The sequence below is a fragment of the Neofelis nebulosa genome, chromosome 1 (genome assembly GCF_028018385.1).
Source record: "Neofelis nebulosa isolate mNeoNeb1 chromosome 1, mNeoNeb1.pri, whole genome shotgun sequence".
Lineage (NCBI taxonomy): Eukaryota > Metazoa > Chordata > Mammalia > Carnivora > Felidae > Neofelis > Neofelis nebulosa.
This window is the reverse complement of record NC_080782.1, coordinates 141,124,849-141,196,937: the sequence shown is the minus strand read 5'-3', so window position 1 is coordinate 141,196,937 and position 72,089 is coordinate 141,124,849. Positions and strand designations below refer to the sequence as shown.

Below are 72,089 nucleotides of genomic sequence, written 5' to 3'. Positions count from 1 at the left end.
TAATAGAAAGGACTACTTCCAGAACTCATTTTAAGAGATAGTATACCTAAAAACTACATCAGGTTAAATGACTTTAAAAGGCTGCAACAGGTTTGGTTTTATAGAGCATTTGTTTATTGGTTTGGGTGTTTGGTTTTGTGTGTGCAAGCTCACATAACACAGTTTTACGTGTGCTGTGACTTGATCATGAAGCCAGGTATAAATAATGGATTAACTACATATTCAAATTATCTTATGTTTAGGTGTACTCTTTGAAAAATTATGGGTAAGGTAGGATGAAGCATGTTCAAACAATTCATTGGAATTTTCCTTTAAAAAGAAATGATTAAGTGGTTACAGGAAGCCCTTTTGATGCCCACCATATATATCTTCAGTTAACCTCTGAGTAACCACATAGACAGTTAATGTGTAGGGTGCTATCTATCTACATCAAGTTCCTGAATCTTTCTTTATCTCTTCTTAAATGGTTTCTCCCACATCATGCATGTTGTAATGGAAATGGCCCAATAAAGCAGAACAGCAGAACAGTCTGGAAATGAATTACTCAGTCAGATGGCAACAAGTAATGTTTTTTGGAGGTAAATGGAATGAGTGTTAATAACCATTGGGTAGGATAGCAGCTTTTTTGCCATGAAACCCGTAAGTGATAAACTGGGATGACATTTAGAAGGAAGGGTAAGTTGAGGCTTATACGGTTAATAGCTGTAGCAATTCAGTTATAGGACCTATGGTGATTATAAGGACAGTGCCCTTGGCTGACTTTTGTTAACTGCCCCAAATATTTTGAAAAAAGGTAACAACAGCATCAGAGAACCAGCTGTTTACTCAGAGCATGCTTCAAAAGCTGGAGGAAATCTATGGCCATATTTAAATCTAACCTCACCAACCAAAGCAAGAGAAGATTATGCTAAAAATTAGGTCCAAGATTTGATTGTAAGAGTGGTGGAGGTATAAAGTAGATGAGCTTCATGGCCTTGAATGCCTCCTATATTAACCCTGGAGAGCCTGATAGGGAAGTAAATGAAACGCTAAAACATTTGACCAGATAGGAGATACTCAGTACAATGGAACAATCTGGGGTGGCAGGAACAGCCTGTGGTGAACACCCACATCCACTTTCATTGATGCTTTAGAAAAGTTGTTTGTTTTCATTTGCTTTTTTTTTTTCCTGGAAAAACTGAGAGTAATTAACTGCCACTTTTGAGCTAAGTGAGAGTGTCTGAAGTCTCCCTTGGTAGTACATAAAGAGGCTTGCCTCTCCTGCATTGGGAGAGAATAGCATGTTGAGAATCAGATCAGGTCCTAATTAGAAGAGAAGACAATTTCCAATAGAGGTTAAACTCAGCAAAAGCAGGATCTGCTTACTAAGGCCAGGACTGAAGCTAGGACAGCTTGGAGCCCAGATACATAAAATGGGAATGGTTGATGTACCCCCAAGTCAGGAACTCCTATTCCCCTGGGCTCTTTGAGCCCACAGAAATGATGTACCCTTCTCTATTAAGATGTAGAATTTTCCTGTTGCCCTTAGATGGTACAAATGCTTCTCTTTTGTAACTCATGTGTGGTGCTCATGGTTAGTTTCCATTGTCCTTTCTGGCCACTAGACCTAAAGCTAGGGTTGAGTTATAACCTAAGACATCCCGGGATGTTCTAGGTCTAGTAAGGAAAAAAAAATTACTATACTCTGTAAGAATTGCAAAACATAACCATCATGAATTGTCAGGACCCACCACAGTTTAAGTGGGATTGCATTTTGAGTTTACTTACTTGGAACAACTCTCCTAGGATAAAGAAATAAGCAACCTGGGAAGGACCTCTGGAAAAACTGATGGCTCATGCTAAGACAAGTAGATATGGTGGTGTTGTGATGGCAGTTGTTGTGAGAAAGTAATAAAATGTTTAGAGAAGTGGGCAAATGGAAATCTGTCAGATGATGGTATTTATGAAAAGGCCAGGAAGATAGACACAGGCTCACAAATAACTACAATAGTGACTGAATCCTGAAAAAAGAGAATAGAGGCTTCCTGGGATCACTTAACCTCCATAAACTGGTAGATGCAGTTGTCACACAGAGTAGTAGAGTAGGAGGGGCAGCCAGAGGGGTTTAGCCACGGAGCATTATGGAGATGGTTAACAGAATACGTCATCCCCAGCGGAAAAATAGATGGGCTACCGGCAAGGGTACTGTTCGGTTTGTACCAGCAGAAGAGGTTAGGGAATGGACATCTTAAAGGCTTCGTGCTGGCTTTCTTTCTTTTTTTTTTTTTTTTTTAATTTTTTTTTTAACGTTTATTTATTTTTGAGACAGAGAGAGACAGAGCATGAACGGGGGAGGGTCACAGAGAGAGGGAGACACAGAAGCTGAAACAGGCTCCAGGCTCTGAGCTGTCAGCACAGAGCCCGACGCGGGGCTCGAACCCACGGACCGTGAGATCATGACCTGAGCCGAAGTCGGACGCTTAACCGACCGAGCCACCCAGGCACCCCTTGTGCTGGCTTTCTAATATAAAGTCCCCATCTCTTGTCCAGTTTCCAGACCTGAGCACGTGTTTCAACCTAGAACTCCCTGAAGTGGTCACAGTGCCAGAGAAGGAGGCTATGTGTAGGCCTAACAGCATGGACTCCTTTTATGCAAGGCTCACCTGGCTGTCACCAGATGGTACCATTCCTCAGGAATTCCTGTTGACTGTGAGGTGGCAAGTTGACATATTGAATCCTTTCCATTCTATTTATTCAAATATGAAAAGACACATTCTGAATATGCAGTTGCTTTTTATCCTCTCAGGGCTCCAGTTAGGACCATTTTTCAAACAGGCTGTTTAGTGTTTGGTTTAGCAACATGGGATATTACATATCAAAACAGACAAAGGGATCCTTTTTCTCTCAATGGAAGTATGGAAATGCATCCAGGGTTGTGGGCTCTCCCTTTTTTACCACATATTGCACCACTCAGAAGATGCCCAGATGCTAGAGTATTGGAATATCCAACCAATGATATAATTAAAATGCCAAGTTATGGGCAATACTCTGAAAGTTCATGGAATCCTTCTTCCAGTATACAATATATTACTTATAGCAAATACTTTAATACTATACTTGGCCCTAGTGGGAAGAGTAGATGGAGTGGAAAAGGAGTTGACTAACTTAATATCACTCCCAGTGACCCACTGGGGGGACATTTTGTTTCTTGTTTCTGAAACTCCATACTCTGTGTGATTAGAGATCCTTGTTCCCCCAAAGGGCAATCTTTTTCCAGGAAGCACATGAAAAGTCTTATTCATTTGCAAACTATGGATGCTACCTCATTTCTCTGGACTCTGCATATATATAGACTAGTGGCAGGATTAGGAATGACCATCTTGCCCCCCCTCATTTTTTTTTTCTTCTTCTTCTTCAGATTTTCTGGAAGAGTGTAAGATGTTTATTAGGGTCTGAAACCTATCAAAATAGGAGAATAGAACCTGGGTTGGGCATGGAGAGAACTTCAGCTGTGAAGTTTATTTGATAAAGGTTTTACCAACCCAAAGTGGGAAGCTTTGAAGCAAGCATTAATCACTAAATATTGACTATTCCAGGCAGCTGTGAGAACTGATAGTTGGCACTGTCTGTTGATTGTACTTTCCAGATGGACAAAGAGTTCTTCCTGGAAGGGAGAGCTGAGTGAGGAATATCTATGTCTCCCTCAAGTGTGATCCATTGTAACACTGACTTAGATCCAAGGGCTGATTTTATAATAAACAGGTTCGATAGGCATATAGTCCTATGACATTATCTGGAAGCTACCAGGGTACTAAAAATAGGGATGATTGTTCTGGGTGGAAGTGTGAAAGTATATCTGATACAGGATACAGTGTGTATTCAACCGGTGGCTATTGAATAATGCTGCCTCTCCAATAGTTTTAAGAAAGCCTGCTCTTTCTTACAGAACAGCAGGAAAGAAGTTATTGCACTCCCTGATGTAATCAACACTAATAAGCACGAAGACCTAAGGACCTAAGATTACTAGTAGACATTGCAGAAAGGGCAGAGTATGTGTGGAGGCTGGAAATAACTATGGTACCCCTTGATGTTTCAACAATCAATGAAAACAGTCAGTGTGCAATTGCAGCAATCTAAGATAACTAGGAGCTCATACTTCTCAGAGATTAAATCTAGGTCATTCTACTGGGTAAACAACCTGGATAAGTAGAAGTGATGACAAAGGGAAAAAGAAATCTAGAATAGGTGACAGAAGACAGTTGATGCATAGCACTTACTACCTTAGAAACTCTTGGAGCCATAGAACTCTAGCTTGTTTGATGAGTTCTAGCTTCTTTCAAATCCTGTAGGTTTTGTTTTTCTCTTTTTAGAGAGAGATTTTGGCTGGCCAATGGCTTGAGGTATCAGTAACCAAATGTATGTAATGTGGAATATGAATAAATATGTGTGGTGCAAGGGATAGGCTATGGCAAAGATGTAAATCCTCATTCTGAATACTCTCAGCTTACCTCTGAATTCGCTTGACACTGTAGTGTATAATTCACCCACCTCAACCAATTAGGGTAAGTACTCTTTGTCCCTGTGTAGGACAATTATGAGACAGTTCTATTCCCACATGTCCATAGTGGTAACCCCTATTTATGAAACCTGTTGGCTTTTGCTTCTCTTTTTCCCTCTCCTTTTCCACTTCCTCATTTGTGCTCCTTTATTACCTCTTAAATAAGCTACTAGTGCTCAGTCTGGTGTCTTGGTGTCTGCTCTGGGAGAGAAATTCAAACGAAGACAGTGATCATTTTCATGATTACACTCATCATTAAGTTTTATATGGAAAACCATGCTCCCGAAGAAAACTTATACTTAAGAAGCTAAAACTAATTTGTCTACTGTTAATACCAACTCCAAGAAACAAAGGCTTGTGAAATTAGGCACACTGAGGTTATCATGTTCCACTGGCATTTGTTTGAGTCAGCCTATTGACAATGTATTTAATATATGAAGGAGTTGTATATGTGTATGTGACATATTTTGCCTTCTGAAACTGTTTTGCCTTTGCTCAGTGATGTGCTCTTTGAGAACTTGAATGCAGTTCAGCTAAGAGGTAAGGTAAAAACTTGATTCTACATATCTTTAAAGAAATGAATTTGATGACCTACCTGAAGTATTAACTCTATATTACTCTAGTTTCCAAGCTGAAGCTATTGTTACCCTCCATGTAGATTTGGTCTCACCCTGCACGCTTGAACTGTTCCTTTTCATAGAGATGTTTAAGGAGTGGCAGTTTACTGGCCTGTCCTGGGCAGTTGGGCACTCTTCTGACTTTACAGCAATCTTCAATATAGCTGCTATTTTACTCTTGCTACCCTGTCCCTTTTCTTTTCTAGGCCAAATTTTCACCTGCCTTCTCCCACATACACCCAAGGCCCTGTAAAATGATGATCAAAGCCAGAGCAATCAAGTGATCTCTAACAAAACTCTATCCGTGTTTTATATGAAGGTGGATAATACAGTTGAGGGTCAAAGGACGTATTTGGACATTTCATTCATAAGACTAAAGGGATATTATCTAAGGCTATACCAATTAAATATATCTCAGCATGCCTCTAACCCACTGGTACAACAGTATTGTGCTCGGACATATTTGTTGAGAAGTTCTGCTTTATTGCTTCATAAGATTTGCTAACTAAACAACATTATGTTTTCCCCTTCATGTTTAGATTATGATTCAGGATGTTTTAGGTGTGCAAGGTAATATCATATCTCTCATTTTTCACTTTTATGAAAATGGTCTATCTCTTTAAGCAAAATTTACAATAACTATTTCTCTACAGTGAGAAATGTTAAAATGCGCATATTTTTTCTTCCCTTCTCTTCTCCTTTTCTCTATCACCTGATATAAAATAATAAAATTATATTTCTATAAATACTTCCTTGAAATTGTTAAATATGTTAGTACATGTTTCATTTTTTAGTTGTAAATGATTTACTTCGAATCCTGACCATACTTGATTATAGTAGATTAACTGTTTTCTTCTAAGACTTTTATTGTTTCTGGTCTCCTTTGAAGCTTTTAATCATTTCCAGATTTTTGTGTATGATGTAAGATAGTAATACAGTTTTATTTTTTTTGCTTGTGGCTGTCCCGTTTTCCAGAATTATTTACTAAACAGATGGCACTTTTTCCCTGGTACATTCTTGGTCCCTTTGTCAAAAATTAATTGAGCATACATTTATCAGTTTATTTCTAGGTTCTCTGTTCTGTTCCATTGATCTTTATATGTTTTTATGACAATACCATACTGTTTTGATTACTATAGCTTTGTAATATAGTTTGGATTCAGGGAATATGGTGCCTTCAGCATTGTTTTGTTTTGTTTTTTTCAAGATTGTTTTGGCTATTTGGGGTCTTGTGTGATTGAATACACGTTTCAGGATTATTTATTGTATTTCTGTGACAAAATGTCATTGGGATTCTGATAGAGATTGCATTGAATCTGTAAATTTACTTTGGGTAATATGGGCATTTTAACATATTAATTCTTCCCATCTGTGAGCACAGTTTATCTTTCCATTTACTTCTTTCATCTTCAGTTTCTTTCATTGGTGTCTTATAGTTTTCAGAGTACACAGGGCACCCGGGTGGCTCAGTTGGTTAAGTGTCCGACTTTGGCTCAGGTCATGATCTTATGGTTCACAAGTTTGAGCCCCACTTTGGGGTCTCTGCTGACAGCTGGGAGCCTGGAACCTGCTTTGGATTCTGTGCTCCCTCTCTCTCTGCCCCTCCCCCACTCACTCTCTGTCTCTCAATAAAAAAAAAAATTGGTTTTCAGACTACAGGTTTTTCACCTCCTTTGTTAAATGTATTCCTTGACATTTCCTTTTTTTTTTTTGATGCCGTTGTAAATACGATTGTTTTCTTAATTTCTCTTTCTAATAGTTCATTGTTAGTGTATCCTAACACAGTTGATTTTTTGCATATTGATTTTGTAACCTGCAACTTTACTGAATTTGTTTCTTAGACCTAACAGATTTTTGGAGGAGTATATAGACTTTTCTATATATGAAATAATGTCTTTTGTAAATAGTGGTGGTTTCATTGCTTCCTTTCAAATTTCGATGCCTTTTAGTTCTTTCTCTTGCCTAATTTGTCTGTCTAGGATTTCCAATACTGTGGTGAGTAGAAGTGCCAAAGCAAACATCTCTTTCTGGTTCCTGATCTTAGTTCCTGTCAGCTTTTCATCACTGAATATGTTAGCTGTGGGCTTGTCGTACATGGCCTTTATTATGCTGAGGTGTGTTCACTCCATACTCACTTTGCTGAGAGTTTTTGTTATAAATGGGTGTTGGATTTTGTCACATCCTTTATTCCTGCATGTACTGAGATAACATACAATTTTTATCTCTCACTTTGTTCATGTGGTATATCATGTGGATTGATTTTCAGATCTTGAGCCATCCTTCCATCCCTGGCACAAACCCCACTTGGTCATAGTATATGATCCTTTTCATATATTGTTGAATTTGGTTTTCTTGTATTTTGTTAAGGATTTTTGAATCTCTGTTCATCAAGGATATTGGTCTGTAATTTTTGTTTGGTTGCTTGTTTTGTTTTGTTTTGTTTCTTAGGGTCCTTGTCTGGTTTTGGTAACAGAGTCATGGTGGCCTTGGAAGAATTCTTTCCTTTTCAGTTTTTTGGAAGAGTTTCAGAAGGATAGGTATTGAATCTCCTTTAATGTTTAGTGTAATTCACCAGGAAATCCATCAGGTTCCAGTTGTTGAAGCTTTGCCAAGACCTGTCAGTGTTCCAAAGAAAGGAATCTCATTTGGCACCTAGCTTCAGGCTAATTGGAAGCCACACCCTTAGGAAGCCACTTTTAAACTATGCAAATATGTGTATATATATATACATATATATATGTATATTTATATATATGTGTATATATATATACATATATGTGTATATATATATTTATACACACACACTATATATATACATATATATATAGTATGTATATATATAGTATATATACTATATATATAGTATATACATATAGTGTATATATATAGTATATATATGTATATATATGTGTGTGTGTGTATATATGTGTATATATACACATATATGTGTACATATGTACATATGTGTGTATATATATATATATATATATATAGTCCCTTGGGGCCACAATTGTACACCATTCTGGCCTCTTCTTCAGGAGATGTAGAGGTGTTCGACATTTGCAAAAATTGGGTCTTCGGATGAGTGTATAAGCTCCTTTCCTGGAGATAGTCCCAGCTGTAGCAAGACCTAGGGACAACACAAAGATAACTTGCCTTGGCACCTCTGTCGCCTCTTGATGTGTGGCCAACCTGAGGCCTGCCCTTCTGGCTGAAGCTATAAGACAAGTAAGTATTTTTTCACAGGAAGAGTTCGGTTATATTTCTGTCTGCTGTCTGTGCAGTGCCTACGGGTGGTAGCCTGTCAAGAACTAACTCTTCAACAGTTTCTGTCCTGTGGGGCCCAGAGAGGCAGGCATCCCTGACCACCAGAGCCACATAACTGGATAGGGAGTTTCCTGTTGGACTGTATATACCTGCCAGCTTTGGCATGGCAAGGGGAGTGCAGGGCCTGGGCATATGCACTGGATTTAGTTTTAGTGAGGCAGCTGGAGAGCACAGAGTCAGGGCACATCCACTGGTTAGGGTGCTGTGACTCTGTGTGTCTGTCAGCACTAGCTGGATATAAGGGAAGCACAAAAATGGTGAACGCCAGTACCTCTGTCCTGGAGAGAGTCCCAAGAGAGCCCTGTCCCTCTGGCAGATGCTTTAAAGATTAGCAAATGAATCTTCTTCGCAAATAGTCTAAAACAATATTCGTTTTTTCTTTTCTTTTTAAATGTTTATTTATTTTTGAGAGAGAGAGAGCGAGGGAAGGGCAGAGAGAGAGAGGGAGACAAAGAATCTCAAGCAGGCTCCAGGCTCTGAGCTGTCAGCACAGAGCCCAACATGGGGCTCAAACTCAGGAACTGCGAGATCATGGCCTGAGTCAAAGTCTGAGGCCTATCCCAAGGAGCCGCCCAGGTGCCCCTGAGGCACTTGTCAAACACCTGCTTTTGCACTGGGTTCTGGGGTGAGTCTGCATGTAAAGCCCTTTGAAATCAGATATTCAGTTCCCTGAAGCCCTTCCTGGCTCCTGGATGTAAGCCCTGTTCATTTTCAAAGCCAGATGTTTTGGGGGCTCATCTCTCTCTAGTTTAGGTTGCATGGGTTGGCAAACCTTATGTGGGGCATGAACCCCTTGCTCCTCAGAGAAAAGCTCCATCCATGTTCATGAGATCCCTCCTGACCAAGGCGTGGCATTTTGAGTGAGACTGTATCTCTGCCTCCCCCACTTGTCTCAATGTGGCCTTTTTATCCTTTGTTCTGAAGGAGGTTTTCAGTGAGTTTTCAGGTCTTTTTCAGAGGGAGTTGTTTGCTATGTACCTGCAAATTTGGATTGTCCATGGGAGGGGGCGAAGCGAAGGTCTTTCTATGCTGCCATCTTGGACTGCCTTATCTGTCTTTATTCCTTTGGTTGTTTCGTTACATTTCCTTTTGACTGCTTTGAAATTATGTTTTCAAAATGACTTTATTTTATGTATTGTCTACTATTTTTTTTTTCAATTCCCTAAGATATATGTCTCTTTATTTCTAACTTCCGGTAGTCTTGGATCATCTCTCTGCTCCAAGCCCCACTTGATCTTGACTTGTAAGATCTTATACAACCTTGCTTTCCTTTATTTCCCTCACTTTAGGTTCCAAGTCCCTTGCCCTGATTTTCCCAATTCCAGGATACCGCTCCTTGGTGTTTTTGGAACATAGCAAGCATGTTCTTGAGAGACTTGGCCGTTTTCTTTTGCTGGAGTGTTTTCCCCTCAGATGTCAACACCCGTGTCTCACCTCCTTCTGGCCTTTTTCTCAGAAGTCATCATGAAGCCTTCCCTAGCCACCAACTCCACAACTCCACTCCTCTTCCGAAATCTGATGTTCCCCTTCCTGGTTTCTCTCCTTAGTTATTAACACTACCTGTACACTATTCCACTTCTTTACCTTGATTATGTGTTTCCTACTAGAATAAAAAATTCTTAAGAGATTTTGTTTTTTCACTACTTTATCTCCAGCACCGGATACAAAGTAGGAGTTCATTAAATACCATTAAACAAACAAATGGATAGAGGAACTAGGGATCTTTTTAATTTTATTTTCCAAATATTGTATTTAAATATTATTTTTTCACCTTCAGATTTTTAACTTGAACACATTCTTTTTCATAATCCCATGTTTTATTTCTGACATAAATAAGTGGCTTTCTCTACCACTTAATTTTATTGCTGTAATAGTTTCCCTCCTCTTTCTGAAGCTCTTAGCCATTTTTTAAACACTTTTCTTCTGATTATTGCTAGTCTTGAACTTCCTTTATTTTTTTGTTTTGTTCTCAGAAAACTACATGGGGCACTAAAATAGCTGATTGGAAGTTTCTGCGCATGCTGTTGCTTGTGGATTACCAGGATTCATTGTAGAATATTATGGCTGGATTCCTTTTGTTTTTTTATTGTCAAATACCCACCTCTTAGTGTTTTTAAGTTTTTCTCTGGGACTGGTAAAGTTCCCTAGTGAGGACTTATTCCCTCTAGTACCTAAAAGGTATAACTGACTGCCAATGTTCTCAGATCAAATAGAGGAAGGATATAGCATCTCACCATTTGATTGGAAGAATTTTCTTTCCTTTTTTAAAATTTTATTTTAGAGAATGTGCAAGCAGAAGAGAGGAGCAGAGGGAGAGACAGAGAATCTCAAGCAGGCTTCATGCTGACTGCACGGAGCCCAGTGCCAGGCTTGATCCCACGACCCTGGAACCATGACTTCAGCCTAGATCAAGAGTCAGAAGTCGAACTGACTGAACCATTCAGGTGCCCCAGGAAGAATTTTCTTTAATCTCCTTCTATATTGTTCCACATCCTCAATGGGAGCCATGTTTTTCCTAATTCCCCATCTCCCTTGCTATAGTTCTCTAGAGAGGAAAATTCTGGTTTTATTATGACTGGGGGAAGTTGTTTTCTTACTTCTGAGATGGGGAAGGGATCTATAACCCAGCTTCAGAGAGTTATGTTGCCAGAAACTCCTTAGTTTTTCTGTGATTCTTTGGTGTGGTTTGCTCTGTATGTCTTCAATGGCTAGTTTAGAATCTGGCTTTCTCAGTCTCCATCATCTGCTACTAATTTGTCTGTCATTCAGATTTCAGATTTCATTTGATGATCATGTTTCCTGCTCCTTGTCCTTTTTTATCTTTTTTTTCCCCCCTTAAATATCTCTGCTGTAATTTCAACAGGGACCAGAGAAAAATATGTGGTTCATTTTATTCATTTAAAATGGTAAAACTGGGGCTCCTGGGTGGCCCAGTCGGGTAAGCATCCAGCTTTGGCTCACGTCGTGATCTCATGGTTCATGAGTTCAAGCCCCACGTGGGGTTCTCTGCTGTCAGTGCAGAGCCCACTTGGGATCCTCTGTCCCTCTCTCTGTATCCCCTTCTCCTATTTGGTCACTCTTTCTCTCAAAAAATAAATAAAAACATAATAAATAAATAAATAAATAAATAAATAAATAAATAAATAAAATGGTAAAACTATTTAAAGAGTTTATATTTTGCATTGTTAATGAGCTATTTTAATATGTCTGATGCATAATAACTTTTAGTTAAGATAATTAAACCAAAAGAAGAATTTGGGTCACTTAATTTCCCATATTTCTTATTTAGAAGAAAGTTATCACAATAGAGGGGGGATAAAACAGTATAATTTTAGTATATCAAAAGGCCAGGATATGAGCCATGGCTGTGCCATGAATTCCATCCTAAGGCATTTCTCTACCTTACTGGTCCCTGGTTTCCTACTCCTTTAATTGATAGGTTTAGATAACTGGTCTCTAAGATCATTCTGGAATAAATATTTTTCTTTTTATTCATATAAATAGGGTTCCATTGGTTTGTATGTTTTAGCATAGATTCCACTGAATCACTCCCAATGTATGTAAACTGATTATATTGGGATGCCACTTTATCAGGATTATTTCTATTGTTGAGAGAGAGAGGGAGAGAACATGAACTGGGGAGGGACTGAGGGAGAGGGAGGGAGAGGGAATCCCAAGCAGGCTCCCTGTTGTTAGCATGGAGCCCAAGTGGGGCTAGATCCTGCAACCCTGAGATCATGACCTGAGTGGAAATTGAGTGGAAAATGAGCATGAGCAGGGGAGGGGCAAAGAGAGAAGGAGAGAGAGAGAGAATCCCAAGCAGACTCTGAGCTCCATGCTGAGCCCAACATGGGGCTAGATCTTGTGACCATGAGATCATGACCTGAGCTAATACTTAACCAACTGAGCCATCTAGGTGCCCCCTTATCAAGATCATTTCTGACTGTATTTTATTGGGTATATTAGGACTGAGTTCTGATGTTTGCTTCTCTGTAGCAATACTGGAAAGAATTTAATCAGCCTCAGCAAAATTTGCTGTGTTCACAGGCCCTCTTGAAGTTGTTATTTGTCAGATGAAAACAGACATCATTAGAGGTAGGCTGTTACTTAGCGATCATCTATCCAACCTCCTCCTTTCATAGAGGAGGAAACTTAGTCCTATATAGTTGGCCCTCGATCAACATAGGTTTGAAGTGAGCAGCTTCACTTGTACCCATTTTTGTTTTTTAAAAGTTAACAGCAAGCAAAACCACAAGGCATTTATTTACAGCTGCCTACCCGTCTCCACAGGACCAAACTGAAGGCAACTGATACAGAAGTTGCAAAACTTGAGTACCTAGGGAGGCCCACCAGGCCATCAACAGCCTCTGGAGGCCCCTGGACCAGGCAGGGCTGTAGTCCGCCCCACTGGCTCACAGGGTGGTCACGTTGCATGTCTGAGGCTCAGGGGCAGGAGGCGGGACTGAAGTGGGTGAACATGCCCAGAGGGCACAGATGGTACTGCACACTAGCCCTGAGCCCCCAGGCGCCTTTGTCCCCTGAGTTTTTCATGTCCCAGAGCAGCTACGGACCTCCGATCCGCCCTGAGTGACACCTCAGCCTCCTGGCCTCCTTAAGACTATAGTCGCTGGTGGCCACAAGTTGGTGGTACATCCCCTGACAGATGGAGTAGCTATTTTCCTGTAGGCCACTGTTGCCATCTGTGGGCCCGTTCTGGAAGAAGCTGCTGGTGGGCAGAGGCCACCAGGCCGTTGAGCATCACCATCCTGGGGTGAGGCCTGCCACCACACCTGATCCTGTCCCAGAGGGGTGACCTGGCCCACCTATACACAGATTTTTTTCAATAACTAGAAGTATAGTACTGTAAATGTATTTTGTATTCCTTATGATATTATTACCATTTTCTTTTCTCTAGCTTACCTTCTGTAAGGCTACAATATATAATACACATAAAATCTGTGTTAATTGATAGGGTTATTGTTAAGGCATTATAGTCAAAAGTAGGCTATTAGCAGTTAACTTTTTAGGGAGTCAAAAGTTATATGTGGATTGTTTTTAGTGTTTATTTATTTGGGTGACAGAGCATGAGCAGGGGAAGGGCAGAGAGAGAAAGAGAATCCCAAGCTGGCTCCACACTGTCAGCGTGGAGCCCAGTGTGGGGCTCAAACCTGCGAACCGTGAGATCATGACCTGAGCTGAAATTGAGTCAGACGCTTAACAGACTGAGTTACATCGGCACCCCTACATGGATTTTTTAAAAATAGTTGTTTCTGAGAGAGAGAGAGAGAGCATGCACGTGCAGGGGAGGGACAGAGGCAGGTGGGCAGGCTGGACAGAGGATCTGAAGCAGGCTCCGTGCTGGTCACAGACAGCCTCACGTGGGGCTTAAACCCACTAACCGTGAGCTCATGACCTGAGCCACAGTTGGACGCTCAACCTACTGAGCCACCCAGGCGCCCCCCATATGTGGATTTTTGACTGCGTGGGGAATAAGCAACCCTAACCTCTGCCTTGTTCAAGGGTCATCTGTATAGTGCTCTTGATTGCTTACCAATATAGTGAGATTTAATTAAACAGTACTGCTAAGACCTGAGCTCTTATTATTCCAAATCATAGCACATGAAAGATTCTGTCACTGCTGTTGTTGTTTTCATTTTTTTACTTTGTTTTATTGTGTTTTTGTTGTGTTCTGTTTAGTTTTATTGGCCCAGACAGTGATGTTAAATAGGGCTCAACACTGCCCACCTTGACTCAGCTCTTAAACTGGTAATTAGGTTTGGATTCTCAACAGTAGCCACACAGCTTACTCATTCCTGTAGGCATGTTTTACTTTTCCATTATTATATACTGATTCAACACGTTAATCCATAACTTCACCTCTTTTTTTGTTGAGACACTATCAAAGCATAGTGAAAGGGAGCTTACCAGACAACAAAATGTTCTCATCAGAAATTGTAGATGATAGACCGCTAAAGAAAATGAGAATCCTTGTTAAAACATTAAAGACTACTGTCCTTAGATTTGTGCAATAATTAGAATTATAGTAAAGAAATAATACTTCAGAATTTTTACTTTCTCAGAATTTTATTGCTTATCAGTTGAATATAGAAAATGATTTATTTGCTTTAAGATTTATGTATATATTTTCCTTTCAGAGCAAAAATAATCTTCAAGAATAGATATTTTCAATGGTAACATGAAAGCTAGGGGTTTGGAATGTGGAGGGAGCAATTCAGTTTTACTGAAAACAGAAGTGCCCTATGACATAATTTACCACAGAATAGCTCTTTTCCACACATAATAATACTCATTTGGGAGATTTCTTTATTGCCACTTTTATTTGTTTTTAATTTTTTGTTCTTTTTAAGTAGGCTCTATACCCAACGTGGGGCTTGAACTCTTGACCTGAAGTTCAAGAGTCACATGCTCTGCTGACTGAGCCAGCCAGGTGTCCCTAGGAATTGTTTTAAACATACAGTGAACTGCGTCAATTCCATGAGGAATGCCACTAAAAGTGTTAGATTAGGAATCAATAAGCATTAGTAAACCTGCTCATTTTCTTCAAATGTCTAGGAAGTGCACCATTAGATTTTGTGTATTCAATAAGAAATTCGAATATTTAGAAAAGTTTTACATGAAAACATTTTTTAGCATAAAAGTTTTTAAATTCATAAATTAAACTTTTCATTTTGGCCATGACAGCAGTTCTTTTGATGATGCATTCTGCTCTTGAAAGTTGGAAACAAATGCCTCATCTTCTATAGTAGAAGTAAAAATGGTAATCCCACATTCCTACTTTTTCCTAAGTAACTCAAGTCATAAATTAAACTTTTCAATAAAATGCGGAAAAATAACAGGCTGAATAATTGTACAGTGATTTTGCATTTTGGAATTTTTAATCCACCTCATTGGATCCCAAGACTCACAAACTTGTATAATTGATACCAAAGTTATAGAACATTCTTGAGTGTTTGCTTCTATGATGTGGTTCCATGTATATGATGTAAGTCCTGTCTATTTGATTTGTATTCACTTTTGTTTTTTAAAGTTTTGCTACTTTCAGCTTTATAACAGTTTGTTTTTGTGTTTTTCACTCTTGTGAAGCAGTATGTTTTTTCCTGGTTTTCTTTTAAAAGAGGTCATTTTCCACTGATAATACAAATCTAACCAAATGGCCAAACGGAAATAGTTAGAAGGGTCCTAAGGAAGCAGAAAAGAGGTGTAATGGCTACTCCAACTTACTGTACTCATGTAATTTTGTGTATGTTTTTTCATGACATTTTCCCCCTCTTTTAGGGTTTCTTAAATCTCTTTTATTCAGATGCAGCTGGAGTTCAAATACTAAAATGAGGAAGCATCCACAGTGGGGAAAGGAGGATTGTCACGAAAGAAAATAAAAATAGAAGGTTTTTCTGATTGTTAATGGGATACTGGTCCCTCTGTTTACCAGCAGCGCTTGCCAGTAAAGGCTGAGTCTCCCCTAAGGCCATGCTGGTATGGGACTGTGCTGGGGGATGGAAGCAGATTGTGGAAACTTTGTTACTGCCTTATAACAGCTTCCTGTTTCTTTCTCCAGTTAAAAAAAAATTGTAAAAAGAAAAATTATGTACATAGAAACATCAAAGGTAGCCTTGAGAGGAAGTTTATAAGCAGTGTATGATCTGAGTGGTATGTGGAAATGCAAGTATCTTAATATTGGATTTCACTAAATTTCACATTGCACGTAGACGCCACTTTTTTTACCCTCTATGCTCAGCACAGGGCCCGGCACTGTCGGTTCCCAGGAGCTGCCATGATTTATTGGGTATCATTTTCATATGCTAGTTAGTACCCTGTAGTTATCACAACACAGGGAGACTGAGTCATTGCTTTACCTCCTCATCTGCTCATACAGTGAATTTTCACATTTCAAAGTCAGAGGTCTGTGAGATTGCAGGGAAGACTGCAAGTGCAGGAAGGAATCCATGAGTTAGAGAGATCTATAGTAAAAAGACGAGTGGTATGTTTTCCTCTGTCCCTTTCATAGCTAGAAACCTTTTTTTCATAGAATTTGTTTTACATCCTTCTAATTAGGAAAAGAATGTTACATCTTTTATAAAGTTTCCCAGACCTATCACAAACTGTTTAATTAAGATGGCTTTGTTTAGAGTCAGCAAGTCTACCTGAGTTTTATCGAGTAAGAATTTCCAGAGGTTGAGCTAAGGCATCTGCATGTTTCGCAGTCCTTCTAGGTATTTCTGATAGGTACAGAGTAGGAGAAGGGTAAGTTAGATAAAAGGACAAGTTGAATAGGGAACTGGATGTTTGCGAATGATGACACATGACGAAGGAAAAACATTTCTGTGTATTTAATGCTTGATAGAACTTTCCATTTGCATTTATACATTTCTCACATGAAGAAAAGTATATAAATGTGAGACTGTGGTCAGTGGTTAGTGATAATTTGAACCAAAACATAACGTTCGAAAAAAATATAGGGGCTGCTGGGTGGCTCAGTCAGTTGAGCCTTTGACTTCAGCTTAGGTCATAATCTTGAGGTTCATGCCCTTAAGCCCTGTGTCAGGCTCTGTGCTGACAGCTCAGAGCCTGGAGACTGTTTCAGATTCTGTGTCTTCCTCTCTCTCTCTGCCCCTCCTCTACTTGTGCACTTGCTCGCGCGCTCTCTCTCTCTCTCTCTCAAAAATAAACATTAAAAAAATTTTTAAGAAAAATAAATATTCTGAAGTATATATATTCTAAAAGTATATTCGATAGAGTAAGCTCTATATAAACTAGGATATATGTGAATAAGCAAATATGATCTTTTCCTAAAGAGTAATATCCACCTGAATATGTTGTATTAAACACTTTTTAACCCATACATCTGAAAAATTCAGCCTCAGTGAAAAAAATGAGTTGAATGGATTTATAAAGGATAAAACTGATATATAAATAAAATTGTTCTTTTATGCTTATCTTATAGATAGAAGAAAACATACAAGTTGAAAACACACTTTTATTGCAACACCGAGCAAGAAATTTCAAGTTTCACCCTGTGTATGTCTGTGTCCTTGGGTCTGTCAAGTTGAAGGTGTGAAAACATTGAATGAGTTAAATGCTGCCATGGGCAGGAAATTTTTATTATCATGATAGCTGTGGGGCCGGGGTTAGGGAATAATTTCTCTCTTAAAATCCGTCTGTAAGTATGGTAATTTTCCCGAAATATCATTACTGTGTATTTGGAAGTTAATAAAAATGTTAGGGGTAGTCACAGAAGCAATAACTCAAACACTTTTCACTTTTGCAGGATTATTCAGTGATTGGTTCCACCATTAAACTTGAATTTAATTTTTCTTTTATGCTGTGGATATGCTGAGTTGCTTTTGCTTTGAAGCATTTATCTTTGTCCTAAAACACACTGGTATCCCTTACCTAATACTGGTGTATCTTTGGATTTACTGAGGGATAAATGAGCTTGAAAATATATTTAAGGGTAGACATTTTTTACACATGCATAAAAACAGACACAATAGCTGTGGAAATTTACTTAATAATTGCAGATAAATATGTTAAGAATTGTAGTTCTCCTGATGTGGTAATAAGTACAGGGAAGTGTGCTATCATTAACTCTATTCTCTTTTTTTTCCTTTTTCCTTTTTCTCTCTCTCATCCCTTTTATTTTTTTTTTTTTAATATTTATTTTTAAGAGAGAGACAGAGAGGGAAAGAAACACAGACTCCGAAGCAGGCTCCAGGTTCCCAGCTGTCAGCACAGAGCCTGACGTGGGGCTTGAGCTCATGAACTGTGAGATCATGACCTGAGCTGAAGTCAGAGGCTTAATCAACTGAGCCACACAGATACCCCTCTCCCATCCCTTTTCTGTCCTTATCCATTGCAGATCATAAGCCCAATAGAGAATATACCAATCATTTGCAATGACTTTGTTTCTTACGACCTGGTAGATAACTAATCTTAGAGAAAAGCCAAAAGAGGAAGAGACATCTATTCAACCAACTTGCCTGGGACTGAGTCTTCTTGGAAAATTGGACTTTGCTTTCTAAAACAGGGATTGTCCAGGAAAAGCTAAGTCTTTTTGGTCAATGTCCTTTATACTTTTCTGGGGGGGTGGGGGTGGGTGGGGGGGATGGATGTGGAGAAATGACATTTTTACTTAAAAAGCATCTTGCTGGAAAACAAAACTTTGTTTCATTGAACACTTAAGTGGCTCTGTTTGTTTCTAATCATCCTGTGGAACAAAGCCAGCAAGATATTAAAGAAAGAGGAGGTCTACATGAGGTCAATTCAACAAATTCATCAGATCATATCTGGATACTGGGAAGTCCAAAGATCAAAGTATCAGCAGGAGTAGATCCTAGTGAAGACTCTAATCCTGGCTTACACATGATGGCCTTCTTGCTGTGTTCTCACAAAGCAACTGAGAAAGGGGGGCAGGGGGGAGGAGAGAGAGAGAGAGAAAGAGAGAGGGGGGGGAGGGAGAGAGATGGGTGGTATGTCTTTCTCTTTTATAAGGATACCAGTTCTGTGGGATCAGGGCTTCACCCTTATGATCTCATGTAACTTTAATCACCTCCTTAAAAGCCCTGTTTCCAATACACTCAAATGGGGGTGTAGGGCTCTAACATATAAATTTGGGGCAGACACAATTCATTCCATAACAGGCACTGTCTTCCTTGATGATTTCATTTCAAAGAGACGGCTCCCAAGTCCTTGAGAAAGACATTCCTGAGTTGTAAATCTGGTGAGAGACTGGGGGAAGATTTATATCCCGAAGAGGTAGAGAAAGAATTTACAATTATGAGTTTTCCAGAGTAAATGGTCTGAGAAAAGGAAGGTCGGGGACTAAAGTTGGGGAGAAACTTGTCTAAAGTTTAGTCAAATGGAGGAGAACTTTAAGGCTGTCCTGGCCGACCTGTGGGTCATCAGTGCTTCATGTACTCTGAAAAAGAAATTGCCTTGTGTTGTCCTTTTTCATGGTAAAGCCAGCAAAGAATATCCATGCATTGGCCAAGCCTTATCCTGAGGGGCCTGGGAAGTGGTGTGTAATGCAGTAAATGGTAACATTTCAATTAATACTTTCAGATTTTTTGTCTGCTTATTAGCTACAGGCGATAGAAATGGGATCTATGTTTGATAAAAACCTCTTTGTGTCCGTTAGGATTTCAGTGTCCTTAGTCCAATTATCTGTCTGTCTATCTGTATAATGATACCCTAGGAATAAGTACCCAGGTTGAAAAGCAAAGGTCAGGCCTCTATTTATCTTTGACTATAAAGGGCAAGACCAGGTTGTGTTTTGAGAGAAAAGGTGTCATGGGAATATAAAGAGAGGATGAACGTGGGAAAGGGGAAAAAAAAACAAAAACAGAAAGAAGGAATGTTTTCTTTTGGTTGCGTATGATTAACTGTAAGTGCCAGAAGCCCCCTCTCCCTTCCTCTCCCTCCCAACCTCCCTCCCCCCCCCCCCCCCCCCCGCCCCCAGCTGTGTTGCAGGTCAGCTGCTCACAAAGGGGCTTTTCAATTTACTTACCATTTGATGAACTTTTAGTCAACTGGTTGAAGAACAGGGATGGGACTGAGGTGAGGGACAAGTGCCTCTGGGTGCAAAATTTAAAAGAACACACAAAAAGTCAGGGCTAATTCAGAGTGGGATTGATATTACTGATTTTTCTTTTGACTTAGGGTCCCACCTGGCTCGCTGAGGCACTGTGACTGATCTGTCTTGGTTGAAAATCTTTATATTTTATTTCCTGCGGACATTCACATTCTTTTTGGTTTTTAAAATGTCACATTAAACATTATTTATATTGATTGCCAAACTTTTTGGCGTACCCTTAAATTTTGTAGCTGAGATACGTGCCTCACTGTGTCAGCCTATCCTTACTCTGCTGGAGGCAACAGAAATGGTACTTCCTTCTAGATTTAGAATTTATTTTCTGTCTCTCTAGTTGGGTTGTGTAGGTCTAGAAAGTATTGTACTAACAGAGATGAACATTGGTGGGGTTAAAAAGAACATTGTTCATTTCCCCCCAGGTCACTCACTAACACTTTGGAAGGAAAGATTTCTGCCAAGAGGGAGGTTTGATGAAGAGAAACATCTCTGAGAGTATACAGGTAATTCAAAGCACACAATTTAATGTCACCAACAGAGAATGTTAAATGGAGAAACTGTTGATTAAGAGATGGAATATGTGATTCTAATGCTATAATTTTGTCGTTACGTTCATAAGTATGTGAAACCTATCTAACCATCTGTAATGTTCTAAAGAGGGGATTTATTCAGTCTACCTGTTGACATTGTGAAAAGAAAATGAATGTACCTTAGCTTGGTCCAAAAATGTAAGTTCACGTTGCTGTAGGTTTAGGTGGTTAAATCTCTCACTGTTGATTTAGTTGGGTACCTGATAACAAATGGACAAAATATATATTTGTTATTTATTTAAGGGATCCTTTCTGTTTTTATTAAGTCCGTAGTCATGGTATACGTGGTTAAAGTGCACAGAATTCAGATGTTAAAAGCAAAATAATAAGTGAACAAGAGAAGAGAAATATAGCATTTCTGTTGGCTTAGGAGGGACTTTACAAAACTGTAACAGTTCAAATAACTCTTTTGCAGTTTACATGGACTACAACTATACTAGCATGAATTAATATGTTGTATCAAGTTGGCAAACCTTTTGTAAAGGGCCAGATAGTACATATTTTAAACCTTTCATGCTATGTGGTCTCTGTTGCATCTATTCAGTCCTGCTGTGGTAGTAGGAAAGCAGCTATAAGCAGCAGTAAATAAAAGGACATGTTCCAATAAAACTTTATTTACAAAATTAGCCAGTGGGCCGGGTTTGGTCTACAGACCAGAGTTTGCCTACCCTGGTGTCAGAAGATTCTACATGCTTTATTGAAAACTATAAACTGGGTTGTCTGTAACAGTGAGGCATAAAGGATTCATGTCATTTATTGAGCTGAATATCCAAGCCATTATCTAGATATAAATGAACCTTTATCACTAATGACTTTGAAATAGTTCATGTGTCTATACCTAATCTTGTCTCTTAGCATTCTGTATCTGACAAGATTATTTGATGTCAGATGTTATGACTAGGTAAATATGCTATCTATGTTTTGCCATATTTTGCCCTCTTATAAAGTCTTAAAATTTCCTGAATATTTGATACTTTACTGAAGGCTATGAAGCTTACGGACATTTCTACCTGAGTAAAGTTTGTTTTACTGGCAGTAATAAATGCTTCTTTTTTTTTATTTGATGAAAATTTTTAATATTTATTTTTGAGAGAGAGAAAGAGAGAGACAGAGCTCGAGAGGAGAAGGGCCAGAGAAAGAGGGAGACACAGAATCTGAAGCAGGTTCCAGGCTCCGAGCTGTCAGCACAGAGCCCGATGTGGGGCTCAAACTCACGAACCACAAGATCATGACCTCAGCCGAAGTCAGACCCTTAACCGACTGAGCCACCCAGGTGACCTAGTAATAAATGTCTCTTAATGGGTCTCAGTAACTCAGCTAAAACCACAGAATTAAGGTGGCCTAATGTGGAAAGCTGGCTAACTAGATATTTGGTTTTCATTTGTAGGAGGACATCTTCTCAATTTAAGAAAATTTATTATAGGTGTAGGGACAGTGGTTAAATCGTGCTAAATGACCTTTTTAAAATTGGGCTGCATGTTTGGAAGAGCTGTTGTGACAGAGATAGCACAGACTTTCCATTAGTGTCCTGGTTTCTTTTTTCCCTGGGTTCTATTTTTAGAAGGTGAATGGACATCCATAATTAGATATAGTCCTGGAGATACACGTGGTTGAAACCACATGAGTACATATGAACACTAAAATCCCGGGTACTTCCAGTGAGTGTGTGCAATGTTTCATGCATAGCTAGTTTCATGAAATTCGAAAGTTTATACTCTGCTTACATCTTTCCTTACTTAGTTTTAATTTATTTAAGTTATTAGGCTAGAGGTTAAAATGTCTAGGACCAAAGTATCAGGTCATTTGGATTTCCTAGAAACCATCTTTAATCTACAATTGAATGGGAGTATAGGTGTTTGGCAGGTGACATGTTAACGTAATACACTACACTGGAGTAGATGGTTGTATATTTTCGTTTCTTGGTTATTCTTTTTGGTCAGATGGACAAACTTTTATCTCCACACCTCTCTCATGGCCAGGACTCATGTGAGACACCTGACACACACAGGTCAAGGAGACTTGGGCTTCCTAAGATTCCCAAACTAAGTGCCTCCTTGGATTTTGTGTCCTAGAGTCTCTCCCACTCACCATATTCTCAGCATCCCCTTTATCTGTTGATTTCTTCTCTGTCAGTGTATGGAGACAATGGCTGGCAGATAATGTCTGCAAGGCAGTTTTAGCTCCATAGAACAAACATGTGGCATTAACACCATATGGTATTGATTATATTTTAGTCAGAATGTTTTGGGTTTAAAATATTCAAATTGTGAGAATTAAGTAGACATAAATATGATATATAGTTCAGATAACATTCTCCTGGTTATGTGACATAGATTACCATATAACCAATGGCTTCCCCAGAAAGATCTCACCATCTGAGGAATCTCCTGATTCTTCACATTTAATTGCAGAACGTTAGCCAGACTTTCTGTGATGTTCTCTATTCCCTGTTTTATTCAAATGCCTCCTCAACTTCATATTCTTATTTCCTTCTGTGACTTTTATTCTTCTTCCTATTTACATACTGTATACACTGAAGAGATAGGGCAGAATGAAAGAAACATTTATTGAGTCTTCTGGGTGAGTCTCTCATTAGATATTGTCTATCTGATAATTTTATATATCTAATTATTGTATTTCTAAGATGCCATGATTTATATTTTTTTCTAAGAAAAGAATTCTTAAGAGTCCTAGTGTTCATGACTCACAATAATAAAGGCTTTATTTCTCCCTCTTGCTCATATTTCAATAACAAAGGTATTTTTTATAGTTATATATGTATAGGTATAAAACCTAAATATCCCTGAGTACTTCTGGCATTGATTTCATCTAGCTTTAGCTCAAGAATAATGTGACTCTCACTTTTCACCCTTAGGACTTAAACACAGGTTTCTTACTTATTGATACAGACATATATATGGATATAGACAGGTAGATAGGTAGTTCATTATTAGTATAAATAAAGTGCAAACCCTCAAGTACAGCATGTGTGTTGCAACCACAGTTATTTATTTTGGCTGGAAATGATTGATCTGAATTGAATCAAAGCATAAGGCAAATCTTGTTCCCTCATCACCCAGTAGGTCACATTACGATCAGTTTACCTTATACAAATTTATCCTGTAACATAACTGGTGAAGGTTTTCCAAGGCATATGTCTGAACAACACAATCCTGAGCATATATGTGTTCCCTTCCCGTTGAAGGCCAGAGAGGCCAAGGACATGGTAAATAGTAAAACAGATTCAACCTAACCCTGTTTGACTCCAGATATCAGTCTTAAATCCAAGTATACCATTCATGAGTTTCACCAAATTTATTTCTTTAAAACAATTAGTAAAACACACACCACCTAAAATTTGGTATCTTAGCTATTGTTAAGTATACAGCTCACTGGCATTAAGTATATTAACATTGCTGTGCTACCATCATCACCATCCAGCCATGAAAGTCTTTTCAACTTATTAAACTGAAACTCTACCCATTACACAATGACTCCTCATCTTCCCTCCCTTCAGCCCCTGTCAGCTACCACTGATTTTGACTACTCTAGATACATCATATAAATGGAATCGTACAGTATTTATCTTCTTGCAACTGGTATATTTCAACTTGAACTGTCTTCATAGTTCATCCATGTTGTACCATGTATCAGGATTTCCTTCTTTTTTGACATTTAATATTCCACTGTATGTATATACCACATCTTGTTTGTCCATGTTTCCATCAGTGAACACTTGGGTTGCTTTCGGGTGTTCACCATATTTATTTATTTATTCCATGGTTGTATAAGTTGTTTTCTGTTAGAACCACAATAGGTTCTTTGCTGCACATGCTTTTAAATTAACATTCTAAATAACACACACTTTATCCCAACAGAGAAGAAAATGATGAGTTAATCCTAGGACTGGTGGAGGGGTTTTGAGAGTCGATTGAAATACCCCAGGAAAAGAAAATAAAGACTATGGATTCCATTGTTCTGTGTGAAGGAAACATATGCTTTCATTTGACCACAAAAAAACAAAACAAAACAAAACAAAAACTTATGCCTCCCTGGAGCAGAGTTTCAAGGACATTTGGGGATTTGGGTCATGAAATATGTTGTAAGTTTTTACTTTTTTTTTTTTTTTTTTTTTAATCCTTCTGGTAAACCAGTATAGGTAAACACATTATATAGGCAGCCTTAAAGATAGCTCAGTGGGGGAGAATCAAGTAAATGCCAGAATATTTTAAATCAAAACATATGCAACCAATATTTTCTGATAATCATTTTTATTTGAAGTCGTTGAAGTTACTGAAGTCATTTTATTCTTAAATGAAATTACTTTTTTATTTCCAAAATTGTGTGCATAACACACATGTTGACGGTATGTCTTCTTAGCTTGGAATTTTGAGTTCTGGGTTTATACCATAGGCTCAGTTTAAAAGCTCAGAATCCAGATTGTTGTAGTTGCATACCCAAAGTGAGTAGAGGGCTGATAAAAAATGATTATTAGTAAATGCCCTTAAATCTGCATAATAATGACATTTTAAAATTGACATTTAAAAAAATAGTTTTTGGTTGAAGAAGATAATTCTAGAATGTCAGTGTTAAATTTTGTAACATCTTGCTTTATTAATTCATATTACTCTATAAAAGGTGCTAATACGTTTACTACTCTTTTCATGAGTTTATGTAATATTCAGAATTAACTTGACTACTCTCAAGAAATTATTTTACTGGGGCTCCTGGGTGGCTCTGTCAGTTAAGCATCCGACTTCTGCTCAGGTCATGATCTAGCAGTTTGTTAGGTCCAGCCCCGCATCAGGCTCTCTGCTGAAAGCTCAGACAGAGCCTGGAGCCTGCTTCCGTTTTCTTTGTCTCCCTCTCTCTATCCCTCCGCCATTCACACTCTGTCTTCCTCTCTCTCAAAAATAAATAAACATTAAAAAATTAAAAAAAAAAGAAACAGTTTTATTTATGAGCATTTTATGTTTTAGGCTAATAAAGTGGTCACGAAAACAAAGATGCCAAATAATTATAATTTTATTTTTTCATTGGAAATATTCAGTGAGGAATCACTGTTTTGTTCCTTATTTCTGGTTTTATAATACGTGAATAAAATACTTTGATCTACACACCATGAAATTTGTGAATTATATGAACACTGATTATTTTACATTTATATTTTACTTATTTTCTGTGCATTTTCAATTGTTTATCTCTTAGACATTTTTTGAAGATTTCTTTCTTAAATGTGTTAAAACTAAGCACTCCATTTCCTAATTAATCCCATGGTACCAGATTGTATTATTTCTTTACTTTTTAACATCACACTTTTAAATCAAACTTAGAAACACTTTTCTTCTAATATCATTTTAAGGCTGTTTTTAATTCAGTTTGCTACCAAATTACCAAAGTAACCAGTGAGTTCAGCTGAAATAGTTCATTTCCTTGAGTGGAAGATATCATGGACAAGTATTCTTCACTGTCATAAAGAGTCAGATGTAAAATGTAAATGTAAAATGATCAATTGATTAAACATTTTATTTTTTTAATTATTATTTTATTTCATTTTTATTTTATTATTTTATTTTCTAGGCACAGAGTAGGTAAGGAATTTTTATTTACAGTTTCTGAAGTATGTAAGTGTCTATTGTGTTTTTGGAATATGCCACTGATTCCCAAGGTTCTATTAATATAATAGAGGAGATGAGTCAGGTGAACCAAAAACCACTCAAACAAAACAAAGCAATGATAGTAACTACAGGAGTGAAAAGTACTTAGGATTTGGTACACGTTGCATCCTCAAAGGCTCTAGGTACATAATCTCTGAGACTATAGATATATCTTGAGTTTAGTCATAATAAATCATCTGTTCTAAGGATGTGTACCCTAAGTAGGTCAATAGCTGAGAGCATCTGTGATTTCCATAGGTCTGTAGGCCAGATTCCTGTGTTCCATCTCAATTCAGTTAAACAGCCACAGATTCTGAAATATAAAAAAAAAAAAAAAAAAAAAAAAAAATTCCTGACGGCCATGGTCCTTCATTTGTTCCTCTAGCATTTTTTGAACAGCTCTGGTATCCGCTGCTCTTCATACTCTATGTGGGCCCTGCAGAGGTGTCAGGACAGCTAAAACTGAGTATCGCTATGACAATTCAGAAACATTGATGAAATGTGAGGGAATTGACTGTGATAATTTCCCACATCTTAACTTGAATTATATACTAATGGTAGTTTTGGGATAATGCAGAGCAAGTAGTAATAAGGGCTTTTCTTGCATGTGGAGAAGGAGAGCTGGCTTATTGGACTGGGTTTGAGAATTAAGTTAAGGATGCTCGTGTAAAAGACATGAGAGGTGACACAAGGTATACTTCCCTGGAAAAGTAATCATTTATATATGCTTGCTTCCGGAGGTAATTGGAAGCCAGATCCCTTGGAAGGAATTAAAGGAAAAGAGAGTTATGTGCATAAATTTACAGAAGTCAGAAATATTAACTGGGGATGTTCATGTTTAATCCATGGATGAGATAGAGGTAGTTCAAAAAATAAATTATGCTGGAAAAAAGAATTTACTCATAGTTTCTATGTCGCAAGTTGGCATAAGTTTCTCTCAGGCCACTAAATTTATTATTGTGCTAAAATTAAAAGTAATTAAATTATCGTCTTGTTTTGATTTCTGCCCCCCCCTCCCCCCCCGGGAGCAAACCTTTACCACCAAATAGACCTGTGGTATTTGGTAAAGATATTTTTATCGTTCAGTTTGTTTGATTCATATTAAATTCCCATCCCAAGATCTGCCTTCTTCTTACAAGGAAACAGTACTATGGACTGTGTATTTAGGTAGACATTTAAAACCTGTGTCAGCTGCCTTAGAAGAAAAACTAGCCTGTGAGATTTGAACACATTATTGATACAGAAGCTGAGGAAGATGTTTCCATTTATTTCATACAGTATCAGGCTGTTCTGTGTTTCTGATTTCTGTTTCCTTCTTTTCCTCTGCTTTTCACCCTTTCTGCGTAGTTTAAATTTTTTTTAATGTTTATTTATTATCGAGAGACACAGAGAGAGAGAAAAAGAGAGAGCACGAGTGGGGGAGGGGCAGAGAGGGAGGGAGACACAGATTCCGAAGTAGGCTCCAGGCTCTGAGCTGTCAGCACTGACCCTGACATGGGGCTCAAACCTACAAACCCGCAAGATCCTGACCTGAGCAGAAGTTGGACGCTTAACCGCCTGAGCCACCCAGGCGCCCCTCTGTATAGTTAAACAAACTTCAAACCTGGTAAAAAAGAAAAAAAAAAAGGAAAAACAAATTTAGCTCCACTGAATTTTTTTTCCAAGTTCACAAGAATTACATTTACCTACAATAATGCTTCATTCTGAATTGACAGATTAAATCTGTCTTTCAATATATGCAGCAACACCCACTTTTACTGAAAGTTGGATGATAGGTTCATAGCATTGCATTCAGCATCATTCGAATCCAAATGACTATACAGGGGTTGTCCAGTGGCTCTGCCCACAGGATCAGGCATTCTAGTTGGTGTGACAAAACATGAGTATAGTAAACCGTGCATATGCATTTCATGTTGGCTTTCTAATCTACAAAATAATTGACTTAGCAACAGAAAAGAATAATATATATACTGTATGTGTGTGTTATATATATATATAACATATATATATGTTTTTAAATTGTGGATTGACAGGAGGGGGGATATTCAGAAAAGAAAATAATAGGGGTGCCTGAGTGGCTCAGTTGGTTAAGCATCTGACTTCGGCCCAGGTCATGATCTCATGGTTCATGGGTCCGAGCCCGGCATTGTGCTCTCTGCTGTCAGTGTAGGATCCTGCTTAGGATCCTCTGTTCCCCCCGCCTCTTCCCCTCCCCAACTTGTGTGCACACACTCTCTCAAAAAATAAATAAACCTTCAAAGAAAAAAATAGTGCTGATGCCATCAGGGAAAACTTGAGTTAGGCATCTGGACTGGAGCCTGACTTTAAAGAATTGGAAGAACATGGTTAAAAAGAAAGAAGGCAGGATCAGCAGATCATAACACATCAGTTACCATAGACCAGCTAGAATTGAGTGAACCTTTTGGGCTCACTGTTACATCTCTCATATTATTGGGCCTTTCTTTTCCCTTTCTAGAGCCCCTGGCTGCTGAATTCCCAGTGGAGATTTCACATCTGCTTGTCATATAAACTTCAGCTCTGGTCTGGTGAGGATTAAAGTCTCCCTGAGATCCTGACTGAGCAGCCTTTCTCCCACTTTATTTGACACCGCACTATATCACGGCAGTGCTGGCTCCTTCCCCACTCACCGTGTGTAGTAAATCCTCTGCACGCCACAAGGTCAGCCGAGTATTAGATGCAGAGTCCTGTCAGAGGTGCTGACAGCTCCATCTTTCTGAGGGTAAGGGAGTGCTGGGTCCTGAAATTCGGTTGCAGTAGTGGCCCAAGAGTCAAAAAAATGCTTTCATCTTGAAAGATGTGATGATTATTATGGGCTATGTTTCTCTGATCCTTAAATCTCTTTTCAGACATGCATCTTGTGTTGTCACTTCTTCAAGTTTTTGGAAGTGCTGGGAAGAAGAAGCTGTAATTGAAATGGGCAAGCGTGGCAGGAGAAAAGTAAGTCCAGAAAGTCTCACCGAGTTACAATATATTTGTTAAGTAGCCTGTAGTTACATTATTCTTGGTCTTCCTTTAGCCCAAGATAGGAGCTTTGTTTTAGGAATACCCATTGCTTGGGGCACCTGGGTGGCTCAGTCGCTTGCTTAAGCATTCAACTTGGCTCAGGTCATGATCTCAAGGTTTGTGAGTTCGAGTCCCACATCTGGTTCTGTGCTAACAATGTGGAGCCTGCTTAGGATTCTTTGTCTCTCTCCCTGTCTCTCTGCCCTTCCCCTGCTCATGCTCCTGTGCAATCTCTCTGTCTCCCAAAATGAATAAATAAATAAATTGATTAATTAATTAAAAAGAATACCCATCATATATAATGATGCCTTTAAGGTCATTTTCTCACTCTCTGTCTTAATTTTCTTTTGCCAATTAATGATTTCACTACTTCCATATAACAAGCTATATTACAATCCAGAAAAACAAAATTATGATTGTATTCTGGGTAAAACGTTATGGTTAAAGTTCTAAGTATCTTCTTTCCCTGAAATCTATCAAATAAATTTTAAAATATAGTCTTCAGAAATAGTCGCTAGAATGTCCCAGGAACAACCAAATAAGGAAAAGAGGACAATGCCACTTCAAAAAGGAATGGCCAAGGAAGGAGACAGAAGATTCTCACGACTCAGGTTGCTATTAATAGACTACCTTTACCCACCAAAGCTGAGGTCAGGTGTGGGAAAGGGTAATGCCACATGAAGAATGAGTGGACTAAAGAGACTTAGTAGGGAGACAGAAAAATATGAAAGTAAAAAACCCACAAGAGGAAAAGCAATGAACTATTACCATTGGATCTCAGACAGGGCTAGCTTCATGGACAAGCTACCTGTGCATATTCTCAGACAGATCCCAGGCTGGATTTAATACTCTCCTATCACAGGCTTGAAGTTCTTAACAATTTTTGAATAAGGGAGTCTGTATTTCCACTTTGCACTGTGTGCTACAATTTATGTAGCCAGCCTTGATTTGTGGCGGAAAAAAATCCACATCTGGTCTCACGAGTTGGCAGAAAAATTCTGAATGAGGCACTAGCCATTCTGACCACATATTAGAATCATCTGGGTGGGTGCGTGGGGGTGCTTTTTTAAAATTTCAATGCCCAGGTCATGTTTCAGACCAATTAAATACGAGTTTTGGTAGAGGTGAGGGTAGAGATAGTAGGGTGAATTGGGACAAGGCATCGGTATTTACAAAAGCTCCCCAAGGATTACAGTGGGCAACCAAGAATAATGACCAGTAAAGGGAAGAGTAATGAGAACGTGCAAACCTGGAACCAGGACCAGCATGCTGAAGTCCAAGTGAGGGGTGAAAACTCACCTGGGGATTAATACTGATGCGTTACCATTCTCTGGTTTTCTGTTTCATCTAGAAATTATTGCTACTAGAAGAGGGTGAGAGAGACATGAATGATAAGATGATTTTCTTGGGCAGAAGCTTTATCGTAAGAGGTCTACTCTGGTTAGGGGAAAGATATACCATCTGACATCTACCGCTAGTGTATAGGAAGGACCCCAGTACAGGACATTTAAATTTCAGTCAAGGGAGCAGAACCTGAGATTTTCCATCATTTGGCTATAGTGGAGATTTGTTGAAAATACCCAGATATCAAACTCCAGCTCGTAGGGAAACAGATTCCCAGTAAACTGTCTGCTGGTCTAATTATAAATCAGCTGTTTATAGTGGTGAAACTGGAAATGGGTATTTCTCCCCTTAAATAAATGGACCTGTACACTGTGATACAGATATATAAATTATGAATTAAATTAGTTTTAATGGTCCTTCAATGATAGGGTGGGGATGGAAGCAGTCAGTTTCTAGTCAAGTTAGGTCTCTAGGGTTACAGATTCCCAACATTCCAGGGAAGGCAGAACAACTATGAAAGTATAGAAAATGGGGGATGGTATTCTAAAATCATTTAAGTCATTGAGGAAATGGATGGGACCAACTGAGTTCACTTATGACTGTTACTGAGTGTGGCTAGGCATTCTGGGATCAGACAGTCTTGGCCTTGGTATCTAATCAGACCTGGTGAAATATCAAACTAAAATAAGTCAGTCTCACACTTGGAACATACTATTGGTGTTTTAAATAAATTGCTAGGAATATTATTAAATTGCTTCAATCACTTTTAAGCCCTTAACTTCTTTGAATCAGTTTAATGACTAAAGAAACAAATTCTTAGTAGAAATGCATGGAGACTTCTATTTCCTCCAAATATAGTACAACCAGCATGGACCTACATTTTTTCTTGCATGGCCCCCATTTTGGAGATGGTACTGAAGGCTTAAGGAGGCTGATGGGTAGTTTAACAACTAGTTTTAACAACAAATAGTTTAACAACTATTAGAAAGATGAGAAACACCAAGGGTGAGAAATACAAGATGGTAACAGTTTGTCTATTAAAATAACATCCATGGTGGAATAGGGAAAAACACTGCAGATGTGAGTATGGGTTGAGGAGAGGTTTTTAAGTAGTCTCTGGTCTTCGTATCGACTTTTGTATATTAGCACCACAATATTTCCTTCTGAAAGTAGAAAACAAACAAAAAAAATCTAGCTCTGGGCTAGCCAGACTAGTAGGGTAGCATCAGAATTATTCTCAGATGCCCCAGTTGAGGAGAGGGACTAAATAACAACACAGCACAAGGGATGATGATTACCCTGTGGAAAAAGAAGTGTCAATGCTCTCTGCCCTGAGAAACAATGCATTTCTATCCTCCAAACATGGATACTAGGACTTGGCCATTGATCTCTCCACACAGATTCAAATCATAGGCTAATGAGCCAGTTTCTCCAGGAAAAAAATGAACTCAGAAAACATTAAGACATTTTTGCAGAGCAGCCATTAGTGAAAAAAAGACAAGAAAACACACCCTTTTAATCAGCTAAATTTGATTTACAGGAAGAGGCAAAATAAATATGGGGAATGATAACAGAAACATGAATCAAGGTAAGACATTAAAAGTATTGATTGGAAATACTGAATCTGAAAAATAATATAGTTGATGAAAAAAACAACTCCACAGAGAAGTTGAATTGCAGAATGGATACAACCCAGGAACACATATGTGAACTAAGAGAAAAGGTAAAATAACTCTGCCATAGCAAAGACAGTGCCTCAGGATCAGGGTGGGATTTATTCTAAAAATATAGGTGTTATTCAATATTAAGAAGCATAATAGTAAAATTCACCATATTATGTCCAAAGATAAATCCCACATGATAAATCTCCATAGATGCTGAAAAAGTGTGTCATAAAATTTAGCATCTTTTTGATTTTCAACTGATTAAATAAAAATTAAAATTGGTTAATATTTCCTTAACATGATAAAATATTTATCTTGACTTAAAATCCAACAATTTAGGGAGAAAAATGAGATACTCCTCCTATGATAAAAAATACAAAAATGTTCACTATTATCTTTACTACTTACATTTTATTTGAAGTATTAACTAATACAATTAGCCAAGTTAAATATGTTAGAAAAGCAAGAATTGTGGGCTAAGCTATACATAAAATTAACATATAAATCAATCATCTTCACATGTAAAAGCATCTCTCTAGACAATATATTGAAGAGTATACCCCATTTAAAATGACAAAGTAAAATAAAATACCTTTAAATAGTCTTAACTAGAGTTAGTTAGGTGAGAAAAATTATAATTGTTCTGAAGGAACCAAAAATCAAAAGGAGACTTGAAAAAATGACAATGCTTTCAGTATTTGGGGATATGTAGATTTAACATCAAAAAGATATCAATTATCCCTAACTTTATTTATAAATGTAACACCAACCTGATAAATACACCAAATGAGTTCTTTGATTTTTCTCTCTAGCACTATTGCAGCTCAGGGGACACTGGGTAGGACAGAAATCAGTGTCCACTTGAGAGGCCGTGGAAGAAGCACTGTCATCAAGGTGATGGACGCGGAACACACGAAGAGGGAGTTGGGGACACATAGTGAGGTGGTGTCAATGGGGCACTCCAGAAGGCTCACTGAAGGGGATTTTAGGAAATAAAGAAGCTGCAAATAGCAGTATGAGGATGCTGAATGGTATGTTGTAGAGAGAGATTTTTGACGATAGAAAAGTATTTGGGGTCTAATTTTCTCCTGGAGATATGCTAATATCCCTCCAAAGTTGAGGTTATTCTAGACATAACAGTGATTGTCAAGAAGGAGGTGGAGTAGGAGGAACTGTCCATCACTTATCCCAAGCATGTATGGTGGCTTACCTGCATCAATTTGGAGTGCTATGTGATCAAGGGCAATCACTTTAAAAGTCCTCTGAGTGGGCACTTGTCACAGAGCCACTGAGCTCTTAGTGATGCTACTGATGAGAACGGGGAAGCTACAAAGGTGAAACATCATCTTGAGGTAAAATAATACTTCTTGAGAGTAAAAGAAAAGTTGGTATTTGTTGTGGCAGTGTTCACCTTTACCTAATCTCTGTACTCCTGGAAAATAGCAAAGATAAGGAAACTCCCTCCTTTTTTGTATTCCAGGCAACAGCTCAATGCAAAGAACCACCCTTCTCTGTATGACATAGATAACTCTTGGGATGTTCCCCTAGATTCCCCGTGACAAACCTAGACACAAAGATTCTAAATCCCCACTCTTTGTTTATTGAACGATTACCTGCCCTGCTTATTCTCACTGGTCAATCTGAACATGTGACCACTAAAATTTAGTTAGACTTTTCTCCTCCCCTCTAAACTCTTACTTGTTCCTGAGGCTCTTCCAAGCACTGGATCATGAAACATCTCTTCTTTATGGTCCCTCCTGAGAATTAGGACCAAAAATAAAACACACACACACACACACACACACACACACACACACACACACACACGCATTCTCCTTGCTCAACTGTCTGATCATGTCACCTGTTCATCACCACCCCCCACTTCATTCCTCATAGCTTTGTTTGCTCCTCCCTGAAAATGTCCTTTCTGTCTGACCTTCAAGACTCTTAGAGAGCAGATGGTGAGAGCATTCTCTAAGTGCAAGAGTCATCCTTCATGACGTTTTCATACTAATGTCTGGACTTGGATGTTTTCTTTGACACTTTATAAATCTTGTTTTGTTTTGCTCATTGACATCTGTGATGGTGCTTATTCACCTCAAGTGGAATCTGAAGGGTGACCAAGACCATGAGAGAACTGCAGATCCACACTTGAGGCTTACCTGAAGGGTGATGGGAGGTAACAACTGACAGTGGAAGTAATGAGGTAGTTGAGAATTTCAGAAGAGTTTGCAAGGAGAGCAGAATAGACTTTGGACTAGAACCCTTAAGAATATTAGATATTTGAGGAAAATCAAGAAATCCTAGTACCCTTAATTTTCAAACATTACAGGTGTGGGGGCATCAGCCCTCTTGTAGTGGAAAGCTCAGGTACAACTTTTGAGTCTCCCCCCTCAAAAGAAACTTAACTACTAATAGCCTAGTATTGACTGGAAGCCTTACCGATGACATGAACAGTCAATTAACACATATTTTATATGTTACACATATTCTGTATTGTATTCTTACAATAAAGTGAGCTAGATAAAAGTAAATGTTAATAAAACCATAAGGAAGAGAAAAAATACATTTACAGTACTGTTATATTTACAAAAAGATCTCTGTATGAGTGAATCTGTACAATTCAAACTCATGTTCAAGTATATAGTGAAAGCAATAAACTAAATCTTTCCTTTTCTCTTCATCCTCTTCTTCCTCCCTGACCTCCCTGCCTTCTCCTCTTTCTCTTTCCGATTAACTCCATGAATAACTAGGCTTAATATAAAGAAATCCTTAAGAAGCAATATGATACAGTGTAAAGAGCACTAGAAATTAAAGAATTTGGAATCTTCTCCTATTTTAACAATAAATATTACTTTGACACTGAAAGTAATTTTATTTATTCATCTGTTAAATAAAATGAGTGGAAAAAAATAAAAGGAGTGAATTTGATATAAAAGGAGTGAATTTGATATTGTTTGCAGAAACATCTGAAATGAAGTCGAGAATACCAAGAGGCCATAAAATGGAGCCAGAAGACCACTGGGAAGGTTAGTCTTAGACTTTTCCATACTTGGATGGAATATGAACTTTTAGAATGTGCCAACCACAAAAGTACATCTTGCTGGAATTCTCAGAATGAGGCTTAATTTGCTGTATTTCAACCCAGAATTTAGCATAGTAACCTAGCCTATATGGATCAACCTTAATTATCTTTACCTATATCAGTCGTAATTTTTTCAGAATAACTTACACAAGCATATGGTTTTTGCCTTTATAAATTCTGTCTTACTCCTCCCCTTTGGAACACATTTCAGTTTCCTCCTCAATCTGTATCTCCCCAATTTGAATTCCCAAAGACCCCAAATGAACTTTTTGGTTAGCTTTGTCACCTAAATTCTTTTTTCTTCAAGGTGTCATCTGTCTAAACATCTGAAAATCAGAATTCTGCTTTGTCTTCCACAGGATTCAATGACTTTTGTAAAGAATGAAAAGGATGCTAAGAAGCTGCTGTTAGAACTTTAAAAGATGCAATGCAAAATGTTACTGAAGTGATTCAAGAATACTTCAGAAGAAAATTATTCCAAGGCCAAGCAAATTATTATGATTATGATGCAAGTAAATGATGGTGTGAAGTAATTATTATCAGTGACAAAAAATGAAAAGAAACCAGACTTTTGACAAAGAAACCAGTAAATTATTTATTATTTATTTATTATTTATTTAATATGAAATTTATTGCCAAATTGGTTTCCATACAACACCAAGTGCTCATCCCAACAGGTGCCCTCCTTAATGCCCATCACCCACTCTCCCCTCCCTCCTACCCCTCATCAACCCTCAGTTTATTCTCAGTTTTTAAGAGTCTCTTATGGTTTGGCTCCCTCCCTTTTTTTTTCCCTTCCCCTCCCCCATGATCGTATGTTAAATTTCTCAGGATCCACATAAGAATGAAACCAGATGGAACTGGAAAGTGTTATGCTAAGTGAAATAAATCATACAGAGAAACCAGTAAATAATTTAAAAGAAAAAAAAAATAGCCAAGATGGAACTTGAGCCCAAATCAGTGCACATTCCAAATTCTCCATGAAAGCCTTCTGAAAAAGATAGTATAGTTCCTCCTGAACTCCAGAATATACCTGCTGACCCCAAAATGAAAACATTAAGTGAAATTAAAAAAAACCCAGCCTCATAGCCCTCATGGTAGTAGGGAATGATGCAGACTAATTATATGAAGAAGAAACGTTTTACAGTCCTCCATGTCTGAGGATGGTGATATGTTAGTAGTAACGGCTTCTTCATTGGGAAAGTCATTTTTCGTTATAAAAGAAGAGAGTGGTTACCCTTCTTCAATTAAGGAGCAAAAAGGCCCCAAGGAGTGTTACCTGAAAAAGATACCCTTGAAACCTATTGGGTTATAAGAAATGGCAACAACTCTTCATGTCAGGAGGTTTGAATCTATGCTTTCCCATTCTTTCTCTGGATCCAGAAGCTCTAGGAAAAATGACAGTGAACAACTGTTTCTGAAAAGCAAACTGCACTTTTTCCTCAAAATGAACCTTAGATCAAGAATCTGTTTCTTTAAGATCATAAAGCAGTTATAGCTCCCCCTTCCTTGTTTATGGGAAGCAAGCAAGAGGTGGAAGGAATAGCCATTCAACATTGTTGTGTTAGGGGAAGAATGTGCATGTGATGATTGATTAGTGAACTCTTTGTGAACATTTCTGTCTAAAATTACTTTTCTTTCTCTTTTTTTTTCACTAGTCTATTATTTAAATGTATATTTGACTGTCTTTGGTCTGGTTATAAAAATGTTTGTTTTAGTCTCTGTTTTTCCTTTTAAAGTATATTCAGGTTATGTTTACATAAGGCTTTCACAAACCAAGTATATATTTAAATTCATTTGTAATATGCTGCAGAATATTTCCTCTATGAAATAATTTGGAGTTTATAATTATCTTATGTTTCTCATCTGTGCTTACCATGAAATGCATTTCACTGGATCAGCTCTGTTTTTGCTTGGAAATAAATGTCAAGATATATTTAAAATGATAATAGAATATTATGAGGAAATTGTAGCAATTAGAAATAGATCACCTTTATTAAAAGTTGTTATTGTTAGCAAAACCTGGCTACACTTCTATTATGGATGTACAGATAATAAATTGTACAAACTAAAGTACTTTTTCATCATAGTTTAAAAAATAAATAAAATAGATCCCCCAAGAAATCTCAAATGTTGGCATCAGGCAGTTAGCCCTTATGCCTCTGTTAAAAGATTTATGTTTGCAAACCATCTGTTGGTTAGTAACTACTTTCTCCTGGGGTGATTCAGTTAGTTTATTAAAAACTTGTAGAACCTTACTTTTTCCTATTATGCAAACTCCCATAAAGGAACTTAACTACAGGTAATTTGACAAAATGAAATGTTAAATATCCTTTTATCACCATAGGAAGAAATGTTTTTATCACCACAGGTAGTAAAACACAGCCATTGCCAGACAACGTATAACTTTTTGCATCTAATCTGTCAGAGCACCCATTTTAAAGTGCATTTAAATGATAATGGAAACATATTCATCAAAGCACAATGCCAATTTTCAAGAGAATTTTAGAAAAGCAGTACTTTCATCAGATTGTCAAAAGCAAATGAGAATTGCCATTTTGGACTAATAAAGGAGAACAGAGAGGGGAAATTGACTTAAATGACTAGCATCATTAAAATTAAGTAGGATGTGAAAATATTTAAACAGAATAAGTGCTGAAAGTAAATTAGCTATTTCAAATGTCTTCAGTTTGCATTTGCCCAATTTTCAGTGCTAAACCTGACATTTTGACTTAGATTTGTAATTCTGTATACCCATCTTATATAAAAACACTCAGCATACAGTCAACTCTTGACGCATATTTATTGAGTGTTAGCAAGCATCCAAGAAGTATATTAAAATTTTTATCACTGGGGCGCCTGGGTGGTTCAGTCGGTTGAGCGCCCCCCAACTCTTGAATTTGGTCATGATCTTAGGGTTTGTGAGTTCAAGCCCCACAGTGGGCTCTATGCTGACAGCCTGCTTGGAATTCTGTTTCCCTCTCTCTCTGCCCCTTCTCTGCTTGCTGTCTGTCTCTCTCTCAAAATAAATAGAACCTTAAAAAAAAAAAAAAAGACTTTGATCACTTAATCTTCATATCAATAAGATTGGCACCATATTTTCTTAATTTTTTTTCAATGTTTATTTATTTTTGAGAGACAGCATGAGCAGGGAAGGGGCAGAGAGAGAGAGGGAGACATAGAATTCAAAGCAGGCTCCAGGCTCTAAGCTGTCAGCACAGAGCCCGACGCGGGGCTTGAACTTATGCTCTTAAACTGCTCTGCCTTACAGTCATAAGTCTGACTCAAGTGAGGTCATTACAGGAATTAACCTCACTCATCCCATTTCCTTCAAGCTACACATTCACTATGGTGTAATGGCAGAACTGAAAAGATAAAATTGGAGGCAGGGTAGGGATATCAGCCCTCTCTCACATTCGTCTTGCTTACTCTATCCTCTGATGTTCGTTCCACCTTGCACCAGTTGTCAGAGGCAAAGGCGTTCAAATAGATAAAAATTGAAGAGGCTAACTCACATCCTTCTTTTCGCTTTCTCTTTTTCTTCCTTGTACTCACCCTCACACTTCTTTTTGGATAGCTTTGCATCGGTAGGAAGACTTGTTAACAGTAGGGTGTGACATTTATTATTTAAGCTTCCTCTTGAGAGCTGGTGTGAAGCAAGTGCTATTCTAGTCAGTGTCTTTGACCTCTACAAAAATCTGCTTTTTGGGCGTGTTAAAAAGATAAGCATTGTTAAAACTCCTGTGGCTGGTTCATTAAGTCAGAATTTCCACTGATATATTAACCTACTAAGTAATGGCTGTAGTAAGCTTATAGTGTATTAAGAGCAGCATTCAAAACAAAATACAGCCTCTCCTAGTTTAAGGAAAAACTAATTTCATTTCATGTTAATTTAGCAGAAAGACTTTTTCCATACTCACAAAGTTCTATGACCAAGCAGATTGCTTAACTGTCTGAAGCATTCTTAACCTTTCTCTTTATACATTATGAGTCCGATCCATTCTTTTGTGAGAAGAGATTATGGATGTAAATGAGTTTTAAAGTTAAAATATTCTCTATTGGAATAGATATGTTTTATTAGAAGAAACATTGTTTCACCAGCTAATTTAAGTCAGGTAATTAAAGCCAGAGAAAACCGCAATGCACTTCTGATTATCTGAATTTATTCATTATTATTCATTTATAGATTTATTATTTTTTGCAATAAATCTAAAAGGTCTAACTGTTCCTGATATTAGAGTTAGAGCAATTAAGAAGGTAGGTCACAGGGGCGCCTGGGTGGCTTAGTTAAGCATCTGACTTCGGCTCAGGTCATGATCTCACAGCTTGTGAGTTTGAGCCCCATGTCAGGCTCTGTGCTGACAGCTCAGAGCCTGGAGACTGCTTCAGATACTGTGTCTCCCTCTCTGGCCCTCTTCTGCTGGTGCTCTGTCTCTGTTTCTCAAAAATAAATAAATGTTTAAAAAATAATAAAAAAGAAAAGCTAGATCATAGTTCCAGCTCTTACAGGGTTTACATTTTGCTGGATAATTTCTTCAGGATATATTTTCCCATTAAAAGTTCAGTAGGAGTTAATTTAGCCTTGACTCACCCAACTCTGTATAATTCTGGCTGTCTATTTAAAAGAATTTGTGCCATGGCCTGAATTACTATTAAATGTTAGAGGGCCTATGTAAACAACAAACAAACAAACAAACAAACATTGTTGACCTGTGAGACTGTCTTCAGGACAGGTACATCATGGGGTTGCCAGTTACATAATTATATGCATTTCATTCTCATTGGATCATGTACCAGATTAAGTAGATTAGCAATGTTACTGAATGTGTTTGCTGTTTCTTTGTTGATTATTTTTTGTTGAAATCTTCTATAATTGTTATCCATTATCACACAAATTCTGTCTTGTGTTTATAAGAGCACAGTCACATAAAAGTGTTTTTTAGGAGTATTATATTCCTTTAAAACTTGGAAACTTTGAATGATATTATTATTAAGCAAAAGTATTTTGAAAAGAGGAAGTACTCAGAGAAAAGAATGCTCAAGGAATTATCCAGTTTGCAAACTTTTTTCCCCAGATTTACATTTTCTTTAACTTTTAGGGTGAGCTTAGTATAAGTAATACATATTAAAATGGGACCTCAAAAGTTCTTAAAAATTATGTTTTAAAATTATTCAAAATTACTCAAATGTAACCATTTTCCACATTTGTTGGACATCAAACTAGTTGAATACCCTCCTTTATACCTGTATACAAGTAGATCAGTAGATGGATGGATGCATAAATGAATGGATGGATGGATGGATGGAAAGAGGAACAGAAGTTATTTTGCAGAAAACGAGTTATAGTTATTAAAATATTAAATTAGGTATACTTGAACTTATCAAAAATCAAATACGAATGAAGCTAACAATGTTGAACTGTAAATGTTTCATAAACACAAATGTAGTAATATTTGAAATACCCCTATGACTAAGAATAAAGACTTTAAAAATGTTGAGATAGGTATGAATTTAAGTTTCACTCTTAGATAGTATCCATTTAATCCTGCCATTAAAGATAAAAGTAGCCCATCTGTACTCCCCTTTTCTCTCTCTGTTTTTTAGATTTTGTAGCTATTTCTGTTCTGCATTGTCTTCTGTAACTGTAATCTTTGCGCTTGCTTTATTTTATTTTTATACTTCAATGGATTCATTGCTCTTCCCCAGCCATTATACCATATCCATAGTATTTGGGGGACTTTTAAAATGCCATCTCTGGGTTGGCTGGATTTCATCATCATATTAATTTTTTTTGTATGCCTTTTCGATTAAGGCTCATGGATGATACATTTTTGAGAATTCTATTGGCTCTTAAAATGTTATAATTACGTGTGGCTTTTTTTTTTTTTTTTTTACTTGCAAGAAGACAGTGAACACTCACTACCATGTGAGAGATGTACACACAGAAATTCCTCAACTGGGAGACTTAAAGTTGACCAAGCAACCATATACTGTACTAATTACAGTAACAGTGAAGCCCCAGATGTTGTATGAGTTTTCAAGAGTGAGAAGAGTTTGGGCACAAGCACAGAGATTAGACACAATCGTGCAGAGGTACCATCGAAATTTGGCCAGTCTGGGAGCACATGATAAGACACCACCAGGTGACAGGAAGTCAGGGGCAGACCCTTGACAGCCCTGAAACCCAAACTTTATTCAGAAGGAATAGTATAGTAAAACTATTATTTTTATATAGTTGTCACCCCACTCCTGTCCCCACCCTCAGTTGTTTACTGTCAAAATTCTCCTGTCTTTTGGCATGGAGTATTCCATTTGTCCTTTTCTCACGGCATTGGAGTTGGCTCTATCACAGAGCTGACTTTTCCAGGCATGGCTCTTAACAGCACACATCTTTCTGAAAAAAAAAAAAAATTGATACACTTTTGACCATGTCTGCCAGTTGCTCTTGCACTTCAAAACAACTTGGCTACAAATACTATCACAGTTTCACACCTTCTTTCTTTCAGTATCTGGGGATACTCTTCTATTTTCAAGCAATAGGTGTCACTCTATGGAATGGGGAAGCCAGCTTCCTGTTTACCCCTCTCAAGTGACTTGCTCCTTCTCTTAGAATACCTGAAGAATTTTGCTTGTTCCTTTTATCCTTTAAGATTATATGTCTTTTATACATTTGTGTGTGTGTGTGTGTGTGTGTGTATGTATGTATGTGTATATACTTATATACATATATATACATATGTATATGTATATATATGTATATGTATATATATGTATATATATATGTATATATATGTATATATATGTATATGTATATATATATGTATATGTATATATATATATGTATATATATATATGTATATATATATATAACTGGGGGTTATAAATTCCTGTAAGGCTCTCAATTTTTTTTTTTTTTTTGGAAAAATTATACTCTTCCTTTGTGGTTCCATTCTTTCTGTATTCTAGGGATATTTTACTGTATTATATCTTAAATAACTGCTTTATTTGTTAACCTCTTTATAATTATGTATCATCATTTAGCCTTTTTATATCCATTGTCTTCTAGTTAATTACCTATTTCTCTCTTCCCTTTACACTTAAGTCAAGATGCCAGTTTTTCAATTTAAAACATTACTTCTTTCTGGTTCTCCTTTGTTTACTTACCCTGTTTTGACCTTGTTTAGAGTCTTTGTTTTTTCCTCAGCTCTGAATTCTCCATTTTTATATCTTTGCATTGACATGACATCTTGTCTTAGAGCTCTCGTTTTATTAAATCTAGTTGTTTAAATTCTACAGCATGGAGAAATCTCGTGTAATTCTTCTTCTGTTCCTTGGGTTATGTTTAATGTCCCACTTGGGGTTGTTCCTATATTTTGTCCTGCTTTGTTTTACTCAATAGATATCCACTGTTGGTGTGTCTTTTTTTCCCCCTATTGCTCTTGTTTCATTTAGGGTTTGTATTCTTACCTCACTATATTTTACTTTAGGTGAATTTACTCTCACATGCTTTGTTTTTGTCTTTCTCTGATAGCTGAAATATTCATTCTCCCTGCCCCTGGAAGAAAATGTCAAACCCCTCCCACCACCCATCCCTAGAACCTCTGAATAGGTTACTCCAAGTGTCAAAAGAGCCTTTGTAGAAGGGATTAAATTAAAGGTTTTGAAATGGGAAGGTATTCTGGATAACCTGTGTGGGACTCATGTAATCACAAGAATGATTAGTAGAGGGAGGTGGGAGAGTGATAGAACAGAAATGAGACAGTGGAAACATACTGAAGTGCTATATTTTCTTTTTAAATAATTATTTATTTTTCAGAGGGAGAGAGAGAGACAGAGCACAAGCAGGGGAGGAGCAGAGAGAGAGGAAGACAGAATCCGAAGCCCCAAGCCCCAAGAGCTCCAAGCTCTGAGCTGTCAGCACAGATCCCTATGTGGGGCTTGAAATCACAGACCAGGAGATCATGACCTGAGCAGAAGTCAGATGCTTAACTGACTGAGCCACCCAGGTACCCCTGAAGTGGTGTGTTTTGAAAATGAAGGGAGGGAGCAAGATCCAAAGAATTCAGGCAACTTCTAAAGCCTGGAGGAGAAAAGAGAGCAGATTCTCCCCTGGAGCCTCCAGACAGAACCGAAAACCTTGATTTCAGGATGTAAGGCACATATTGAACTTCTGTCCTCCAGAACTGTAGGATAATACATTTGTATTTTAAGCCACCAGGTTTGTGGTAATTTTCTGTAGCAGCAAAAGGAAACTAATACAGTAAAGAATCTTCAGAACAATTCTTTCTCTTCGATCTAGACATAATCTGAGACATTTACTTTTGGGTGAAATTACTCTTTTTTTTTCTTCCACAAAGTACTGACTTTTGAGTTCATAATTCTGCTTAGTAACTAGTCTGGTTAAGGAACTACTTGTGATAATTTGATTGCATTATATTTTCTTTTTATCTTTGATCACATTCTTCCCTATAGTCATATATTTTAAGGGGCATGACTTATACCCTTGGAAATTAATTCTGTCACATGTACCTATCATACTTTGCTTGCCCTTTCTTCTTGAGTTGGAAACTAAACAAAAATTAGCGCTCCCTGCTGGTATAAATAGTGCCATGAGTATCCCTCTTGTAATGACCTCTTTATGGAATGAAATTGTAGGCTTGTGGAGTAAATGCTTATTTAATTTTACAAAATATTGACTAATTGTTCTTCACCATGGCTACATAAGTCATTTTAGATCATGAGGATTCCTTTTTTACCCATATCTTTATAATCATTTTTTTTACCAATTTTTTTACTATTTTTTTACCAATATGATACATGTAAAATAGTATCTAATTTTTGTTTTGCTAACAAGGCTGAGCATTTCTTGATAAATGTGCCTGCCATTCAGTGGCTGTAAGAGGCTGAGCCCCTGGTGAGTGAGGGGAATGTGCAGAGGCAGTGCCTACTGGGACCAAAGAAGACAGAAGGAGGCCATAGATTATGGCCTGGTTTTAGTCCAGCTGCTGAGGTGGAAGTAAATACAGATTGCCCCTAAGGGAGGGGCTGTATGCAGTGGTAGATGGGAGATAGGATGGAGCTAACCACAGAGTTCAAACCCTATACAGAGCCCCGCTCCTTCCAGAGGACATAGACTGGGGCCTGGAACAGTAGCCTGTAGAATGAGACCTTCATGCTTGAGAACAAGCTTCATTATGTGGTCCAGGGAATGTAAATGTAATCCAAGGGCTTAACTTTCCCCAAATCTCTTGGGAAATAATTAGAAAAAAGAGTAGCAAAAGAGACAACGGCTTGTTGTCAAAATACATAAGACTATTCCCAGGAGTGGGGAATGTCAATATATTTTAGGGTTGTATAGGATTATGAGATGTCCTCAACTGCATATGTATATACGAACATATACCTTACATATAACCATTTCACATAAGTTAAATGGTACTGCTAATAAGATCTAATGTCAACTCTTTTCTACCATTCAGACCTAGTTCTCTCAGGTACGATTTTAATATCTTCTACATGGGGAGATTTAGTAATGCGGTTACTGTAGATACATAAAAGAATGTTCTTTGTTTGATCCAAGTCATGTCTAGTTTTGATATCATGTGCAAAGTTCACAAATTCAAGTCACTGATGGGGTTTCCACTGGGGGGAAAGCAATTGCTCTAGTCAGTGGGTCATGGCACTCCTTCTGTCCTGTGAGTACCAGCTGTGTCCCTGGGGTGCACTGATGTAACGCATAGGTCACAGAATTCTGATGCTGACTTGCATCATAATAGTCCTGATGGTGTTCTGAGCACTGGTCAAGACAGTGATTTAGTGAGAGGTAACTTCTCAAGTGAGTTGTTGTTCTTGAATGTACTGATTTGATTCTCTGTTATTTTCCACTGACTCTCTGAGAGCAGAGTTTCAGGGAGAAAGGTATTGATTTGAGTCACTCTGAAGAGGTGAACCATGAAGCAGAAACAAAAAAGGAAACATCTGGAAAGTACATACTTTCCCGAAACTTCCAAGAAGTCAAGAGGTATGTGTTAAGCATCTTCTCTGAGCATAGGATACCATGGAATTGCCTCTTAAAAAAAAAAAAAAAAAAGGAGAAGGGTACCTGGGTGGCTCAGTCAGTTAAGTGTCCAACTCTTGATTTTGGCTCATTTCATGATCTCACAGTTCATGAGTTAAAGCCCCACATTGAGCTCAGTGCTGGGGCTTCTTGGGATTCTCTCCCTCTCCCTCTCTCTCAAAATAAACTTAAAAAAATAGGGAGAGAGTATCCCTAGCTGTGGCAAGGGAGAGGAGGAGGGATGGGTAGGAGAGGGATGTGTATATGCTGGTTTTTCTGAGGCCACACGTCATCTGAGAGTAAAGAGAAAGTTCAAATGGCCAAGTCCTTGTCTCTGCAGCTTAAGATCTGTACTGTTTATACCATGTCACTCACTGTGTCACAGGCGTGGTGGTTGAGTAGTACAGTTTTACTTAAAAAATCGTATTTTCCTTTATTTGATTTTTGCCTAAGGGCATTGGGTAAGTATATGATGTTATTATGAGTCTTCTAATAGTCCTTTCTTCTGTTAATGAAAAAGAAAATGTGGCTCATAAAAGTGAGAAAAAAATTAAAACATTTAAAACTGGTTGTAGAGGGATGAGAATTTAAAGTCATAATTTATTTATTCAGAAGCAAAAAAGAATTGTTTTCCTTCAGACTATGAAAATGTAAATGTGGGGCTCCTATGTGAAATGCAAGAAAAAGGCAGAATACACATACATACCACTGTTTAGCCGTAATGGTTGAACTGAGGAGAAAGTTTGTGGTTTTCTCTTGAAAAAAAAATAAATGGGAAACTGAAATAATTCTGGTTACCATGGAGATTAACAGTAAACAAGTAACTTCTATAAGGAAAAACCATTGTTCAAGGGAGTGGGGGTGGGGGACAGTTGAGAGCCAACCCCAAAGTTCCAAGTGGCAGTTGTTACTCCTGAAGAGAACTTGGCACTTCCAACAATGTTTGGGGTTTCTGGGGAGAGAGGGCTAGAAAGTGAGTCATGTCTACCTACAATAAAATGAGTGCATGTTGAGAGATGTTATTAAGTGTAAACTATGAAAGGTGTAAAATATGCACTCACAACCATGTGTTCACATATACACACATGTAGAATGTAAATAAGCCAGGAAAATGTAGATACTAATATCACATATGCTTAGTATGTACTATGTACTATGTACTAGGTCCATTTATTTGCCCCTCAAGAACACGTTACATCTCTACTTTGGCCTTTGTAACTCATACACAAACGCATCTATTTCTTACTTATTTAATAATTCAGGGTATATGAAGGAGGAGTGGGTCAAGCCTCCTGGGCTGATGGAAACTTTGCTATCATTAACATGCAGTTTTCCAATAGACCCTGGGTTATCAACATGCTCATCAGCTAGAAAAGGAAAGAGCTCAGAGAGACACAGAGGAGGTCTTTATGATTCTGGTTGGAAGTGGCACATGCCATTTCCACTCATTTCTATTGTGAAAAACATAATCACGTGGTCAGAACTACCACAAGAGAAGTTGACAAATATAATTTAGTAGTATGTCCAGGTCGAAAGGAGACAGCTTACAGTATCTGCTCCATTTACAAAGAGTGCCCTTATATAAACCCAACCAATCATGATATAAATACAATAAATGAGCTATATTTTGCTATCCATGAAAATGGAGTCCATGTTTGTTCACAAAACATGTCACATGGTAGACTCTTCTTGTTTGTTTAATGGATGGATAAATGTACAAACAGCAAACATGGACTACATCTCTATTATTTTCATGTAATTTTTCAGCATATATGAATTTAAAAGTTCTGCATCATGGACACAAGGGAATGACCCCAACTCAAGACCAGATAGCAAGGGGAGATTCTTCCTCTTCAGATTACTTCTGCTGCATCTCTTCAGAAAACATGTTTGCTGGTGCTGGTAAGGAGAGTGTATTGAATAAATTGGGATCTAGGCTGAGGCCAGCAATAAACTGGGTGATTCTGCCCATTAGTTGATACAAGGCTTCCTAGTACAGAAACAGACTCACAATGTGTCTTCATCTTCTTCCATGATCAACTGTGGAAGCCATCAGTTGGAAGAGAAAAATACTTAAGAGGATTAGAATAAGCCCCAAAAGATCAGTGGAGACTGGTGTTTTATTTGAGGAAATGGTGGGAGAGTGTTGGGTATGAGAATTTTACTAGAGAAATGTGGAAGAGAATGTCAGTATGAGCCAGCAAAGCATATATGTTATCAGGAAGGTGTGAAATTACTCAAAGCTTGAAATGGACCAAAAGAGGTAGGATCCTTGAGATCTGGACTTGAGGTAGACTTTAGAGACATCCAGTCTAAGACCCATCCCTTTCATGTATTTTTATAGCCCGTGTTCTCACACTTATCACCATATACACTTTTTGCACTCCTTATTCCCATCATTGATTTCTTTATAATCTTCCATATGTGTCTAAATTCTCTATGCCATATTTTTGTCCCTACCATACAAACAGTGGTAATTTCTCTGACTTCTAGAACCCTAGATTAGTTATCCCTGGTTTTTTTTTATGTCATTTATTTTTTTTATTTCATTTAAATAGTAGTACACAATTTATAGTTTGTGTCTGATTCCTTTAACTCATCATATCTGTGAAATTTATGTTCTGTGTGTCAGATACATACACACACACACACACATATATATATATATATGTACACATATGTATATATACACACACAAACACATATTTTATGAATATAAATAATTTATTGATTATATTTTTCTGAGTATTTGGGTTGTTTTTAATATGGGGCTATTCTAAAAAGTGATGTTTGAATATTCTATTACATGCATTTTGCTATCTGACATATTTCTGTTTGGAGAATGCTTGAGTTAAATTGTTAGGTGGTAGTTTTCAGATTTTATCTTAATCTCTTAGACATGAGTCTTTTATGCCTTTATTTTCTTATGCAGTCACATGCCACTGTACACTTAACCTTCCACATCCTCCTCTATACCCCCATTTAATTTGGATCTTCACATAGTCTCAAAGCTCATATATTCTTTCTCTTACAATTTTGATTTTTACACCTTCTAATGTTCTTTCATTATTTCTTTAGATTTCACAAATCAACTAATGCGGTGAGTCTTAAAGAGAATATTCCTAATCATTACCTTATACATCTGAATCATAACAGCATATACACACTCAAACATGTAATCATGGGACATGCAATCTACACACATAGATATTAGCTGAACTGAAACAGACACGAAGCATACCTACTGTTCTCACGCAAAGTTTACCCCGTATTCAGATTCACAAACACCAAATCAATCATATATTAAGCATCAGTCCTGTCTTAAGCAACATGTTAGGAGCTTATACACACAAATCACATTGCATCCATCATAACAGTTTGCTACAATATGTGCAGACACATCCATAAGGGATGATCATCGTTTTTTTTTTTTTAATGTTTATTTATTTTAGAGAGACAGAGCACAAGTCAGGGAGAGGCAGAGAGAGAGGGAAACACAGAATTAGAAGTAGGCTCTAGGCTCTGAGCTGTTAGCACAGAACCTGATGCAGGGCTCGAACTCACAAACTGTGAGATCATGACCTAAGCCGAAGTTGGATGCATAACTGACTGAGCCACCAAGGCACCCCAGAGGAACGATCATAATCTTAAACTATTAGTGAGCAGTGAGCTTGGTTAACTTGGAAACAGAGACACTGGTATAATAATAAAAACTATGTTCTTCAAAAATAAAAATGCATCAATTGTTTCATTTGAGGTTATAAATCTCTAGGATATTGAATGTGGAGGTTCAAAGAGTATCAAATGTAAAGGAAAGCAAATGGTACCAAAAATCCTAACCAGGGTGAATGGATATGAGGAGCCATAGTAGCAAGATCCAGATAGAAGAATGGAATGCTGAAGTACTGTTCAGGACAAAATAAGTATTTCCCCAGGAGGGTGCTGGCAGTGGGGAGAGTAGGTTAGGGAGAAGACAGTAGGAGGGGAACAGAATGGAACCAACTATTTTTATGACTTTGATTTCATTTTCTAGGAATCCCAAAGTCACACAAACATGATCCACCACCTGCGTACTCTTTGGAAGACAGTACTCTGGTCTCTGAGGCAAAAGATGGACACTCTGAATTGAAATACTTCTCCTATAACTCCTCCTTTCACCATCACCCTTATGTTGGTAAGGAGAAAGAAAGGGCATTTAAAGTGTAGGCAGATCAGGGCAGTGGGAGTCTGAATAGACCTGTAGACGTCCAGCTCAGCATCTCTGCTCAGCCACTGGGGGAAAGGTACACATTGGGTCCAGTTATCATATTCTCCTCCTCTCTTATTTGGGAGTCTAGGTCTCTGTTTCTGTACCCTCAATAGGAATTCATTATATATAAACACTTTTCACTCGTAGGGGCTGGGAAGGTACTCAGTGCATTCATTTTGAGACAAACATCATTTATTGAGGGAAGAAGCAGAATCAAAGACACAGTATCCACAATTGCTGTGGTGTCCATTAAGCCTACAAGTTAAGAATTAATATAAAATTAAACCATAGCTTGTAGCACTCTAGTAATACATGACCAGAGAAAATATAAAAGAGCCCTGCATCATTAGTTATCTATGTTAAAGAGTCCTATAGGTAATGAATTGCTGAACTTGAGCTCACAATCGAAAACTACAAAATATATACCTTCAAGGTAGATTCTGCAAACACCGTGAACACCAAGTTTTAGCTTCAAAGTTCACTTAATTTAATAGTGCTTTAGGGGTGGTAAATAATGTTTAAAACTATTAAAGATGTAAAAACTGAAAACACTACCAAGAAAGAAGTTTTTTTTAAAAAGTGGTAGTTTTAGAAATGAGAAATAACATTTTAGAAATTATAAAAAATGTGGGATGAATTAAACATCACATTTGACACAAATGAAAAGAAAATTTGTGACCCAGAGGATATAGCCAAGGAATGACCTACAAACAGAAATCAGAGAGATAAATAGATGGGAAGTGTGAGAGAGAGAGATTACAATAAATGAGGACAAAATGTGAGAGTATGACATATCAAACCGAGGTTCATGAAGAGTAATATGAAGAAAGTAAGACAACATAAAGAGATAATGGTCAAGATTTTTTTCAGAAATGATGGAAGATACAAATCCTTAGAATCGGGAAAGGTTATTAGGAAGCTTATCACAGGAAAGGCAAAAATAAATCCAAACCTGAGTATACTAAAACAAACATTCACAACCTCAATAACAAAGACCTTAAAGCAACTAGAGAGAAGCACACAATACTTCAAAAGAATGGTGATTTGTCAGGCAGTGTACATCTCAGCAGCAATTGTCAACACTGGAAGACAGTGTAAAACTATGTGCTGAAGGAAAAGAACAGTCATATCATAAAGAATAAGGATGAAATAAAGACATTCTTCAGGTAAAAAGTGTAAAAAATAAAATATAAAAAAGTTACAAGCACAGAATCTATTCAGAAAGACGGAATGGAACACAGGAACAAAAGGTGAGCTGAGGAGTTGGTAAGTCTGTGATTGAATGTAAATAGGCTTGATGATTAATACACCCAGACTGGTAATCATGAATTCAGAGATGGTCAACAAAACGGGTATACCTGAAGTATTAGATGATAGTCACATGTAATATGACGGGGAGTTCAAGTATTCGAAGCTGCGTATTTTGCACAGAGTGGGCAGCACCATTGACTCACATAAGCAGCTCGCCCTCAGAAAAGAAAGGAAATTGGGTAAATAGAGCCTGCCCATTTTGAAAGCTCCCAGTGAATATGGCAGTGCTTAGTTTAAGGTAATATATTTGTTATCAGCTATCAAATGCTATAACATTATGACAAATCTAGTGGATTAAAGACAACAACACTTTATCCTCTTATTATAGAGGTCAGAAGTCTAAAATATGTCATATAGATCCACCCATCTAATCCAAAATAATCTTTCTACTTCAAGGTCCTTAATTTAATAACATTTGTCAAGTCCCTTGGGCCTTATAAGGTAACATTACAGGTTCTGGGGATAGGTTATGGGCATCTTTGGCTAAGGTATTATTCAGCCTGTAACCACTAAAATGAAAATGTGTTACATGCAAAGACATGTGAATAGGTCAACAACGAAAATGAAAATGTATTACACGCAATGGCAGATGTAGAGTCAAGTAAACAAATATTTAAATATATTGACTACACTCTGTCATAGCACAGTTCCCGGACACACTGTAGGGGTCTCCATGAAGACAATATACATATATCTACCTGACCATCAACAGTTGGGAACATTTTTAAAAAAAATTTTGAGTACTTATATTCTGGAGCTTTGGCCAGAAAAAAGACTATTCTCCATGCAGTATTCTCCATACGTGGCACACGTATGTCTGAGTTAGAAACCCAAATGAACTGAGTGTATGAATGATTGGATATATCTCTTTAATTTGTATGCACTTTAACAGAAATCTTAAACAAGCAAAAGGAAACTACACTGATTGGTCCTATTCCCAGGCACAAAGAAAACAATGTCATTTTCTCAAACTGTTCATTCTCTGTCTCTGACAATAAGAATACTCGTAAGTAGAGATGTCTGGACTGGAGGTAGGGAGTGGCAGAGAAAGTAAGCACGGCGTTTGCTGTCTACAAACTGGTATCAGCTGATCCAAGTCTATGTCTGGACTGCAGTGAGAATGCAAGGTGTCTTCCCCCTTGGGGGATACTCATTTGCAGCCATATAAAATAAAACTGAGAGATTCGAGGGAAATCTCAAAAAGGACAAATAGCCCAAAGTGCAAGGATATCAAAACAGAACTGTGTTTGCAAAGATGGAGGCTAAGGAAATGTCAGACATCTCTGAGAAATGGCAAGATAAACTCAGTCTGAACCTGGGAAGATGAACTCGGTTGGTCATAATGTGGGCAGAGTTCTGACAACCAATGTGAAATGGGCCAGCAAGGACCAGAGAGAGTATCTAAGGAGGAACCACTAGATTTTCCTTTTTTTCTTTGAGAGGACTAAACTCCTTAGCATATGTCCTCTAATGGGTGAAGATGGGACAGAGATTTGAAAAGAATCCTTAAATTTTATCTCTAACAACCTCCTACCCCCGTAAACACACAGGAATCTTTATTCCATCACACCCACAACTAGACTCATCACTGTGTGCCCTCACATTTACACGTATTAACACTCTTCCTTTCATTCCCCATTCTCTGCTCCCAATTGTTTACACTCCCGGACACTCTCATAAGCTCAGATCCTCACATAGTAAGGAGGATACAAATGCTCATTTTGCAGCATTTGTATTCTTCACGTTTGCTTTCTCTAACCTCATTCCTTAGATACTGTAATCTCTAGCTCACACAGATAATCTCACTCTTGTAGAACTTCGTATTGCACAGTAATGCATGAAGCCAACACAATCATATACCATCTTCTAAAACTTTTCTGTTCCTAGTCCCTTGGGTTCCTCATGCAATTCCACAATCTGGGAGCTCATATGAGGTCTCCCATGTATCCTTCACATGGTTAGTCTTCCAACACTTTCTCAGTGTCACCAGATCTCACAGAATCACCCAGGTTCATATAGTCTGTCATAAACCAACAGATATTATGTAACTACTTGAACTCCAATAGTATATGACACAAATATCACTCATGATACAGGGAAGATGTACTGGCTGTACCTATACAGAATTATGCTGCATATCACCCAACACATCATACTCAATGCCACCTTCACATTCAATGTCCGTGTCACCCCTACACTGTCTACATAAAATTATTGAAGAAACCTGACAGACACATGCACACATCAGACTGTACTCATCAAACCTGGTACACATACGAACTCTCTGAAAGATATACCACCTCCACTGACTTGTCTCATCCTTACACCAACATGACCTACCAGTCATCCAAGAGACAAAATAGACGTATTTTGTGAAGTAAAAATTGGGGTCCAGGCTTAACTGAAGTTTTTAAACATAAGAGACTTAATCCTGAGTTACTTTATCAGGAACAAAAATTCACCTATTACTGAAAGTCCATGGAAATGTAGGAGGAAGGAAAACAAACTGGCGATTTCCATGATGTGTTTAAAGTCATGGTAGAGATAGAGGTGATCCAAGAAATATGCATATTTTAGTAGGAAAATAACCAACAACATAGAATTTACCTGTAGATTGGGAAGATTTAAAGGTAGGGTATGAGTTTGGTAAGTATAGGAGCAAAAATTGATCAGAACAATGTGTGGGGCATGTGAGAAAAGTGACACCAGTGACAGGGCCAAATGAGGGCTGAACCATTTAGCAGTCAGTAGCTGTTGACAGGGGAGCTGTGTCCATTGTTGAGAGGTGTGGTCTGAAGTCCACCTTGGGGTTCCTACTGGAGTCTCCAGGTCCTGCATTGCATACCTGTTCAGCAGGGCCCTCATGTGAGGTTCCACAAGAGTAGATAACCTGGAAGGGGAGGATAAGGACCAGCAGTGGAAGTCAGTCAATTCTTTCCTGTAAATTCTAAACCTACCATGAAGCAGCAGGGCTTATATATCATAAACCACAACTGTCAAACTGAGACCTTTACCTTATCATGTACCTGGAAAGAATTTGAGCTTGGATACACTCCAGAAAACAACATAGGGCACTCATAGTTCATCAGATACTTCATTCCAACAAATATTTTTATATACCTTGATTTTAGGACTTTGAACAGAAACTAGACTATAATCTTCATGAAGATAAGTGCCATGTGTGTGATTCTATGTGGTATTTCTTGAATGTTTAGTGGAGGCAAAAAAATATCTGATTTTCCTTCTCTTCCCCAGAGGTCTTAAAATCAGGTGAAGAAGACTCTTCACATTCTGGACCCTCTAGGTTGGTCCAGTTCCACAACCAGATGGCAAAGGTTTCAGGCTCAGAACAGATCTTCGGTGTCCCTTCTCCAGACTGGCCCATTCACAGTGGTATGTGATGGGGGAGAGGAGGGGCTGAGGGGGATTCAGGCATGGTGGTGAGGCAGCGTGTTAGTCAAAAATTAGAATTGAGCTCCTTTGCTCAGCAATGTCCATAGATGACCTCTTCTCTCAAGGACTGCCCAGGGTCTCTGTTTATAATTGTTAGGCAGAATATACCATTTCAGCATCCCTGTCTTCTTTGGAAGAAGCCCTTAATGGATCTGAATGGGAAGATTAAAAATCTAAGAGAAATGTAGAAATACATTTCCAGAAGAGGAGTCTGTGAAGTCTTAATTTGACCATCTCCAGCACCAGAGTTCCGAGGGAATCTTGAAAATCGATTTTATCTGTATATATACATATCTTTGTATCTATGTTTCTCTCTGTCTCCCTCCCTCCCTCTCTCTGTCTCTCTCTCTCCATCCATCCATCCATCCATCCATCATCTATCTATCCTCACTAAATGTGTGTATAGATAGATATATATCCATATGTAAGTAGATGTAGATGCAGAGGTCTTCATACAACTTGTACCCCACATTCCCTAATTACACAATTTCCCATGAGGAAAATCAAGCTATTAATATCCATCTTAAGTGACTGCATACTGTTTTCCAGGAATGGTTCTTTCTAAGTGTTCAGTATTCTCTACACATCTCCAGAAATATCACATAACGAGGTACTAAATATCATGGGCGTCCACCATAAACACAATTTTAATAATTATTATTTACTTCTATCTTAGAGTAAGTGGAGTTTTCAAAGGCCAACGCACCTTAGAGTTTTTGGGTTTCAAATGAGAAAGTCACCTTCATTTTAATGAGAGCAAGTCTCACGTTTGGTAATAATGTGTGGCTTCTAATGTCCACTCAATGTGTGTCTTTTGAATTGACAAACTCTGGAAAATGCCACATCTCAATGTTTTGTTTGGTTTTGTTTGTTTTTATGACTCCATAAAATGCCACCTCAATGTTTTGGGTTTTTTGTGTGTTTCTTCGTGTTTATTCCATTCTCCAGAAGTCATGAAAGGTGAAGAGGATGTCCCTCCTGCTGAGTCATGTGTAGTGGTCCCTGCCTGCAATCAGGCAGCAGAAGAAAAGTCCTCTGTCTCAGAATACTTTTCCTGTGTTTCCTCTGTATGCAAGCTCGTTCCTGTTGATGAGTGTGGTAAGAAAAACAAACAGGTGGGGTCTGAGTATGGAGAGGAGGTAAAACTGAGCTACTTGGCCCAAGCCCTACTTATGTAGTCTCCCCTCAAAAGCAGAAAAGGGTTTCAGGGCGGAGGCATTGGGCTGAAGCCTCTGCAGAGGAACAGAGAGAGTCAGTGTCCCTTCAAAGATAAGACACAGCTCCTCATATGAACACTGGGATGGGTCATGTAGAGCACATTGCCGGTGTGGGCAGTTCATCAGAACCTTCCCCCTCAGAGGAGCATGAATTCATATACTCACACACACTCACTCATCTGTATTCCTTCCTACCAGGTATGGTGCCATTTCTCCTTCCTTTTACTTTTTCTACCAAACTTACCTGCCTTCATTCCTCATTAACCTTCCTGTGTTCTAGTAACATGGTGTAGGTATGCCCCGGTACCTTCATTCCGACTCACCCACTTACACACTAATCCCGTAAGCAATTTATGTTGCCTCACACAGATAACTTGTTTCAACTCCCTCATGCTAAGCCAAACTGCAGAAAATTCATAGACCCTGGAGGGAATGCACTTTCATATACTGCCTTTCTAATCTATATGCCACTTGACCCACAAAGACTTCGGCCCCTCATGGAGCCACACATTCTGAGAGCTCAGGTCACTTCTGCTAACACTCGATGTCATATCGACTCGCAGCAAGAATAGGCAGCGCTCCTGCACTTGTTCACATTTAACGCACATGCGCACATTCATCTGCCATCGCCTTTTACCAGTATCGAAAACACTCACCAGAGATGTCCCCAGACACACATACAACTCCACTAGACACACCACACCCTCATTTCCCCAGTTATACCAGGTGCACCTCAAGTAAAACATACCACTCCCAGAATTCTGCAGTGTAACATGTACATATGCTTCTGCTTCACATTTCCGCATAGGAATATTCTCCTGGCCATATTAAGTCTTCCAGACATCACATACTTATTCTACTTGTTTTATGTTTGGAATTTTCTTTCCTAGGAATCCATCAATTACATCAAGATGTTTCTTGTCTTGGATACCAGTTGGAGACTTCCTCCCCCTTTCCACACGTCTCCTTCCCATTCCATTTTGTCAGTGATACTAAGTCCTCTTTTACCTCAGAAGACATGAAAGAGGAAAAGCTCATGACAATTTACTATATGTGTGTCCAGATGAAAAGGGGAGTGGCTGCCTTATGTGACACAGAGGAAGGACTGGAGCCTCCCTCGAAGACAAGAATACAAAAAATGACCTTTATTGAAAAGAGCCCTACAGAAGCCACCCTCTCTTATGTGGGTACGAAGGAACTCCTGACTGACAGTGAGTCCAGCTGGAACAACAAAGACCAAGAGGAACAGGAGGAGGTTGAGAGTCCAGCAGAACCTCCAGCTGTAGATGAGTGTTCCAGGGCCAAGACGCCCGAATGGCTGGTGTCCCAGGATAGTGGTGTCAGGTGCATGGGCTGCTGCCGGGTCTTCCCCACCTTAGAGGTCCTCCAGCAGCACGTGCAGCATGGGATCAGTGAGGGCTTTAGCTGCCGTACTTTCCATCTTACCTTGACTTGGCTGAAGAGCAAGAAGAGCAGGATAGAGAAGAAGAGGAAGAGGAATAAAGTCAGGAAGATAATGTACCAATGCCAGAAAGGAAAGCGTTTTGGCATGAAATCTTCACGCAAATAAACAGATTACTTTTCAGCCCCTAAAAGAGAGGAAGTAGAGTAGGCCATACTCTACTGAGGGGGCTTCATTTTCTCTAAACAGCCCTAATACCCACTGTTGTTTATTTACACCCACCCCCACCCTCACCACTATCACACACCACCCATAGGAGCAGAGAACCATTTTCACTTTTACCCACTCCTCTCCCAAGAAGGAGGAAGAAGAAGGAAGGTCACACCTTGTGGAACAGCAAGATGTTCTTGAGCCAACGAAAGAACAGTGAACACCAGTATATCATCGCCACCATTACAGTTGAGAAAAAAAAGACTCACTGGAAGGTGGCAACTTCTAGGGGCCAAATTATAGAAGAGGTGAGGACCCTTGGGGTAAGAGAGCACCTCAAGGGTATTTGGGATTCAGGGTTCTGAGAAAAGGTGGCAGCCAACAGAGATGCCTCCTGAGGTTCTCCAGTAACTGTGATGATGAATTTCCTTCAGAAGAATATAGACTTGAAAGTGGAATTAATTAGTGAGGATGCTTCCTTTTTATGCCCTTTGAGGAGACAGGAGTAAAGACAGACCAGTCTGGTAGTTCAGTAGGGCAGACAAGCCTGGGCCCATCATTCCTAGGTAAACCAAATGTCTTGGGAGTCACATCCACCCTAAATATATTCCTGGTCCTGCCTCCCTTTCAAGAGGCACAGGGCTTAGCAGGGACAAACATTGTCTCCTGGAGGAAGGGTTGGTACACAGGCCAGTCTTCCTAGGTGTGAGTGAGATCTCAGATGTCATATTGTGAGTTGCATACCCTGAGGAATCTGCTTGGGAGTTACAACCACTTGAGAGAAACAACCAATGGAATCCTTTTTTTGTTTTGTTGTTGTTGTTGTTGTTGTTGTTTTATCCCCTTTGGTATATACTATTTGCCTGTAGTTCTGGTTGCTTTCTCTCAAGTGTCAGATGCAACTGGAGGAGGAGAGGGATCGAGGGTACCCTTCTGCCAAGGATCCTTTCTGGAAGCTTTTAATGTGTTGCTTCCTGGAGGATCCTCATATTCTTTTATGAAAGTGCACAGTCCCCACATCTTATTCTTTATTTTTGTTACAGCATCAAGTGCCTTGTTCTAAGGGATCTATAGAGGGGTTAAACATAGATGAAACTACAAAGACATTGCAAAGCCAGCTTCACACTACAACGAATGGGTGTATGTCTTTTTAGTTAATGGGATGAAGGAAGGGTTCATTTTCCATGCTCCAGAAATCAGTTAGACTGTAGCCCGGGAATGGCCCCAAATTTTCTGAATAATGTAGAGTGACTGAGGACTTATCACTAAAATAAGAAAAGCTGCCTTCCTCACTGAAGGGACCCTCTTCTCTGTTTTGGTTTTCTCACAGCAACACAGACCCATGGCCCAAAGATTTCAAGTGATGGTATCCAGTACCTTCCTACAGTCTGATGGGAGCACAAAAGTTCTCGTGAGCCCCATAGCAGGGAGGGCTGGCTGTAGATGGATGTCCCTGATCCTTTGCAGCTGCTCCCAAGTTACCGTGGTAAAATGTGGTGCCCGTGTCTGGAGAAAATATCCACATGGACCTGTGAGGAGCCCGAGGAACACCAGGAATACTGTGCACTCAGGAGATTTGCAAGACAACTTTCCTGCCTCTGCCAGCCCACCTCACCCCTCCAGGAGTTCGATGCCATTGCAGACATCTGCAAGGTTGCCTTGTGGAGAAGAGGGCGATATCCCTAGAGAGATCTTAGTACTGTGGAAAGCACATTTCTCATACCTAGACTTTTCACCGGTGCAACAGAAGGTTGATGAGGACTTGGCAGGACTCCAGGGAGGAGATTGCTAACTTGACAGAAGGTTTAAAAGGATATGTCAATTTCTTTCCCAGTCTCAGTTCTACTTGTAGCTTCTCAGGTCCCTTTCATTTAGTGGAAGGTTGACCACCTGGCTTGTAGTCTTATTCTCCAGCCCAGCTGTCACTCTTCAACCCACCAAATGTATTCCCCTCCTCCATACCTTCTATCCAGAATACGTGTAGCAGAGCATGAACACTGACGGATACAGATGGTACAGATTGTCATCCATACCTTTTCACCCACACATTCCCACCAACATAGTCTTTGTTAACAACTTGACTTATTTTTCGATATCTTTTTCTTTAAACACACATATACCTTTCCCCTACATTTCTCTAACATGCTCACCCACACAGTTATTTGCCTGGGGAGCCATTCTTATCATTGAGACAGGAAAAGCTAGTGTACAGATGAAACCAAAAGTAAAGAAAACCCACTCCTTGGCTTTCATGAGCTCGTGCACGTGTAGGTGCACACACACTTCTTACACGGTCAAAGTAGGAAGGATGGAACGTATGACAAACATCAGAGACGATCAAGTATATGTACCCAAGGGTGTCCCAAAAGTCATAGCACACTTTCAAGCTTAATCATTTTAGAAACCTAAAGGCTACCAATTTTTGAACAATATAATTTGCATGTTGAATTATTTGCATGTCACTTAACACTGTAATTATACATTTTCAAAGATAAATTGTAATTTTTCTTTGTCATCTGCCATCTTCAGTCAGAGGGACAGATACACACAAAAAAATGTTTTTAAAGCATTACAGTTCACAAAGCTATATAAGGGAAATTAAAATAGTTCAACTTTCAGATGGTGGTGTTTATAATTTGTAGCTTTTGCATTTCTGGTATTACTAAAGCTTAAAACTGACCTATGGCATTTGGGACACCTATATCCCACCTATATACCTATATACAGTATATCCAGGTGTGTGTGTGTATATATAGATACGTATGTGTTTATATGCATATATATATCATATATATACACATCTCTTCAATATATGTGTATATATCATATATATATCTTGAAACTATTTTTATGTCTATTGCCCCTATGGATATGTACATAAAAGAAGTGTGTGTGTACCCTTGTGTCATAGAAGGGGTGGATTATAGTTGCTTTTGCTTTCATCTGTGTAATTCTTTTTCCTGCTTCCTTTGATAAGAAGCTCTACTTTCTGGCCACAAATATATGGGCAAGTAAGTCAGACTAATGAAGTGAAGTCCTTACTTCGCTACTTGGCTTCCATGATTCACCCTGGGAATAATCATCAGTCTGGGTTGTACTGATAGCTTGGAAAATTAAAATAGAGGAGCTGGAGACTGGGGCAATTGGTGGGGAGTTATCCTTTGTCTGCAACTCAAGGTCTATGAGCCTCTAAGACTGGACACACTTCAATTCCTCCTTTTTAGAAGACCTGGCTGTTTTAACTATTAGTTTAATATGCTAAGCACCCCCACTAACCACTTCAATAAATTCTTGTTTTGTTTCCATTATCCTGAGTCAATTACTTTTTTTTGTTACCTAATGTCCCTTAATTGATGCAAATCAACTTTAACATGATAATTTCCTCCATTATAATAGTTGAAATGATGTGGCCTAGAAATCAGTAATACATTATTATATTCCTCTGATTTTATACTTAAACAGTAAGAGATATGCTTATACTCAGTACGTACACTTGATTAATTAGAAAAGTGCATTACAAATATTTGGGTGTATAAACAAAATGATCGGGCTTCAAAATAGTCAAACTGGACTAGATTTCTTACTGCCACTTAACATATTTGTACACTGAGTCACTGCTCTATTTTAAAAAAATGGAGATCATAGTACCTAAAGTAATAGTAATTGTGAGGTGAGTAAGATACAGGTAAAAGCACCCAACTTAGTTACTCACAAATAAAATTTCATACATTTTTAGTAACTATTTTCTTTACCTTTATCAGTAGTTTCATATGTCTGGGTAGGAATTTTTTTATATATATTATTTTAGATATGCTGAGCTTCTTAAGAAATTTTAGGTTTTTTTTTTTTTAAGTTTAATGATTTATTTTTGTGAGAGAGAGCAGGGGAGGGGCACAGAGAGAGGGAGAGAATCTCAAACAGGCTCCATGCTGTCAGCATAGAGCCCAACTTGGGGCTCAAACCCACAGACCATGAGATCATGACCTGAGCCGAAATCAAGAATCAGCCACCCAGGCGCACCTAAAAAATCTTTTAGTTTTGATATAAATATAAACTCACAAGAAGTTGCGCAAACACTCCAAAGAGGTACCATGTACCTATCACCCTGCTTCCTTCAACATAATTGTAGCGCGTTACCAAACACAGGAAATTTACTGGAACAATACAATAAACCATCCTGTAGACCTTCCTAAGATGTCACTCTTTCTACATGCACTCATTTTTTGTATGTTTTTATATACAATTCTATGACATTTTATCCCTTGTATAGAATTATATACACATCATTGCAGTCAAGGTACAAAAATGCTCTGATACCACAAAGCACTTCTCTCAAGCTGGTCATAAAGGACACACCCATTCTCCCTCCCCCCAACTTCTGGCAGCCACCTATCTGTTCTCCATCTCTATAACTTATTTACCTCACAAATTTCATATAAATGGAATGGTACCATATGTAAACATCAGAGATTGGCATTTCCAACTAAACAATTTTCTTAAGATCCAGCCAAAATGTCTGAATACTTTGATACTTCATTACTTTTATTGCTGAGTAGTATTCCATCGAGCTATGTAGAGCCATTTAACGTGTCAAGTGTTCAAAGGTGCTTTCACGTTTGTGGTGATTATAAAGCTTCCGTGACAAAGGTTTTTAATGTAGACGTGAGTTTTCCCCATATAAATGCCTAAGAATGTTATTATATTGGTATAATATATAACAAATATAGATGTAAATATTTTTAAACTATTTCAGTAGATATGCAGTGGTATTTTGTGTTTTTAATTTGTGTTTCCCTATGACTAGGGATGCTGCATGTCTTTTCAGGTACTTATCATTTGCAGTCTTTCTTTTGTGGATTGTGAGTATAAGCCTTTTACCTATTTTTATTTATTTATTTATTTTTAATTATTTATGTTTATTTATTTTGAGGAAGAGAGAGTGTGCACAAGTGAGTGGGCAAGGGGCAGACAGGCAGAGAGAATCCCAAGCAGGCTCCGTGACATGGGCTCAACCCTATAAATTGTGAGATCATGACCTAAACCAAAATCAAGAGTTGGACACTTAACCGACTGAGCCACCTAGGTGCCCCCAGAATTCCAATTTTTATGAATCCAAATACTTCAGCTATTGTCTTTTATGGATAGTACCTTTGGTGTCATGTCTAAAAACTTGTTACCTAACTCCAGGTCCCAAAGATTTTCCCCTATGTTTTCTTCTAAAAATTTTATACCTTGCCATTTTACATGTATATCTATGATCCATTTGAGTTAATTTTTGCACGGAATGTGAGGGTTAGATGGATGATTATGGTCACTGTTATACATTTTTTCCACCATCATTTTATATTAATATTGTAACTTTGGTCAACAATCAGCTAGTCATATTTGTGTGGGGAACTATTTCCAAGTTCCTTATTTCAAGTCCCATCGATTTATATGTGTGTATCTCTTTGATATTCCATGCTGTTTTGATTGCTGTAGATATTGACCAATTATTAAAAATGGGTAGTGTGGTTCTTCCAATTGGTTGCTGCTTTTCCAATACTGTTTTAGCCATTCTAATTCCTTTGTGTTTCCCCATAAATTTTAAGGTAAGCCTGTAAATATATACCCAAAAATCTTACTGGGATATTAATAAGGCTTACATTGAATCTCTACATCATTTTGTCAAGAACTGACATCTTAAAAATGCCTGGCATTCCAAAGCATGGATATTATATGTTTCTCCATTTATTTAGGTCTTCTTTGATTTTTTTTTTTTTTTAATCAGGGCTTGTACTTTTCATTCTACAGACCCTGTGCAGGATTTACAAGATTGATTCACAAGCTTCTTGAATCTGTAAATTCTCCTTCTGGGACACCAGTGGCATAAATGTCAAAACTGTTGGTATTATCCCTGTTTGTCTGAGGCTCTGTTCATTCTTTTAACATTTTTTCATTCTTTTTTTTTTTTTTCATAATTGAATTTCTCTTTATCTACCTTCAGATTTGCTGAATCTTTCCTTTGTCATTGTGCTCTTTGGCCCAATTCATAATTTTTATTTATTTTTAAAAGTTTATTTTGAGAGAAAGAGAGAGAGAGAGAATGCATGGGAGGGGCAGAGAGAGAGAAGAGAGAATTCCAAACAGGCTCTGCGCTGACTGCAGAAATCAGCATGGGGCTCAATCTCACAAACTGTGAGATCATGACCTGAGCTGAAATTAAGAGTCAGACACTTAATTGACTACGCCAGCAAGGTGCCCCCCCATTCATAATTTTTAAGATGTAAGATATTGTAATATTTAGTTCCAAAATTTCCAGTTGGCTCTTACTGCTTGTATATCTTTATAATATGCTCATTTTCCACTCATTTAGATTTGTTTATCTTTACCTCATTGACCACAGTTAATAGTAGCTGTGTTAAAGCTTTTTTTTTTTTCTGAAAATTCCACCTGCGACATCATGAGATTGACATTTGTCAGTTATATATTACCCTGAGGGTTGATCATATTTTATGTTTCTTTGTTTTGGGGTAATTTAGAATTGTATCTGATACATTTTCAATATTGAAGTGGAAGATTTTGAATGCTATTAAAGTTGTACGACAAATGTATTTTATATTTTTGAATACAATCAACTTGACTAAGTTCAGAGTGCAAATTCTTTATCATTTTATGTAGGTCATGGTTTCAGTGTCAGTTCAGTTTGCAAAGCCTTTGCTGTGCTCCTTCAGGTCCATCCTGCCTATGTGCTATGCAGGGGTTGGCACAAAATGTATACTCAAAATATTTTTTCATTCATTTTCAATCTTTAGTACAGCTTATTTGAAGCTGAATCATATGGAAGTAGTGGATTTTTAAGGATCCTTAACTGTTGTCAAAAATATCATTCAGGGGCACCTGGGTGGCTCAGTCACTTGGGCATCTGACTTTGGTTTGAGTCATGATCCCGCGGTTCATGGGTTCGAGCCCCACATCAGGCTCTGTGCTGACAGCTCAGAGCCTGGAGCCTGCTTCAGATTCTGTCTCCCTCTCTCTCTGCCCTTATCCCACTCATGCTCTGTATCTTTTTGTCTCTCAGAAATAAATGTTAAAAAAAAATTTTAAATACCATTCATATCAACCTTTGCAGCAACTGGTATATTTCTTCATTGATGGAGCATAGCATGCATTCTACAAAATGATAAATATTGAAGAGTTGCCCAGTGGGTTTTGTTAATTGGGCAAATAAAATAAAATTTCTAGCATGCTACCAAGCCCATTTTTGTCATTTACTATTATTTCCTATATGACTATTAATAATTTTAATATCTGTATGCATTTTATACACACACACACACACACACACACACACACTATTTTATTTTGTAGGAGAAGAGAGAACAGAGTTGAGCAAGTGGCGGAGGGGCAGAGAGAGAGGGAGAGAAAAAGAATCCCAAACAAATCCCATGCCATCATTGCAGAGCCCTATGCAGGGCTCAGTCTCACAAATCATGAGATCATGACCTAAGCCAAGATCAAGAGCTAGTTGCTTAACTGACTGAGCCACCCATGTGCCCCTGTATGATTACATTAACTTGATTTTCCCATTTTCCTATAAAAGTATACATATAAAAGTGTACATATGGTTCTGAGATTCACAGTCCTCCTTGTTCTTGTCTTTATTTTTCCCTCAGTTCCAATATACCTGCCATTAAGTGCAGTATAAGATAATTTTTTAAAGTCTGCTTTGTAAGGTGGCAACCACAGAGTGATTTAACTATGGAAAATTATCTCTTTAATAAAGAGCAGCTGTTTAGTTTTCCTGCATGTGTCCCATTATAAAAGATTTTCTCATAGTACAGAATTGTGCCTTCATTTTGAATTTACACTGTTTTTTTTTCATTTTGTAACTTTTTCTTATGTAGCATAGAATTTTTAAAATATTTTTGCTATTACAGATAGAATGACTTGGCAAGAGTTTGCTACATTTTTATTTTTAAAATTAAAAATTCAAATGACTCTATGTCTAATCTGTTAATCTTATCGAGCGTATTTTTTAGGTTTTATCTCTACAAGTGTGATTTTTTGGTCTTTTTAATGTCTTGTATTTCTCTACTTATCATAGTCAGTATTTTATTTAGTTTCTTGACCATATGGAATATTATCATGATACATATTTTAGTATCCTTATCCACTACTCCACCTTCAGTATGGTGTCATTTCTGGATCAGTGTTAATATGTTGTATTTTCTTGCATCTCTGTGTGCCTGGTAATTTTCATTTGGATGTCAGGCATTGTGTATTTACGTATTGCATGGTGGAGCTTTTAAATTATTATTACAGAACTTTTCTCATAGGATAAGATCAGATTACGTGGAAACATTTTGATATGCTTGGTCTGACCTTTAAACTTTGATAGTTAAAGGGGCGCCTTGGTTGCTCACTTGGTTAAGTATCCCAACTTTGGCTCAGGATGTGATATCACCATTTTTGAGTTCAAGCCCTGCATGGGGCTCTGTGCTGACAGCTCAGAGCGTGGAGCCTGCTTTGGGTTCTGTGTCTCCCTCTCTCTCTGCCCCTCCCCCACTCTCGCTCTGTCTCTCAAAAATAAACATTAAATTTTTTTCAAGTGAAAAAAAATAAACTTTGTTAGGTAGAACCAAAGCTACATTTGCATAGAATTCTAGGGTTAAATTACCTCCTTCCTGCTATTTTGGGAAGACAGTTTATAATCTAATCATTGCCCATTGATTTATGACTTTTACACTCTGGCTATTAGGTACTGGAATCATTCTTAGCCCCGTGTCAACTACGGACACTCTTTTCTCTAGTCCTTTCAGGGCCTAAATTTTTTTTTTTCTAGTCTTGACTAATTTCATTACATGTATTCCTGGATTAGTACTCAGCTGAATATTTGACTACTGCATAAATCCAGACTCCTCTCTCTGTGCAGCTCTCTTCTCTTTTTCCTGTGTCTTACAAGCTCTAGGTTCACTGGATTCCTTGTTTTCTCAACTCTGTGTCAACCTTAGGGTGTCCAGCAGGCTCTACATGGGTGTTCCCTCCCTTCACCTTGAAATTTCTACTGGGAAGTAGGATGGAGCATTTTAAGGGTTTGCTTTATTAATTTCCTGTCTCTCAAATATTACTGTTTTTCACTGTCTGATATTTTAAGCGCTGTTATATATTTTGCCCATTTTTTATTGTTTTAGGCCAGTGAGTAATCTGGCCCCTATTACCCCTTATTTTAATTATAAATTTTATTTTTATCAAAGTAAATGATAATAATTCAAATAATTATATAAATTATGAAAGTAATCTTGCAAGTTTTATGCTAAAACATGTTTTCCATCCTTTTAGTTTTTTTGGCATTTATTGCCATATGTTTAGATAATATGCCTTTGCAAGTCCTTAGTAATTTTTAGACTAATAAATTTATTCATATTTGATTGTCCATTATTTATAACATTTACTTAAACACTTTTGTGTATACATGTGCCTGCACAAACACACAGATTTCTCTTGGTTCCATTTTTGCTGACTTACATTCTCTAATCTTTGGATTTGAAGGCTTGATTTGACTGAATCAGGATTATTTACTTTATTACAGCTCCATAATTTTTCTTCCCTAAAAAGACATGTAATTATTATAATGACATTTCTTCTGTTTACAGCTGCTTTTTTTATGGCATTTTTTTTTCCATCCCTAGTTCATTAAGCCTTGCCCAATTATTCAACAGTACTAAAAACCTCTTTGAATGCCACTTCTTACATATTCACAACCATCAGATGAACAGCCTCATGTTTTCCTTTGAGGCATTCCACCTACAGTCCTTCATCTCTGAGAAACAATCTGGAATAGTTACTTGCCAGATCTACACAAATATACTCATGGGATGTATTTTCAGTGCTCTTCTTGGGAGCTATGCTTGATGGATCCCAGGTCTATCTTTGTTTGGGTCTACTCCCTTGTTTTAGTGGAGTAAAACTTCCAGGAGTTTTCTAAGAAAGAGTGTGTTTGGAGAGCTTACATGTCTGAAAATGCTTTTATCATTTGCATTTCACTGATGGTTTGGCTTGTAAATGTTTTAGAGTGAGTCATAAAAGGTTTCTTGGAACTGCTATGATCCTATGCAAGATTTGTTAACTCATGGGCTTGCCTGTGGTGTGAATGAGAGAGTACTGGCCATTTTCAATGTCAGATATGTAGGGATTTCTTTAGGGGCCTTTCCCGTCTTCAGAAAAAAAAAAAAGTATTAAAATCTCCAGCTTGGGAATCTGTATGCTTACCAGAATATTCTTGTGGCCAAATTGTTAGAAGAGGACTAAGTAACAATTCTGTCTGAAGTAGTTCAATTTCCCTGTTTTCACAATGTATGTTTCCCTCCCTATTCTTACTGTTTTTGGTTTTCCTGATTTGGAAGCCAGGGAGGGTTTTCCCCAGAAGTGGTTCTTCAACATTACCATGCATCACAAACACCCAGAGGGCTTGATAAAACAGTTTGCAGGGACACATTTCCAGAATTTGTGTTTGGTAGTTATGGGGCCTGAAATTTGCACCTGTCACAAGTTGTGTGGTCAAGTTGATGTTGCTGGTGCTAGGACTGTACTTTGATAACCACTGTCCTACATAAACCTTGCAAATGTTATGTAATATTTTACTGAAATACATAAAATTTCTCTTGCACATGTTTCTCAGTACAATTTATTAAAATACATTAGCAAAATGTGCCAATCCCATGTATCCCAATGAGGGATCATTACCTGTTTGGGTAGTTTTAAGACTTTAAAGGAGAAAGTTGACCACTTGTCTCTCAGAGTTCCAGATGGGAAGTCACTTCTTCATGACAAAAGATTACAACTTTCGTAATTTGTGATTACAACTATGAGCTCTGGCACCAGGCATCTAGGATCTTTTTATTCTGTAAGCTTAAGCTAAATATGCTCTCTTCTTAATGTCCACCATCTCTTCTGGGGATAGTTCAATCAATTGTACAACTTGATGTTATTGCAAAAATTTCATAAGATTATCAATATGAATATTTAGTACAGAACCAAAACCTGGCCCACAGTGGGGTTTCCTTTTAAAAAAAATGTTTATTTTAGGGGCACCTGGGTGGCTCAGTTGGTTGGGCGTCTGACTTCGGCTCAGGTCATGATCTTGCGGTCCGTGAGTTCGAGCCCCGCGTCGGGCTCTGTGCTGACAGCTCAGAGCCTGGAGCCTGTTTCGGATTCTGTGTCTCCCTCTCTCTCTGACCTTCCCCCATTCATGCTCTGTCTCTCTCTGTCTCAAAAACGAATAAACATTAAAAAAAATTTTTTTTTAAATGTTTATTTTAGAGAGAGAGACAGAGCGTGAGCAGGGGAGGGGCAAAGAGAGAGGGAGACACACAATCGGAAGCAGGCTCCAGGTTCTGAGCTGTCAGAACAGAGCCTGGTGCAGGGCTTGAACTCACAGACTGCGAGATCATGACTTGAGCTGAAGGCTGATGCTTAACCCACTGAGCTACCTAGGGCTTACCCCACAGTGACCTATGTGCTCCTTGTTGTCTACAGATCATCACCTTTTTCATTATCATCCTTGATAAAATGGTGTGACTAGTAATAGCATACTCACTTAGCCTAATGCAAAGTTTCAGTAAGTATAGCATCCAGCTGAACAACTGTGCTTCAGTTGTATGGAACAGGCAGAGCAAGAGAGACAAATGTGAGTATCATGACCCTGTTGTCTTCTGTGCCATAAGTAATAAAATCCTCTGTTGCTAACCCAGGGATCTTGTATCTTCCACCATCATTCATGAAATTGGCAGCTAACCCTTTGGCTTTCAAGTAGAGTAAAGCCCCGAACTTTCATTGGTCTTGATAATTTTTTTTTTAATGCTGGTAAAAGAAGACCTATTATCCATTAGTTGTAGTATTAATGGTCTTTTTAAAATTACTACTCTACAATATGGAATTGGAAAACACAAGTCATGTTTTATATAAATTATATGTCATTATGTTCTTTGAAGCTTAAGTAAGATTCTGCAGATACTTACCAATATTTATTTTTTAAATAAATTTTTGTGGTCAGATGTAATTCATATAGGGGCTATTTATATATATGACTTTGAGGTTAACATAGCCAAAAATATAGGTTACCAGTGCAATTCATTCTGATTCCATTTAAACTTCAATATTTATAAAACTAGTATCCTAATATTTCATACATGTTATTTTTTTCACTGAGGATTGGGTTTATAGGTTGTCAGTTTGATTCTTTGTCTTTATTGGTAGTTTATTTTTCTCCATGCTGTTTGAGAATTGATTATTCTGATAATTTGTACAACATGAAATATCTGTGTCTCAAATAAACCTGGTGCCAATAAAGTAGATTTTTACTTTCTGTTAAGAAGGTAAAATTAGTTAATTATAGGGTTTAACAAAGTATTTTAAGTAGCTCTTATTTCACTCTTCTCAGAACAAATTAATATATCTATTTTACTAGATTACCTCTGGTATTTCTAAAAGCTTACACTTACCTTCAGTATTTGTTATATTATCTACCAGCATCATTTGGGAGGTCATTATTTGAGTCAGACCTAGAGGGAAGACTTGTACATCATGTAATTACTTCACCTTGTGTCTGCCAAATAAAGCTTTTAGCATGTCTGACATAATCACATGTTTCATAAATTCCAACATTTCACAATATGTGTTGAGCTTCAACTTCTTGCCTAAAGAATAGGTTTTATTCTTACAATCTGTACATTGGACACCCAGTTTCAAAATTATCTTAAATCTGTTCATTACCTATGGTAGAGAAACATTTGGTTTTTAATCTGTTAAAAATTAGTAGAGGGGCGCTTGGGTGGCTTAGTCGGTTAAGCAGCCGACTTTGGCCCAGGTCATGATCTCGCGGTCCATAAGTTCGAGCCCCGCGTCGGGCTCTGTGCTGACAGCTCAGAGCCTGGAGCCTGTTTCAGATTCTGTGTCTCCCTTTCTCTCTGACCCTCCTCCGTTCATGCTTTGTCTCTCTCTGTCTCAAAAATAAATAAACGCTAAAAAAAAAAAAAAAATTAGTAGAGTTGTGGACAATTACATTGATTAGCCACCAATGGGTACATAACAACTTACTGGCCAGCAAAATGATTCTTCCCTATGTGAATTCTTGATCTTAAATTGACTCTCAGCCTGATGACAGACCAGGAATACTAGTGGAATCTATTTCAGGGTGCAAACCTTTCTTATTTTTTATGCCTTAAAACTTATCGTTGAAAGTAGCAAAGGGAATCTTCCTGCTAGTCTGCTAGTCAAGAACAGTGGAAAATAATGCAGTGGCGTTAGTGATCTGGAAATATTGAGACCATTGCTGTAAGTTTCTGTGAGCATCGAATTGACTTTATGCATTAATACCAAACCTTGCTGATGTGATTTCAGGCACAGCAAACCATTGCTTGCCTAAAATTACAGTCTTCTGCTCACTCCTTAGTTGTAATCACCAGAGAAACAATGGATCAAAATATAAGATATAATGGCTTGTTAAAATTTAAGTATAATATACAGGTCCTGTGATCTCTGTACATGTTTATTTCGCTCCATTATTCATTTTCCTGTGCTGTTATTAGCATAGTCCTGAGCAACTGCTTTTGCTTTTCCTCTCACGACATCTTGATTTTCTTTTGTCTGCTCAGAAATTCATAGAGACCCTCTAGACAGATTTTTCCCCAGATAACAAAGATATATAGCTTTATAAAAAGAGAAGACATGATGATGTGTGTCTCTTGACTTTTACAAGAAAAATCATTTTGCTTTTGACAAAACTGCTTCTCATTCCCCTATTAATAATCTGTCATGTTCTTTTTCTCTGTTGAAATGTAATACTATGTCTTTTCTTTGATGAGATACACTGTATAACAGGCTCATGATTCACAGATGTAAAGTTGGGGGGAAATGATATGGTTTTATTACTCTCTCAGAAAAAATAAAACGATAGTTTTGGAGAAGGTAGGAGGTGAGAGAAAATGGTCAGTGGCACTGTACCCTTTTTTCCTTCCTCGGGCCCCAGATAAATTTAAGGTTTGGTCATATTTAACACCATTAGTTTTGTAGTTATCTGTGGAGCTTTGTTTTTTTGATGGGGATTTTATTTTGAAACTATGTGAGCCTTTCTCAAGAAACCTGAGCTATTTGGGGTGCCTGGGTGGCTCAGTCAGTTAAGCGTTTGACTTTGGCTCAGGTCATGGTCTTTCAGTTTGTGAGTTCAAGCCCCACGTCGGGCTCTGTGCTGCCAGCTCAGAGCCTAGAGCCTGCTTCCGATTCTGTGTCTCCCTCTCTATCTGCCCCCTGCCCTGCTTACACTCTGTCTCTGTCTCTCAAAAAGGGAATAAACATTATTATTTTTTTTAAAGAAACCTGAGCTGTTCTTTGGTGAAAAGTGGGCTAAAAAAAAACTTGTAACATATGTAATGGTCCTCCTATCTGTTACCTCTGTCTGTGCCATCATGAGGTCATACCTTGGTTTTTTACCTCGCCTACAAAGTACCTTTTCCTCAGTATATCCTCACTTGTAGCATCATCCTGCCTTTGAACTTGATACACCACCATATTCATCTGTTCTTCTCTGATGATGTTTCATTCCTCCATGGAAGATTTTTTCAACTTAGGCACTATTAACATTTTGGACTAGATAATTCTTTGCTGGGGTGGGAGATGAAAAGTTGTTTTGTCCATTGTAGGATATTTACTAGCATCCCTGGCCTCTAACCGCTACATGAAAGTACTCTCCCCCCCTCCCTCG

The 72,089-nt window shown here is 38.0% G+C and overlaps 1 protein-coding gene and 1 long non-coding RNA gene across 7 annotated transcripts; both read left to right on the top strand.

The window, feature by feature from the left end:
* Positions 1 to 17,212: 17,212 nt before the first annotated feature.
* Positions 17,213 to 39,712, top strand: LOC131516748 (uncharacterized). Of its 5 annotated transcripts, XR_009264218.1 has the most exons (8): positions 17,213 to 17,551; positions 20,509 to 20,589; positions 28,810 to 29,073; positions 29,201 to 29,291; positions 32,242 to 32,289; positions 33,178 to 33,259; positions 35,329 to 35,394; positions 35,810 to 39,712. It is a non-coding gene; the product is annotated as an uncharacterized LOC131516748 (long non-coding RNA). The 5 variants fall into 5 exon arrangements; XR_009264215.1 differs by lacking the exon at positions 28,810 to 29,073; XR_009264221.1 differs by lacking the exons at positions 28,810 to 29,073; positions 33,178 to 33,259.
* Positions 39,713 to 45,250: 5,538 nt separating this feature from the next.
* On the top strand, positions 45,251 to 59,800 carry LOC131516740 (protein FAM170A-like). Of its 2 annotated transcripts, XM_058738169.1 has the most exons (7): positions 45,251 to 45,471; positions 47,275 to 47,409; positions 49,541 to 49,681; positions 54,323 to 54,460; positions 55,469 to 55,618; positions 56,628 to 57,657; positions 58,680 to 59,800. In XM_058738169.1, the coding sequence occupies exons 1-6, from the start codon at positions 45,402 to 45,404 to the stop codon at positions 57,305 to 57,307; spliced, it is 1,314 nt and encodes a 437-aa protein (XP_058594152.1). In that variant the 5' UTR covers positions 45,251 to 45,401; the 3' UTR covers positions 57,308 to 57,657; positions 58,680 to 59,800. The 2 variants fall into 2 exon arrangements, with proteins under 2 accessions (XP_058594152.1, XP_058594163.1); XM_058738180.1 differs by lacking the exon at positions 47,275 to 47,409.
* The last annotated feature ends 12,289 nt before the right edge of the window (positions 59,801 to 72,089 follow it).

Excerpts from the sequence above, each read along its gene's own strand:
- LOC131516740 (XM_058738169.1), top strand. The coding sequence starts at position 45,402 with ATGAAGCAGAAACAAAAAAGGAAACATCTGGAAAGTACATACTTTCCC. Across the intron at positions 47,410-49,540 it reads AAACATGTTTGCTGGTGCTG|GAATCCCAAAGTCACACAAA; the intron begins GTAAGGAGAGTG and ends TTCATTTTCTAG. Across the intron at positions 55,619-56,627 it reads CGTTCCTGTTGATGAGTGTG|GAATCCATCAATTACATCAA; the intron begins GTAAGAAAAACA and ends TTTCTTTCCTAG.